Raw genomic sequence first — 72089 nt, 5'->3', positions numbered from 1 at the left:
AGTTTGAAAAATATTCAGTGTATGTAGAATTGTTTATAAAAATCATAAAAATAAAGAGCTTTAAGGCACATCTATAAATACCGAGCAAATCACTTATAGGAAGTTTGTGTTCCTTTTTATACATTTCTCTACATACCTAAGTGCCTTTCAAATCCAGTTCACTAAAGAAAAAAGAAATAGAATTCTGTACACTGAATCATTCAACAATATACAATAAGATCATATATAATTTGCTCTAGATTTCAAATATATTTTGATACATTATCACATAAGAAAAATAACTTCTTGTGATTCAGAAATCCTGATGTCCTTTCTACAAGATACCATGAAAGTCAAAGTTAAAAATCATCTCTAAAAGACTAGATTAAACAAAATCCTTAGTGAAAACTTAACCTAATTTTTCTTATGCAATCCAGATATGGAAAATTTTAAGGCTAATATTGCCAAAAGCTCAGTGAGAGAGGGTGATTATTACAATGGAATATTTGTACAGTTTACCTGTATCTCTGTAGATGAGATTTAGGTTTCTTTTACTTTTACTTATAACCTCTGCTTTTTACAACATAGTGGTAAAATTATACTGGCAAATGTTCAGCCTGGAGGAACTGCCTTTATGTTGGTGGTTGTGAGGCACAGAATTACCAATCACCAGAGTTTTCTCTGGCAATTTTTTTTTGGTTGGTTGGTTGGTTGTTTTTTTAAGTGACAAAGATGAGAGGTAAAGGCTACCTGATCTGAACTGTAGGCACTAGTATTGTTTCGACAACTCTGCAGAAGATATCACAGCACAGAAATACTCTAAAGTACGTTGGCAACTGAAGGGAAAAGACACTTCCCTACCAGCAGACTCCTAACCCATTCTACTGAGCTGTGTAGCTCAGTGCTCGTGGCTACAGGCTGCAGTCAACTGTTATGAAAGACCGTGTAATTATTCCTTACACTTTCAGAATTCATTCATTTGCTTCTCTTCTTCTCTGGAAAAATAAAAAAAATAAAAATAAAAAGGCCTGTAGTTCTCCTCTGTGCATTCTATCTTCTTCTATATGTATCTCTCTATGAAGCCTACCTGTGTATGAAAAAATTAGTCATCTGAACGAAGAAACTGAAATAAAATTATTAAGGTAACATTCTTCAGAGAAAACTTTGAGATTTCAGGAAATTAATAGTAAAGACTTGTCTTGAAGTCTAGTCAACATTTGAAATTCCCCTTTAAGAAATTCAACATATTGCATTCAAGTCATTGTAGAACTTCATGAAACAATAAATCATTGAGTGCCTAGACTACAAATGTTTGTTCATGTGGCAAGGCTTGCCTTATTTCCATATTTCAGAAATTTGCTGTTACTTTCCCTAGAGTGATCTTAACATTCTAACTATTATTTTATGCAGTAGTGTGGCACGACATACTTTATGTATGAGAGAGAATTTCTCACTGTCTAAAAATGATGTGCAAATGGAAGCTAAATGTTACTCCAATAGACATTTTTAATATGCCTTCTCTGCTTATGTCTAGCATGATTCATCCTGTTGAATAAATTTTATTTCAGCAGCAGGCTTCAAATGGTAAAATATTTTTGGTGACTGAAAAGAGTACAGCCAATACTTGCTTACCTTACTTACCTATTCATTTCAGGAAATCTCTTTTTTAAATTAATTTTGTAGCCTTAGCTGTAAGTACATGGCGGGACAAGGAGTTTGTATATTTTTGATATTAACACTGTAATGAGTTCTGGAAAAAAAATCATAATTCTTCAGTTTTTTAGTAGTCTTTTAGATAATTCAAATCATTTTCTATCTGCAGGTTAACATAATTGCTCTACAGAGCTCCAATTGAGTAACTGCAGTAACAATACTGCAATCCCACAGTTTACATTTTCATACTTGAAGAAACTCCAAAGTGCTAGCACAACGTATTTATCTGCTATACTAACTGTTGAAGGCATTATATCAATTTATATATACAAAACTACTTGTTGCATTCAATCAGATGATAAATAAAACAAAAATCCAGACCAGTGAAGAGAAAGACACAAATAACCTACAGTTCTGAATGCTGTAATAGTTACTTCAAAGCTATGATTTATAAAACTGATAGAGCACTGTCTTCTTTTTAGATTCTTTTTTATTATTCTGGCCTTTCTAGACTTTTAAGTAAACTTTCTTTCGAGTGTCAAAGTGTAAGAGCCAAATATTGGAATTCAAACTGTCCCTGTGGACAGTTTGTTGAAGAAGCAAAGCTCTTGAGTAATTTTAAGGAGGTAGTTAGAAACTTTCCAAAGAAAAGTTTGTTTTTGTTTTTTTTTTTTTTCTAGAATATAATCAATTATCAAAAAGTTAAATTTAATGGGAGCTCCTCAATTAGTGAATTGACTTTAAGGATACAAATTTCCCTTAAAATAGCTATCTTGGCCAACAACAGTACAGTGCTCAGGGATCACCTGGAATATTTGCGACACAGGGTCAAGAACCTATTTTAATACTTAAGCTATTATTTTGTATTGTCCCCAGTTTTTTTCACAATGCCAGCTGTTCTGGCAGAGGGTCCCACTCATTTATCTCCTCCTACTTCTACAGTGTTTGTCAAAACTGAAATATTCCTTTGATCTCTCCAATGCTGTGTGCATGAGCCTTTGCTTTAATTACCACAATTTTCTTCCAGCATGAATGGTAAAAGTTTTGCAATTACTGAATATTTTTCCCACTCTAATGTGGGAAGGGAAAGATCACCTCTCTTGACCCTCTAGTGAGGTGATTACTTTGCCTAATGCATCCCAGGTTAGCATTAACCTTTGTATTTTTATCTATGTATTCTTTTCCTGTTATTTACTTAAGATATTCTGTAATGTTTCTGACAGTGATCTAACTCTTGTTGTCTGAAAATGTATGGATTTTGTTTATTTGAGAGGGAGGTGAGTGGAGTTTCAGAGGACTGTAGTTACCAGTTTCCCTCTAAAGACCTTTATGATAGGTCTGTGTAAGAACTGGTGGCATTTGTCTCTGGTAGACCTAATGCACAACAGGTGCACTTTTATGTGTTCAATCTTCCTATGAGAGCTATAGAAAACCAGTATTGTGACTGCTTTTATACAAATAATTTACTTCCAGATAAGATATAAGTCACCAGGCAAGAACTTCGTACTAGTTAACACATAGAGATCCAAAAAATATTCTTTATAATGATGTGATATAACTCAGAAAGCTCTTATCAGATTGTTTAAATCCTCTCCAAAACTGTTCAGTGACATAATAACTACTGTCATTCTGCATTTCTTCTTTTTCAGTAAATTAATGCAATCTGACAAGCTAACGGTCTACTCTACTTTTCTTGTGTTCTGTATTTGGAAAGCCTACAGATACCTAGTTCAAAATCTTCATGGTATATCTGTTCATATAAAAACTAATTTTCAAATTCCGTAAATGTCATCTGTGATTTTTTGGTTATCATGCAGATGTCCATCATATTTTTAGTTTTGAGATGTAGCACACTAGTTACAGATTTCAAAAACTGTATTAAAAATCATTCTCACTGTCAATATTTAAGAACTATCTTTTTCCAGTCCTTCATGCAACACGTTCAAAAATGGTTTTATATACACTATCTCTAGTCTTCTTTCTCTTAGTCATTTAAATCCATCTTTATAAGTGTCATTTCCTCGTACTCATTTAAATACATAAGCCCATCATCAGCTAAACTTTATGGTTTATAATGTCTGGCTGATTTTTTTTTTCCAAATTTTCAGTTTATTCTTCATACATAAATATTATCTGAAAAATCTGTTAAAGGTGTTAATTAGAAGTAAAAGATTGTAGTAAAACACTTGAGTTACTGAAACTGTTCCTGTATATAAACAACTTCTCCTGTGATTATTACTTTATAGTTAGTTGATATATCTTAATATTATAGTTAGGAGGTATATTTCTGAGTAAAGTGACTGCTTGAAAAGATGCTGTTTTGGAGGTCCCAGGGAACAAATTCTCCCATATCAACAACAGGAAAATCAAAATTTTCTACACTGTTCTGTCAGACTATAATCGCTCCATTTTTCAGAGCCTGCCAATAAAGATGCCAATTGTACTGCTATATTGCCACAGACAATCAGGGAGTAGAAAGCTCATTCTGTAACTTGAGACTAATAAGCAGAGGACATGTTTTAAATTTCAAGGATAAAATATTTCCATCTGATTTGGTCATATGGTGCAAACACAATCTCAGCTACATCTATCTAGAGACATTTCCTTCTGGCAGTGCAAACTCACTTATAGAATATGAATTAGCATTCATTGTAACATTAATTACAAAAGTACATGACAGCAAAACATGTTTGCACAGATAGTGGGATATGCAGTCCAGACAATTGTTAGAGATGATGAGACAATGCCCTTGGATTAGCATTCAAATAAGTCCATCATGGTTCTTGGACTATACTGTAACCCACAAAATACCATTGCAGAGACATTTCCCACAACATACATTAACTGCAGAAATACTGCAATGCAGGTGCTTGTCTTTCCATTTTTATTTGATCTGCTTCTGAAGTAATATGCTACAGCAGGCCTTGCAGGGCATTTTAAGTGAATGTCGCTCACAGTAAAGAAGATACTGTAATGAAGAGGTTTCAAGGGAATGACAACAAGGTCTAAATGGCTGTGTATGTATGAATGCTTATATCAATCTCAGATCCCCAGAAACATCTTGATTGTCTCAATAGCAGTGTACTATTCTTTTCCAGTTCTAGCTTCTTTTGGTATAAAATCCAAGCATGCAAATGTGAATGCTCCATTCCCCCACTCTTTACACAAGGAAGAAAAGCATTGCAAGGTCTATTACAGAGCACATCTATTCCACAAAATATATTTGCTCTAGTTGCCTCCTTGTTCCCTTTGCAGGTTTTGGAGATACTTGTGATGTCAGCAACAATCCTAAAAACTGACAAAATTAGTCAAAAACATTCTCTTAATCTTATAAATGTATTAAGACGAAGTTAGTCACACACAAAGTGAAATATGTTTTGCAAAGGTCAACACTGACAAGAGGTCAGCCCAACTGAATGCATATGATATCCTAAATATTAGGAAAAAAAAGATTTTTTTTTTAATACTCTAAAAAATAAAAACAAAACAAACAAAAACAAAAAACATGAATATAGCTACACCAAGAAAAGAGTGTTCTTATTATGAGCACAACACTGGACATTGACTCTAGCTTTGAATTTTTCATTTTATTTGCCTAAAAATATCTCCCTGTAAGCCAAGGAGTTGTTTTGATGTACTAATCTATTACAAGTGATAGCTGCTGGGCAAATGGTATATGTAAAGATCTGTTGGAATGCAGTTATAAAATCAATTTTGACTTTCTCTAATTTTCATGATCTGATATTTGAAATAATTTCTCACATACAAAGGAAACAGAGTAACTTTACATATGCAATAGTAAATTAAATTAGTAAATTAAATTTCCTTAATATGACTGAACTCCAGTTAAGTCTGTCTAACATTAAGTCTGTATTATTTCTGGTATTAAAGCTGTCAGCAAACAAGCAAGTACAAAAAAAAAAATATTATTTTTTCTCTTTTTGTTTTTTCTTGTGTCTGACTATTCAAAACTTATCCAGAATATTGGGCACATTGATACAGCTTTTTTTTCCCTTCCCCCCCCTCGCCCCCCAGCCTTTGGCTAATCATGCACTTTTAAGACGACAGTGTTTCTTCTTAGTATTTCTTGTGTTTGAATTGATATTGTTACTAACCTTTTTTGACCTTTTCTCCTTCTGTCTTTTAAAATTCCAGCTCTTCTGGTCTTCCTTATAGCATGACTCATCAACAGTGAGAGAAGCAGAGACTCTTGAAATCTATTAAAATCACCATTTGCACATTGACATATTCTCATCAGGATTCTGTTTTATTGAAAAAAAAAAAAAGTAAAATTCTATGCTAGTGAGATTTATGAGTTTTCTAGTTTTTTTAATATGATTTTTTAATGATCATATGAGAAAAAAAATGAAACCACCACATTGTTATGAGATAATCTAAAAATGTTCTCTATAGATGAAAGTGAGAAAAAGGAGAAATATTTGAAAGAGATAGGATGGGGTATCTTAAAGACCTTTCCCCACTAGAATTGCTCATATTTTCCCTATATCTCTAGGATTTTACTTCCAAATAACATTCTGAATTCATTTTCTCTTTCTCTATTTTTTTAACCCTTCCCTCTTTTGTATATACTGCATATATTTACTATCTTTCAGATATATTTAGGTAATTAAAAGAATTTGAGGGTAGCACTCCTCTGACAGAATCTACTCTAGGCAGTAAACCTATTTGTGCCAAGAACAGGCATCAGCAGCAGTTACAGATGAATTAATGTAACTTCCCCACCCTGAGTTGACTGTGAGTGCCAGCAGTCAGAATTCCCACAGACATTGTACTTCTCTTATGTTGAATAATCAGGATTCAGCAAGACATACATAGAGAGTGTGTCTGTGGTGAGATTAGCAGGTTTGTGTACAGGCTTCAATGCAGCAAGTACATGTAACCACACTGGGAGAGATATGGCAGAGCAATTTCAATGCAAACATGCAGAGCTGTCCAAACATCATAAATTACAGTTTGTGGAAAGCTTTATTTTTACAAAATTGTATCTTGCTCTGAAATATAAAGAAGCTGCATTAGATACTAGAAGGATGTTCAAGACTTCCATGGTTTTTGCTGGATCATTTCTATAGTCTTAATTTTTTAGCAGAGATCATATGAATGCTGAAGCTATATTCGTGAATAAATAAATAAATAAATAAATAAATGTAATTATCAACGCAAATTCCTGAGGAGAGGAAAATCATTGTGTCACTCTTAAATTTGTGAACTCACTGAAAAGAATAAACCCATACTTGTGTGGCTCAGGAGTTTTGATGCTCCTGGGACCTTTCCAAGGTTCACATTTCCCAAGAGGCATCATGGCTGCAAGGTGTCCCTCATGCGGCCCTGACTACTTCTGCAATGGTGCATCTGGGGTTAGCAGAGTTTATTGACACTGAGATTACTCATCCTCCACAGTTACCATCATAATCTTCAATCCTGGGCATTTTTAATTGACATAGCTTTAGAGTTGTTGTATGGTGATGGAGGAAGCCTGGATTAAAACAGGGCTTCTAAAAAATTCAGGATCAATCTTCATATTAGGTAACCTTCAAATTTGGTCAGAGAAGGGATTTTTCCTGAAAAGTTAACACTATCATTTAGGTCCATTACTATGAGGATATTCAAGGTGCTGACTCTCCCTAAACATTACAAGAGACAAGAACTTTGTCAGCTAGTTATATTTTGTCAGTCTGTACATGTTTATTGCAAGATTTATTGTGTCTGACAAATCAGCAGTTTCTAACAAAATAATGAAACAAATGTGAACACAACTGTCCCTAGAGTTCTTAGTAGGTTTAAGGAGGTTCTAATAATGATCAAGTTTCCATAACTGATATTAAAGTTAGCTGAATGAAAGCCTGTATTGTATAACTGTCTGCAGTGCAATCATATGTCTGACATTTCAAGAAACAAGATCTTTAATAAATTTTCCATGTCTGTCTTCTTGCAAAGCTTTTATGTTATCATAAATGAGTTCATACCATGTCATCGTCACCTTAAGAATAGTTTCAGGAGGAGTTTACATATTATATTCTATACATATATTTAGAGAAAAAATATTACAAATATCAATGGTATATACTGAGGGTTTCCCTTTATTTCTTAACACTTAAATTTAAATTATTTTATTAGTCTTTACTTCATTATTTATATTCCATAAGTAAATATTTTTGTCAGCACCGTAAAACTATCTGTAAGTGGTAAGGAACAACGCAAGTTTGTGCTAACATTTCTTGTGCAAATTTTGCAGCAAGAATTATAGTTCCTTACTGCTTTATGGAGACAGGTTATACTGAGGATAGGCATATCATGCATGCTTACAGACAAATTAATTGCATGTATGCAAATAGAAAGTGATACAGATATACGTGTACTATATACTTTTAGTCTTTTGAAGATAACAGAGTAGGTTTCATTAGTAATTTCTACACAAACCTATAATTATTCTATAATGACATGAATCCAGAACTTTATGGGGTTGTATGTATTTATCTAGTCACTGGTTGTGTAGTTTAGTCATTGGTTGTGTAGTTGTGGCTTTGAACATATATGTATACCTGTTCCCTGACTCTTGTCAAATGGTTAGTTTTAGATATGTGTTTGTATTGTAGTTTCTGATCTTATAGGATCAAGGTTAATGTATAGTAGTGGTTTAGAAATTTAGGCCTTTCAGTGGAAAACTGCAAGCCTGATTTGAAGCCTTTGGAAACATTTTTGTTTGTTTGTTTGCTTTTGTTTGTTTGTTTGTAAGTTGCTTAAAGCTCTTGAGAATTTTTCTCTCTTCAGTATCCGTCAGGACACAAAAAGAGCTTTAAGGGAGAAGTGTTATCTTTTTTTTTTTTTTTTTTTGTGTGTGTGTGTGTGTGTCTGTCTGTGTGTGTGTGTGTGTATTTGAAAGTGTAACTCCTTGTAATATAATCCTGGAAAGACTGCTGAAACTAGCTGAAGAAGGACACAAAGTAAAAGATTAAAGCTATTAAAAATGTAATTTGCTTGAAGCCAGTGGTATCTAATCAGGCAACTGAAGAAAGACAGGCATTTATAGAATCTTTTTCAAGATGGAAAGCAGCCATTCAATTCCTGCAGCCAGTTTGCTTTGGAAAGAGGAAAGCTTCTGACAGCAAACAAAATGATTTATCATAGATTTTAGTACCATTTTTCTGATACTGTGGATTACGCACTAGACACAAATCTCTCTCTCCTTGCCTTTTTTTTTTTTTTCTTTCCCCTTAAGGGTGTCTTTCACTACTGTACCAGTCTTTTAGCCATAGCTAGCTAAACTGAATCTAGAATATAATGTAAATATCTTAACTTTTAGATTTATGTTGACCGAAAATGAAAAACTGTTTACAAAAAATTAAAATAAAATTTATTCAACTCAGTGTACTTTACTGTGAGGAGCATACTGAGAGAAATTTTTGAAACAGAAAATCAGACTTTACAGACTTGCCTTAATCATTACAACAATTTAATTTTGGTAAAGCAAAATAGAACTAAAAATATTGATGAGTAAAAACAAAGTTGATACATGTCATAAAATTGTGCCTTGTACACATTGGGCACAAAAAAAATGGAGGCAAAATAAGCAAAAGAGTGGGATATAATAATTTCTATATTTTCCTACTTGTTATATATTATGGATTAGAAAAATTATATCAGTTTATACCACAAGCCTAAAAGATTGAATGTTCTTGTAAAACTTTGGACACCTATTCAAAGTTTCAAGACGGCATGAAAGTGAATTGTGAATGTGTATGGTAGGGTAGGGATGAGGAGTAAAGGAAAGAATTATGAAGACACGAATCCTGTAACATCAAGAAACATAAAAGTCTTAAATAAATTCAAATTCTTGTCACTTTCACACACTATATTTGACAATTCAGGCCAGCAGTCAGATGTGGGGGAAAAAAAAATAAAATAAAAAATATATGTATATATATGGTCAGTATGTTTCCCAAAATATCTGATGTTTGAGTTACTATTTCATTTGAACTAAGCATTATCTCCCAATAGAATGATGCCTATTTATTGTTTCTACTGTTCAAGCAGTGTTTTAGCTTTTTTTTTTTTAAGTATTATTATTTTTTGTGTGTGTAGATATTCACTGATTTTGTTATTTATTTTTTTTTGTATGTAAAATTTAATACAGAGACGGGGCTCTATTTCAAATTTTACAGGTTTATATATTTGAAATGACAAGAAATTCCACTTGGATTATAAAGTTTCACCAAAAAAAAAAAAAAAAACTTTGAAAATGGTAGTAGGTTATTTTGTTCTTGCAAGACAAGGGCAGCTGCAAGGAATGGACATCTTTCTAATGCATGTTCAGTAATAAATCAAGCTCTATATTATATTTAAACATATATGAAATTTCTAAGTAGAAAGCAACCCCTTTAAATAGTAGAAAATAATCCTCTGATTCTCTTATTTTTTTCCAGAAATTTAAAAATCTTAATGACTATCTGGTATCACTTTCTAGTTATCTAATTGGCCAAGCTGGAAATGAAATCCAAACATTTAAACAGTTCTGTATATTTGGGGAAAAAAAAAAAAAAAAAAACACACACACACAGAAAAAGCAATATTGGCACTATGTAGTACATTACTGTGCAGTACTATAATACTGATGTACTGTAGAATATGTTTGCTTTCCAATAACTAACAATCTGTTACTTAGGTACTGAGAGAGTTCCTACCGTAGGATTCCTCAGATAAGATTTGATTTAATTTGATACACCAATCCTTTTTGATATTTTTCCTCAATAAATCTTTCAGGAAAATGGCTGTGTTTACAGTGTCTGAAAGTTTTTGTATTTAGAATAGAATAGAATAGAATAGAACAGAACAGAACAGAACAGAACAGAACAGAACAGAATAGAATAGAATAGAATAGAATAGAATAGAATAGAATAGAATAGAATAGAATAGAATAGAATAGAATAGAATAGAATAGAATAGAATAGAATAGGTTGGAAGGGATCACCTAGTTCCAACCCCCCTGCCATAGGCAGGGATGCCACCCACTAGATTAGGTTGCTCGAGGCCTCATCTATTCTGGTTTTAAACACCTCAAGGGATGAGACATCCGCAGCTTCTCTGGGCAACCTGTTCCAGTGCTTCGCCATGCTCTGAGTGAAGAATTTCTTCCAAACCTCTAATCTAAATCTCCCCTCTTTTGGTTTAGAACCATTCCCTCTTGTCCTGCCATTATCTGATTGAACACAGTTAATCCCTATCTCTTTTATAAGTCCTCTTCAAGTACTGAAAGGTTGCAATGAGGTCACCCTGGAGCCTTCTCTGTAGAAAGAAAGGCTGAGGCCTTTCTACATAGGAGAGATGCTCCAGCCCCTTGATCATCTTTGTAGCCCTCCTCTGGACCCACTCTAACAAATCAACGTCCTTCTTGTGCTGGGGGCTCCAGACCTGGACGCAGTACTCTGAGTGGGGCCTCAGAAGGGCAGAGTAGAAGGGGACAATCACCTCCCTCGACCTGCTAGTCACTCCTCTTTTGATGCACCCCAGGATGCAGTTTGCCTTCTGGGCTGCAAGCATGCTCTGCCGGCTCATGTCAAGCTTTTGATGCATCAGAACACCCAAGTCCTTCTGTGCAGGGCCGCTCTCAATTTTTTATTTTTTATTTTTTCCAGTCTGTACTCATGTCTGGGATTGTCCTGGCCCAGGAGGAGAGGACAGAGTAAGCAGGAAATCTATTGAATATGCATACTAAGGACTACAGCAATGGTAACTAAGAGTCTTACCTAACCTAAAAAATCAATATTCTCTGATTCTCCAAAATAACTGCTGCCCAGTAGGGAAGACATTGCTAAATATAGAAGTGCATAGAGTACACAGCTTTGTTTGCATGTTGAAGATGGTTCTTAAACGCAAATCTACTCTGAAATACACCTTCCCCTTCTCCCCACCACACTCCCTCCTAATTTATTTATTTTTTAATGTGCAGGAAGACATTTATTAGTTTCTTTAGAAAAGATTACAACCCCAATTAAATATTAACCCTCATATATCTAAAGAGCTTTGGCTTGGTTTAAGAAGGGTTTTCATCACTTATGTTTACGGTCTGCTCTCAGAGCAAATTACCAAAACTTTTTTTTATTTTTTTTTCTGAAGAAAACTGTTCAAGAGCTTACAATCAAATCCAATATAAATGGAGGTAAAATATCAACATACTTTTGTTATAGTTTTACTGCTGGTTAGCTTTTTAAATGTTCCTTTTCAAATACAGTATTTAGCAATCTAATGTTTCATAGAAATAAAATTAGATGTGAAACTTTTCTTTCATTCAACATGCACCAGAAAAAAAGGCAGAGTAGACAGAAATAAATGCTGTATCTATATTCTGATAAGTATCATATTGAAATAAACATTCAGTCAAATTAATAATTATACTAATTTTTGTTTCTTGATACAAAGAGATCTCTGTATGGGTAGAGATTTTTTATTATTATTATTTTTTATCTTATTGTCTTTGACTACAAAAACCTGTTCCCTTTCCTTACTAAGACATAAGGTATTGATCTTATTGATTGTATATGGTGATGATTTCATGTGGTTGCTTCAGAAACATAGCTAATAAAAACACTATGTAAAGTAACTCAACAGAGAGATTCTTTTTAATTGGTTAATCAGTATTTTTTCTTCCTACTATTGCATCAGTAATTTAAAGACGACTCACATTTTTCTTGCACAAAATTTACTGGAAACAAATAACTTTCTTGTATTAAATACAGGAAATTTAGAAAAATATTCTTCATGCCTTATGAGTTCTTTACGCTTAAGGAGCTTTTTCTACCTTTTTTTTTTTTCCCCTATAAATTTATATAAATATATCATAGTTTCTTTTCTCACTAGTTAAAAATTAACCTGTGATGTGGAAAATGATGTCTAGCTATAAGAGCTTCCCTGAGGGATGAGTAATGAAGTTAGACACCTTGGACTTAATTTTCCCAGAGAGTTATTTTTTTCTTGTTTGTGGGATGAAAAAAGGGAGTAGGAACTTTATTCTTTTAATTTATATTTAATCACTTGAAATGATTTCTGTAAATCATATTGTGGTATTTTTAACATTAGCCTGTCTTGAGTTCTCATTACATATTTCCTTTCTCCCTCTCCACAGGGATTCCTGTCCTCTCCTTTTTATAATTTGTTTATTTTTAAGTGGCTTGAGGTGGCTGGGATTCCCTGAAGTGCATTTGCCATCACTTAGGAATGCAGTCATTAGTCCAGTTGTGATATTTTATTGTGAGATTTCTTTTTCACGGGTTGGTCTTTCTAGGGTCATAAGGAAAAATAATATTATATGATTTTGTTGTGCATGTAGGGCAAGGTTTTCTTTTTCTTTATTCAAATTTGTGTTTCCTTTTAGCAATCAGATTTGACCAGTGGCTAGAACTTGTTTTCTCACTTAATTGCCACCTGAGCTTTTGTTATTTCTTCTTATGCATTAACCAGAACTTACAGACCATTGAGCTTATTTTTTCTTTCACAGATGAAAATTCTAATCTCCGTATTTATTTTTTAAAGCATTCTATACTGTCAGAGTAGAGATTTCACCATTAACATAGGCAAATGAAAGGAAATTAATAGTGTTTCCCCGGTTCCCCAAACATGCAATGTTAGAAAAGTCATCTTGTGGAAATAACCCAGTATCCTAGCACATGGTCTCCTCTATGTACTGCCAGCAAAACTAAACTTTTGGCTGGTTATTTTAGCTTCTTGACTTTAGGTTTTAAGTAAAACTATCATATGTATCTGTCCAGTAATATCATTTCTGTTCCCACTTTCCCACTGCTAAGTCACATAACGAAAACCTCACAATAAGAAATACTTAATGAAAAACAGATTACTTCCAATTTCAGGAAAGGTCATTCTGTTTATTTGAAGGAATGAAGATACTTTAGTTTTCTTCAATATATTCTTACCTCACCCTTTAAATGATGTCAGAGAAGCAAAACTAAGCTTCTTGCTTGGAAGAATATAGTCTTCTATAATGGATCCTATCTTCCACTTTTCACTGGTTTTAAATTAGACATACTACAACACCAGCAATTTTTCTGTATTTTCTTCAATGAATAATAATAACCTAGTGGACCTAATTCTATCTCCATTTATGCGGCTGCAACTTTTTATATGTAAAAGCATATAAATCAAAAGGACAAGGTAGATCCAACATCAATTTGGAACACATCCAAATACAGAGATGACAAATAACTTGTGCAAGATTCCACCTCTCCTGCACCTGATATCCAAAATAGACAGACTAATATAATGTAGTCCAGTATTTCCCAAACTATGGAAGCACTTCAAGTAATAATGTTTCATGGAGAGAATGACCAACTATGCTGTCCAAGCTGTAAAGAAAATGCTCAAAAGGGATATCAAAAAATTGATATTTCTACTTCCATATTCTACTTTCAAATTCCTTCCATAAGATGCTCCTACTATTAAGAATGAAGAGAGAACAGTTACAATTGTAAGAATGCAAATGATGAAAGGAATAAATATGCATAAAGTAGGAAACTTAGTTTACAAGCTTTTTGAGTTCAAATAATTTCAGGGATGGAGTAATGTAAAACATTATACCCCTTTGAAATACCTTGCATTTCTCTTCACCAAATTTGTCATGATAGGTACTAAGATGCCCTGAACTTGAGAGTTTTAAAGGAAAATTTAATGACAACACAGAACAACAACAAAAAATATATCAGAAAACTATATAATAAGACCTGAAATCCTTGTCTTGATAAATTTCTCTCTTCAAGTCCAAGCATCTTCACTGACTTACCAGGGTCATTATAATCACAGAAAGGTGTTATTTTAAAATCATGGCTTCCAGATTCAGTTTACTGGATATTTGGTTTTATGTTTAAAAGCTTTATGCCAATAAAAGAGTACTAGAGTATATGTTTTGTTTATATTCATGTTTTATGCAAGTTCTACATATTCTGGTTGAAAAGGAAGGGTTGAGCAGTGAGGGAAGAGACTGCCTCCTGGGCTGCTCTTGGCTTCAGCACTCAGATCTGGACAAAACTTCTGTGGGAGGCAGGAGGAGTTGCAATTACCATGTTCCTTAAGGTGAGGAGGTATCAGTAAGCATCAGTCCTTTAACATAAGAATGAGGGAGCATACTTTTATAGAGAACTGGATGTAGCTATATGTGTAAATTGCCACCCAGGAAACTACTTTACCTTGCTGACCTGAAATCAAGGCTGGGGGACCCCTTCTATGGGAAGGGGTCTTCAACCCATCTTATTTGAATTTTTAACCCAGAAGGTTACGGTTCCATCTGTAGATGTTCTTTCATTTTATTATTGCTGCTGTGCTGTGCTGCTGTTGTTTTAAACACTGGCGTTGGGTGCTATGACATAGGAGTGGTCTTAATGGCAGTTCTTCCAATAAATTTTTTTATATCTACTTTTATAGCTATAATGTGGGCAAACTGTATACAGACTGAATACAGTAAAATATAATAAGATATCTTTAAAATCGATGGGGAAGTTTTCTTTCATTTTGTTATTGAAATGGGCCAACATTAAATAATTAATGTACTACTATATAAAATTATTTTGTTAGAATTTCTAAATATACTGAAATTTCTCCCTTAATTCTGTAGATTGTTGTAGCTTGTAAATCATTGCAGAATTATTTACATGAAAATGATTTATTGTTTTTATTTTATTTATATTATATGGTGGTGGGTTTTTTTGTTTGTTTGTTTGTTTGTTTTAGAGTTTGTGTTAACATCTCTCCCACTCTCCAGTAGGATTCATTCTTTCCCAAGAATCATTCTTCTTTATAGAATATGCAAATACATAAGTTTGAAGAATGAATGATGGCTGTGAAAAGAGAAAGTAAAAAGTCAGTTCCTAGAAGGATATAAAACTCTGTTATCATCATGGAAGCTTGAGGTTCTGTTGGAGGAAAAAAGAAATTTCAAAACCATTTGAAAACTTACATCTAGGACGCAGATCAGAAACTGAAATTCAATAAATAGAGACACATTACACTAGATCTTTTACTATCTTCTACTGCAGTCAGCGCAAGCACATGTGTTGACTGTATGTCTGCATATGAGACTATGGGAACAAATATGCTATTGTGGCTTTCTGTTCTTCTTATCCAGCTTGCATGCTCAGGTTGCTTTCTATGGTATTTGAAAGGATGGGTTGTGGTGCCTATTGATATCTTGTTTTGATATGGAGTTGGAGAGAAGGCTCCCTCTGATAAACATGGCTCATAATATCAGATCGGGATCCTAATGCAGAGCTTTGTTTTGCAATGATTTTATTTAAAAAGCATGTAAGAAAACTATTAACACAGGTTGGAGTAGCTTTACATGAAACAGACAAATAAATACTTGCAGATACTTCTCAACATTTTTTGTTTTGTTCTTTGTTTTTCCAACCTTAATAATATTCATTTTTAGCAAAGGAGGCATGGGCTTCAGTTTCTGAGCTCACTACCTGTGGAGTTCTCTAATATGTAAGTGAAAGTGTCTTTTTCTTGCAATTTTATCTTGTCTGATATATATGAGAGGTTTTGTAGCTTCCTTATAAACAGTTCTTCAAGTATCAACTCTCAGAGATTTCAGGATGAGGTGACACCCATTTGCTGACTTCATAGAATCTGTGTTATCAAAGTCAAGTGCCAAGTACTCTGGAAAGTTTCATATGTATTTTAATTCTAGGTAATTGCATTACAAATGTCATATTTTGAATACTGTGCATTTGAAATCTTCATGGATTTAACTATAGGAGTCAGCACTGTTTTTAGAGAATTGTATTTAAGGGTTGATTTTTTGTTTGTGTTTCTCATTCAGAGCATTCTTTATACAGTTGTTTGTTGTTGTTTTTTTTTTTATGTGTGTAAGGAAGAAACAGTGGAAAAGCCATATGGAGTTGCCAGCATGAAAAATAACAATTATTTTGAAGAAAACAGTGTTTCTCCCATAATCCCCTGTTTTCTGGGATCTTCAATCCGTATGAGACAAATAAATCCACATGTATTTTAAGAGAATTGACTAAAGTCAGCCTTTATTCATGCAAATTCTAGACAGCAATATTGTTAACCCCCAAAATAATTGTCACAGACTTAAAAATCATGCATATTTTAATGGTTTTAGATTTTCTAATTTGCCCTCTGTGTTTCTGAGCACTTTTTTTTTCTTTTAATTTCAGTTGTTATTTGTAAGTAAAAGGGGAAGAAAAGTTTTTCTAAATATAATTAAAACCAACACTGTTATTAAAACAAAAAAAAGCCAACATTCCAGAAACTGAAACTAACATTATCCTATACTTCTGAAGTATGATTTGCTCCTAATAACCATAATTAGGCATGACCTTCATTTTATGTTCTATTTCAATAGCTTTGTCCCTGCTCTCAGAGACAGAAATGGTGCTTTTGAAAGAAAGAAACAAACAATAAATAATAAAATAATAATAATATAATTAATATAAAAATAATATAATATAAATTATAATTAATATAATTAATATAATTAATATAATTGATACAATTAATATAATAATAAAATAATAAATAATAATGATAAATAAATAATAAATAAAATATAGAAGAAGAAGAAGAAGAAGAAGAAGAGAATAATAAAATAAAAATAAATAAATAATAAAATAAAAATAAAATATAGTAATTATAGTATAGTAATTGTGAACCCCATCAAGTGTTTCCATTCAGATTCCATTTCCATTCAGATTTCACATCTAGTTCTTTAGTTTCCATAAAGTATTAGAAACAGAGACACTCAACATTATTGATATTGGTTTCTACTTCTTTCTTCTGTTCAAAGTACACTCAGACATACTTCTGTGCCTCTAACAAAAAAAAAGAAAGGGGGGGAGCAGGAGTCAATATCAGATAGATAGTCAGTGGGTTTTTTTTGTCCTGTACAGAAAAGAGATCAAGGTTATTATTATTATTTTTTACAACAATCACAAGTGTTTAAAAAGATGACAAAGAAAAATATTCTTTTTTTTTTTTTTTGTAAAAGCTTTTTATGTTGTGGTTTCTAAAACTAAGTCAGTATCAATATTGTCTAAGAAAATATTTTTCATGTCTGAGCTGTTTTTTAATGGAATGGAATGATAATATTTGGAACTAGGAATGGTTGTATACTGTCTATGATTGAACAAGATATATTTGGGAAGAACATGAAACACAATCTGTTTAGAGACAGACGAAAAATTACCTCAGGGCAAATAGAGCTGATGTGAATTTTCAGTTTTGATTGATGAAAAGCTCAAGTAATCTTTATCCATTTCTAAACTGGAAGTCATTAAGTCCGTCTGGTCTGTCAGATTTTTATTCGGCTAGAAAAAATAGCTATTAGGAAACAAGCAAAAATAGTAAGTATTACAGGCACTCCTGGGTTACTTGTGTTCAGTCTGATAATCCATGACTGCTGAAGCCTTTTTACCTGAACAGACTGCTGCTTTAGTTTCTTCATTAATTTATTAAAAGCTGATTCCTTTCTGAGAAAAGCATAAGCTGTTTAGTTACATTTAAGTAGGACTAAGCCAGCTTTTCTATGTATGTTTAACTTAAATATTTTCATTTTAATTACTGACATAGATATAGAATCATTGAATCATAGAATGGTTTGGGTTGGAAAGGACCATTTAGTTCCACCCCCCCTGACATAGGCAAGGACACCTTTCACTAGACGAGGTTGCTCAAAGTCCCAGCCAATCTGACCTACCAGGGATGGGGCATCCACAACTTCTCTGGGCAACCCATTCCAGTGCCTCACTATCCTAATTGTGAAGAATTTCTTCCTAAAATCTAAACTAAATCTCCCCTCTTTTGCTTTAAAGCCCTTGTCCTGTCACTACACTTGTTACTGAAGAATCACAGAATCATAGAATCATTAAAACTGGAAAAGACCTCCAAGATCATCTGGTCCAACCGTCACCCTACCACCATTATTGCCCACTAAACCCTAAGTACCACATCCAACCTTTCCTTAAACACCCCCAGAGACGGTGACTACACCACCTCCCTGGGCAACCCATTCTAATGCCTCACTGCTCTTTCTGAGAAGAAATGTCTCCTAATTTCTAACCTAAACCTCCCCTGGTGCTACTTGAGGCCATTCCCTCTCGTTCTATCACTAGTTATCTGCGAGAAGAGGCCAACCCCCAGCTCCCCACAACTTCCTTTCAGGTAGTTGTATAGAGCAATAAGGTCTACCCTGAGCCTCCTCTTCGGACTAAACAACCCCAGTTCCCTCAGCTACTCCTCATAGGGCATGTGTTCCAGGCCCTTCACCAGCTTTGTAGCCCTTCTCTGGACATTTTCCAGGGTCTCAATGTCTTTCTTGTACTGAGGGGTCCAAAACTGAACACAGTACTCGAGGTGTGGCCTCACCAGAGCTGAGTACCGGGGATCAATCACCTCCCCGGTCCTGCTGGCTACACTGTTCCTGATACAGGCCAGGATGCTGTTCTTGGCCACCTGGGCACACTGCTGGCTCATGTTCAGGTGAGCATTGACCAACACACCCAGACGCTTTTCCTCTGCACAGCTTTCCAGCCACTCTGCCCCAGTCCTGTAGCATTGCATGGGGTTGTTGTGGCCAAAGTGCAGGACCTGGCACTTAGCCATGTTGAACCTCATCCCATTGGCCTCTGCTCATCGATCCAACCTGTCCCAGTCCCTCAACACTTCCCCCCAACTTGGTGTCATCTGCAGAATTCCTGAGGGTGCAATCAATTCTCTCATCCAAATCATCAATAAGGATATTAAAGAGGATGGGCCCCAACACCGACCCCTGGGGAACACCACTGGTGACCAGTCACCAGCTGGATTTCACTCCATTCATCACTACTCTCTGGGCCTAGCTGTCCAGCCAGTTTTTAACCCAGCAAAAAGTGTACCTGTCCAAGCCATGGGCTGCCATCTTCTCCAGGAGAGTACTATGGGAGATAGTGTCATAGGCCTTGCTGAAGTCTAAGTAGACTACATCAACAGCCTTTCCTTCATCCACCAGGTGGGTCATCCAGTAGTAGAAGAAGATGAGGTTGGTCAGGCAGGACTTGCCTTTCATGAACCCCTGGTGATTGAGCCTGATCCCCTGGCTGTCCTGCATATGCTGCATGATTGTATTCAAGATGACCTGTTCCATCACCTTTCCTGGCACAGAGGTCAGGCTGACAGGCCTGTAGTTCCCCAGGTCCTCCTTACAACCCTTCTTACAGATGAGTGTCACATTAGCAAGTCTCCAGTCATCCAGGATCTCTCCAGATGACTATGACCACTGATAGATGATGGAAAGCAGGCCAGCAATCACATCTACCAACTCCCTCAGCACCCTTGGGTGGATCCCATCTGGCCCCATGGACTTGTGACAGCCCAGGTGGAGCAGCAGGTCTCTAACTGTTCCCGCCTGAACTGTGGGGGTTTCTTCTGCTCCTTGGTCAGGCTTCCATGTAAGGAGGCTGAGTACCCCAAGGATAAGTGGTCTGGCTAATAAAGACAGATGTAAAGAAAGCATTAAGAACATCAGCCTTTTCCTTATCCTCTGTAGGCATGTTCCGCCCTGCATCCAGTAAAAGATGGAGATTCTCCTTGGTCCTCCTCTTGCTGTTGATATATTTATAAAAACATTTTTTTGTTATCCTTCACCAGAGTGGCCAGGCTGAGCTCATATTGGACTTTGGCTTTCCTGATTTTGTCTATGCATATACTGGCAACTTCCTTGTACTCTCCTGCTCCTTCTTCCACTGGATATAAATTCTCTTTTTCTCCCTGACTCTCAGCAAACGTTCCTTGTTCATCCATGACAGTCTTCTTGCCTGCCAGCTCATCTTACAGCACGCGGAGACAGTCTTCTCCTGCGTCTTTAAGACTTCCTTCTGGAGGACTGTCCAGCCTTCCTGGACCCCTCTGCCCTTCAGGACTGACTGGACCTCACAAGGGACCCTCCTTACCAGTGTCCTGAACAATTCAAAGACCGCCCTCCGGAAGTCCAAGGTAGCAGTTTTACTGATCCCCTCCTGACTTAACCAAGAATAGAGAACTCTACCATGTCATTGTCACTCTGGCCAAGACAACTCCCTGTCACCACATCTCCCATCATTCCTTCTGTGTTCTGTCTAGAGGGACACGCTGGTAGGCTCGCTAACCAGCTGAGTCAGGAAGTTGTCTTCCACACACTCCGGGAACCTTCTAGACTGCTTCCTCAAGGCTGTATTGTATTTCCAGCATATGCCTAGGAAGTTAAAGTCACTCGTGAGGACAAGCAGTGGCAATTGAGTGACTCGAGCTGCTTATAGAATGCCTCATCCATTTCTTCATCCCCGTTTGGCGGTCTATAACAGACCCCTCACCAGGATGTCTGCCTTATTGGCCAACCCCCGACCCTTACCCACAAGGACTCTACCTTATCATTCCCAACCCTGAGCTCAACAACATCGAAATACTCTCTAATATTGAGAGCCACGCCACATGCACCTCGCCCCCCCCCCCCCCCCCCCCCCCCCCAGTTTCCTGACCATTCTGAAGAGCTTGTAACAATCCATTGCAGCACTCCAGTCATGGGAGCGGTCCCACCAAGTTTCAGTGAAGGCAACTAGGTCATAGTTTGCCTGTCACATAATGGCTTCCAGCTCCTCCTCTTTGTTGTCCACCTTTTCTTTCCTGTAGCCCCCCTCAGGTACTGGAAGGCCGCTACAAGGTCTGAAGAGAAGTGCCTTCTCTTCTCCCCAGTATAAACAACCCCAACTCCCTCAGCCTGTCTTCCTAGGAGAGGTGTTCCATCCCTTTGATCATCCTCGTGGCTCTCCTCTGGACTTGTTTTAATAGGTTCATGTCCTTCTTACGCTAGAAGCCCCAGAGCTGAATGCAGTACTCAAGGTGGGATCTCATGAGGGCAGAGTAGAGGGGAAGAATCACCACTCTTGACCTGCTAGCTATACTTCTTTTGATACAGCCCAGGATAAGGTTAGTTTTCTGGACTGAAAGTGTACATTGCTGACTCATGTTCAGTTTTTCATCTACAAACACTCCCAAGTCCTTCTCTGTAGGTCTGCTTTCAATCTATTAATTACCTAGCCTGTATTCATGTTTGGGATTGCTCCAGCCCACATGCACGACCTTGTACTTGGCCTTGTTGAACTTCATGAGATTTCGTTGCTTCTTAATCCAATTTTCTCAGAGTTATTCAGAGAATATTGATTTTTTTTTTCTTTCGGAAATAGTTATTTAACATGTTGAAATATATTTGCATTATATAATACCCTAATATGATATGATTGGTTTTAATTTATATTATTTAACCACTTCTCTGTGTCTCTTTCATACATATTCATTTTCATGTACATATACACATACGCATACCATTTCGTTCTTGATTTTGACTCTACTCTAGTGAGATACAAAAATACCTTAACAGATGTGTGTATTTTAAATAGAAGTGCATCATTTTTTATTTATTTTTATCTATGTCAAACGTGGATCTTCACCTTTTTCCTTTAAAACAGTATTGTGATACATTGTTGTTGTTGTTGTTTTTCATTTTCAAATTAAAAAAAAACACAACAACAATACTGAGGCTGGGAAAATATTTTCAGCGAATGAAAAACCTTAATACATAATGTTATTCATTTTAATTAAATTTATTACTGAAATTTTATTTCAAAAATGAAAGTTTAAAACATTTATTTTTCTATAGCTCTCTTTTACAGTTTTACTCTTTAACATCCATTTCTGCAGGATGCTGAAAGATGCTTAAACTTGTTTATTTAAAATAGTTTGATCCAAATTTGTGTCCAGTTCTGGATGTTGATATTGCATTTGTGGAGCTGAGAATGAGAACTGAAGAGACCAGTTGCTCTAAGCACTTTACTGTCTAAAGCTACATTCATGGCCCATAATATCTTTGATTACTGATGCTAGAGTGGAACAGAGCATGAGGAACAGAACATAATGTGATGTGAACACGACCTTACTTCTTTTTGTGCCACTTTCAACACAGAGAAACAACCAACTTGGGATGAACATTTGTACAACAGAAACTCTAGTGCTTTTTGGTTCACTCATAACAACTTGAAACTGTCACTTCCGGGTGAAAAATAAACACCATATTTTATCAGAACATATTAATAGAAGGTAAGACATAGTAAGTACAATACTTGACTGCCTTATTGTATAACAAATTACAAGCTCCTCTCCATAATTATCCTGGAGGAATAGCTTGCTTTGTTGCACACTCTTGGAAATGGGTAGATCTTCCAAAGAAAGGTCTTGGTTACCCAATATTATATGAGATGAAAAGGGTAGGGACACAGCCCTGGAAGAGCAGCTTTACTGTTTTTCCAGTAGCACAACCTCAGTTTCAGATTTCTCATCTACTTTGCTATCTGTTACCAGAAAAAAAATAAAAATAAATTTAGAAAATGAAAAATAAAAAAGAATTTGTGGTGAGTTAACCATGGCCAGAAGATAGCAGTACACAGCTGCTTGCTTACACTCACTTCACCCTCCATTGGCCAGTGGACAGGGGAGAGAACAAGAAAACCAAAAGTGAAAAAAACTTGTTGGTTCATATAAAGACAGTGAAGGAATGAGGAAGAAAAACAATAAACAAAAAAAGTAGTAAAAAAATACTCAATCAGCACATCCAGCAAGTAGACCATATGGTATGGAATATAATATGTATAAATCTATGCAAATCGTCCACATCTGTAATAAGGTATTTTTATCTGGCCATGTATTCTTAAAAGAAGTAACATTATTGCATAGAAATATACAAAGAAGAAATGAGCGAATAGAGGTATGAAATAACTACAGTACAAAAGTTAGAAAACCAGAAAGAATTCAAAAGTAAATTTCTGAAGGAAAGGATACATTACACATCTGAAAAAAAAAAAAATATTAATAACTTGGAGAGTGGGTAGGGAAATGATTACTCTTTAACCACAAAACAGTGTGTGTGTGAACAATGGAATAATAATAAATTAATTAAACAAAAAAAAAAAAAGAGAGAGAGAGAGAGAGGGAGATTTATTCACACAGAACATAATTAAATAATGGAATTAATTGCCAGAATCTATTGTTTCTCTTACTGAAGTCAGAAGTGTTGATTAGATCAAAGATAAGACCGATTCACAGAAAATAGGTATATCAGAGGCTATTCATCCTGCCAGTGTTCATTGCAGTTTTCAGTTCAAGAAGACTGTGAGAACATGGAGTGTGTGTCTGTGTGCAGCCCAAATTTCACCCTATATTTACACTTGTTTTGTTTTGGTTTTCGTTTTATTCTTTCCAAACCACTTTGCAGTTAACACCTCTCTGATTTCCTTGCAGATAAGATGGTTCTAGACATTTCAAATAATACAGAACATCACCTAAGTTGCCTGGAGACTTAGGCCCCTGGACATTATTTTTAATGTGAATTTCTTTTTAGCTAGACTGAACTGACTTTTTCCAAGATGGATCCTACATCGCACACAGTGGGATTCACCCTCATAGAGATTTATCAGGGATAACCTTGATAAAACTTTTCTGAGACAATTTCCTCTGGGCTAAACATGGATGGTGGGGGTGTACATGACTGTATTAAGTCTGACACTAGGGATCCCCTCCAAACAGAAGTCATTTAGACTGCAAATAGGACTGCAGGTCCTGTTTGAGATAAATATGGCTGAGGTGGTTAATTTCTAAGGAGCTACAGTTACTGAATAATCTGAGTTACTTTTTAAGGCCAATAAAATCCCATATAATTTAATTTAATTAGGTTCCTACCTTGAACACCCCTGAAACTGGATGCTTTTATTTTTGTGGGTAGCATAGTGTATTAATATATTTAATGAAGTTTGTTGTTGTTGTTGTTGTAATAATTAGGAAGATTGATCACAAGTATTTAACCTTGTACATCGTAGTAAATTAGCTAAGTTTCTAAGTGTCTTTAAAAAAAAAAAAAAGCTAATTTTCTAAGTGTCATGAAAGGAATTATGTATTTCACTCATAAGAAGAAGCAGCAATGTATTTATTGATGAAAATAGTGATTTAGCAGGGCTTAATCGTGAATAAGACAGAAATTTAACAAAACTCTAATGGTAAATGCAACATTAATTGGATTTGTGATGGTAAGGTCATTTGATTATTTGACTGAATAGAGGACAAGGTCAAACTAAAAGTGTCAGGGAGACCCTTAAATTGAGTCACGAGGTTCAGAGTGGAGTCCCTTTTGCCATCCAAACTCTGAGGAGTCTAGATATGACAAGATCCTATCCTAATCCCAGATTTAACAGTTTACGCCTAAAGGATCGCATGGATAATCAATCCTTTATATCACTTAGCTAAGATTACAAAGTCTCAGCATGCCTAGCAAATTACTTGCAAAGTTTCAACAAGTTATCTATTAGTCACTTGCCAAGTATCTGTTGCAGGTAAGAAATCTCTCAATCTCTAGAAATAACCTTGAGATGCATCCTTGCTCAAGGGGAAGATCATGGCACGCACCCTGCTGAAGTACAGGAGAGTTCCACGGGCTTTGGGCTGACCCCTATTTATGGGAGTGTACACTGCCACACTAAGCTACGGAAATTTTGAAACTTATACAAATCAAGTAACATGATAAAATATATTGTTAACAATGCATCACATAAGACTGATAAGATCAGTATAAAAGTCACTTTCATTGCATCACATGTCCTCAAGTACTATAGCACTATCAGATTTCACAGACAAAGAAGGTTTGAATTGACTTACTCATTTTTCTTCAGTTATTACTAGATTACTGCCCAACCCGGAATGAAAGATTTTGGAAGTCATTAGCTTAAGTTCCTTGTAAAAATTTTTCCTTATGAAACCTATTGTGCTTTTATAAAAACAAAGATTTTGGTGTAGCAAACATCCCTAAAAGGTTCCAAACTAGAATCTCCGTGTAATATTCAGCACAAATAGCTATACTTTTGTGACCTTTAAATGATATCTTGACAAAGATGAGACAATCTATCTGCTCAGACTCATGCCTATCATGCTGATAAATATTATCTCACCATCTCCTTGTAGTACCCTCTGTTGTCTGTCATCCTCTCAAACTTTTTGATAGAGCTGTTTTACATTCTTATGTAACTACTCTGACAAATTAGCATTCTGTTCAATCAAACTTTGTGTCCATAGTTATAGAGAAAAAACTAAAGTGTATGTACCTTCAAAGTTTCAGGAAGCTATACTAAGCATATTGGAGCTGGGGGAGAGTGAAGAAAAGTATGTGTTTTTTCAGTTGTGGAAATGATTAACATTATTTCTTATCAGTAGAACAGCACATCTTCATTGTGGAAAAGCCACACACCCCAAATCAAACAGCTATTTCTGAACACTATATCATTTACACAAAATAATTAAGATGTCAGAGCAGTTCTGGCAGGACTAGTATTCTCAATGAACATTAATTCAAGCTTGAGACCTAAAGCTTGAGGTCTGATAAAACACAGAAATAATTAATTTAACTATTTATTTGTCTTCTGGGTTTACATTTTAATATATCAAGAGTTGTTCTAAGACTAAGTAAGCATAAGTTTTTAACTTAGAATTCTAAAACAGATTTTGTACTCAAAACACTCAGCATTTATTCATATGCAACAAGAGATGCCTTTTGTTGCCAGTAAATTTTACAGTATACCAAGACTGAAAAGATATACATTTTCTGAGGATTGTGTTCTAGCTGTCTTTGTACATAATCTTTTCTTTTTTTTTTTAAGATATTTTTATGTTGAAGTCTAAAATGTTGTATAAGAATTTACAGAATTTAAGAATTGTATAAGAATTGTTTAAGAATTGTATAAGAATGTTGAATTTACAGTAAATTTATGTAATGGATGATAAAAATTCCTTTGGTATGAGAGCTAGTATCCTGGTTTAACACACAGGTTACTTGAGACATTTAAACCTTCAGTCAGGATTTGTACAGCTTTTACTTCATTCAAAGATTTTTATTGCTTTAGTAAGAGGGGAATTTTCTATTCTTATAATGGAATAGAAATTCTTATAAAATTCTGAACCATCTTGCTGATATATGTGCATGTCTTTATATAATAATATATTCCCCAGGTCATATAAAATCTGAGAGTATCTGAGGAACTAATATTTATTTACAATAATAAATGAAATCCAAGCTACACATTATTTCTTTTGTAATTATGTGTCATAATCCTAGATGAAATTTAGCATTGCAAATTCATTTTTTGGCAGCTTATTTATATTCTTTTTCACTCCTGTAATGTAAATGTACCTGTCAACTATTTCTTGAATGGGAGGAGAGAATTGTATTCTGTCCAATTAGCTGAAGAGAACAGAGAAAGAAATATAGTAAATCAAATCAAACTCTACAGTACAATTTTAATCATAAACAACCTCTGAAAACATCACTAATTTGTCTTCAGCTTTCCTTTTTCTGTCATTAATTATGTAACTTATTCTACCTCTCCTACAGTGTCCCTAATCTGAATAGTACCTCTGCAAAGGACAGGGACGTATAAGGACAATGAACTGCACACTATTTAAATCTCATCCAAATATCAGAGTACATTGTATACATGGCAGACCTGGGGAGCACGTTCAAAGATGAGGGAGAAGTTGAACAGCCCTCAACCACTAGCAAACATGTCTGCTACAGATGCCAAGACAAGCACCTGATCCAAAGGTAACAGAAGACTAAATATTAGGAGTACAGTGGACCAGTGAATGAATGTTTTACTCAAAGCTATCCAAAATGTTATAATTTTACAGATCAATATTGTCTTCAGGTACTGAATTTCTCAAAATTGCCAGGTAAACTAGAACATTTTTATGAAAATTTCATCTCTCAGAACCATGAGCTTTAAAACTAGAAAAAAAAAATAGTTTCTTGGGAAAAGATTTTTCAAGGCCTTGTTTTTGGAGTGGAAGTTGTTTGCCTCTAAACAGCTGAAGCTTGGTTTTTTCACCTTTCTTTGGATAGCTTGGGAGGGTGATAGCCTCTCAAAACCACTTTTGCTTCTCTTTCATATTTTAGTAAAGTATATATATACACATTTGTTGTTAAAAGGACGAGGATATTAATACCAAATATGACATATGGTGTTGCCTACAAACTGCATAGCAAAGATGTTAGCTCTCTATTGAATGCACCATTGTAATCCACAATGAATGTATTAATACCATTGAGAGACAATCAGATGCCTCTCCATACTGAGATTTAGCAAAGAATCTTCCAGCTGATACGTTGCACATATATCAAAATCTTGTTTTGTCTTACTGTCGTGGTTTTACTCAGGTGGGCGGCCGAGCTCCACCACAACTGCTCTCTCACTCCCCCTCCTCAAAGGGAAAGGAGAGAAAAATATGATGCAAAGGGCTCAAGGGTTGAGATAAGGACGGGGAGGTCGCTCAACAATTATCATGACGGGCAAAACAGACTCAGGGTAGGGAAATAGTAAGATTTATTGCCCATTACTAACAAGCTAGAGAAGCGAGAACCAAAGGAAAGAAACCAAAAATGCCTTCCCCCCATCCACCCTCTTCCACCTCCTCCCCCCAAGCTGTGCAGGGGAATGGCGAATGGGGTCTGCGGTCAGTCCCTGACCCTTCGTTTCCACCACTCCCTCATGGTCACTCTCAGCCCCTGCTCCAATCTGGGGTCCCTTCCATGGGATGCAGTCCTTGCCAAACTGATCCAGCATGGGCTTTCCACAAGCAGCAGCTCTTCAAGAACTGCTCCAGATATGGGTCCGTACCACAGGGTCCATCTGCCAGGAGCAAACTGCTCCAACCTGGGTCCCCCATGGGCAGCAGCTCCTGCCAGGTAACCTGCTCCTGCGTGGGCTCCTCTCCAAGGGCTACAGGTCTGGCCTGGAATCTGCTCCGGCAGGGGTCTTCCACAGGCCGCAGCCTCCATCGCAGCAGTCCACCTGCTCCACTGTGGTCTCCTCCACGGGATGCAGTGTGGAACCCTGCTCCACTGTGGTACCCCATAGGCTGCAAGGGGATGACCTGCTTCACACCATGGTCCTCACCACAGGCTCCAGGCGACTTCTGCTCTGGAGCACCTCTCCCCCTCCTTCTTCACTGACCTTGGTGCCTGCAAGGCTGTTTCTCACTCCTCTCACTCTCACAGCTGCTGTGTGGCAGCGTGTTTTTTTTTTTCTTCTTTTTTTTTTTTTTTCCGTTCTTAAATATGCTCTCACAGAGGCGCAAACAGCATCGTTTATTGGCTCGGCTCTGGTCAGCAGCGGGGCCCTTATCTGACATAGGGCAGCTTGTGGATTCTTCTCTCAGAAGCCACCCATATGGCCCACCGCTACCAAAACCTTGCCACGTAAACCCACTATACATACAAATGTTAGTGTGACATGTCATTCAAGTTCTGATAGACTTGCTTGAGGTTTGTACTGAGTTGACAAATTTGGAAGAATAATAGTTTTATGCAAGAAATAAACATAGTAATTTTTTAAGGATTTTTAAAATCTTCTTTTAGGTACTTAGGGTCTACAATTAAGGACTGACTGGAGGATGTAATTTTGAAGAGGTGCTTGATATATATCTGTGAATATATGCAAAATAATACCTGAAAGGATACCAGTACCCTTTTCTATAGAAGGAAATTCTGAGCATAGAATTGAACAAAATATCCATAAAATTTATTATTTACAGTTGTATACAGGTATACTGAAATATTGCTTTCTGAGGGATAAGAATTTAAATTATGAAATAACATTGGAAACAACACAAAGTTAGAAAACAGAACCTAAGAAACACAGAATTTGTATGCATAAAAGCAAATCTTTTCTTAAATTGTATCATTAGTTCTTATAAATTCATTCTGAAATTAGGTTCCTCTTTTTCTCTGCACAGTTTTTCCTCTGCTTAATTTTAAATTGGCCAAGAACAATATACGAATTATTTCCTGTCCACCAACTGAAAAACAGGAAGAAAAATTACTTGTATTAAAACAGCCTTTCTTTCCTAGTGTGTTTTTGCCATTAGAGAAGTTGAAATGTTGTAACAGTGATGTGGTTCTTTTAAAAAGGTTGTTCAGAAAATATATGACTAATACTTTAGGATTTACAAAACAGAAGAAAAAAATGAAAAATAAGACTGAAAAGAGAATTTAACCTAGACTTTCATTAAAAGTGGAGTAAATATAAGGAATGAAATCATAGAATCATAGAATACCCTCAGTTGGAAGGGACCCAGAAGGATCAAGTCCAATGTCAATTAATTTTACAGTAAATGGAATTTGAATTTAAATGGAGAATACATGATGGAATAATCAAGGTATTATAACGAATAATTTGTGGGAGTTAAATCAAGATGAAAATTATTCGTAAATCCTATAGACTATCCTAAAATAATATTGTGTTTTTGCTGGGATAGAGTTAATTTTCTTCACAGAAACTCACACAATGCTGTGTTTTGAACTTCTGGTGAATAGTGGTGATAACACACTGATGATTCAGCAGTTGCAGAACAGTGCTTACACAGAGTCAAGGACTTTTCTGCTTCTTACGCTGCCCTTCCAGCTGGGAGGGGACCCAGCCAGGACAGGTGACCCAAACTGGCCAAAGGGGGCCATACTGGCCTATCATAGGATGTCAAGCTCAACAATAAAAGCTGGGATAAAGAAAGAGGAAGGGGGGATGTTCAGAGTGATGGTGCATGTCTTCCCAAGAAACCATTACACATGCTGAGCCCTTCTTTCCTGGAAGTGAATGAACGATGGGAAGTAGTGAATGAATTCCTGTTTTTGCTTTGGTTGTACACACAGCTTTTGCTTTACTTACTTAAATGTCTTTATCTCAAGCCATGAGTTCTCTCACTTTTATCTTTCCAATTCTCTCCCTCATCCCACCTGGGGAGAGTAAGCAAACATCTGTGTGGTGCTGAGCTGCCTATCAGGTTAAACCACAACAATTGCAACTATAGTAGATGGTTTACTTTATATTTCAGATTTTGAGGCAGGAGACTATTCAACTTTCCAAATGTCATTTAAATGTAAAATCCATTTTTTTATATCAATGTATCTTTATAGTGTTTGATAATGCCAGTAACTTTTGGGTTTTATCCTTCAGTCATGTCACACTTTCTTTTGCCATTTTTCACATTTTGCTATTTGCCATTGACGTTTTGTCAGTTTTTGCAAATAGGCCTATATTGACCTATATATGCTTCCTAAGCATTCATGTCCTAAATTCAATTTCAATAAAGAGGCTGGAATATTCTTGCTACAAAAATAAAACTTTCATTCACTATCTCATCCGCCAACAAAGGCTAGAGATTGTAGAAGTTCATATCTTCTTTGTTCAGATGCAGTGGCTTGTGAAAGATTATAGCCTCAGCCAATGCAAATCTATTGCAATCATTATGTCTTCATTGCAGATGAAATAGATTGAAAATCATAGAAAAATTTATATATCACACCAGGATGCAATGAGTCTCCTTATTCATTCTATAGACAACCTCCAATTAGAAAACATCTAATATCATGTTCTCATCGTATATATTCATACTGAAATCAGTAGACCTTTGAAGATGATTTAATAATAATATGTCCAAAACTATTGTACATAGGACAATTCATTCAATAGCTCAAGCAGGAAAATATATGTATATGTATATATATATGTATATATACATAATATATACATATGTGCCGTAATTTAGAAAACAAGTTCTTCAAAACTGATACCAATTATTATTTCACAATCATTTTTCTTTGCATGTAATGTTAGTGAATAATTTTGAAGAAAATAATAAATTCCCAGTACTAGATTTCCCTTCTACCTGTTTGCCAGTAATGCAAATACCTTTCTTACCTTGTGCTAAGTCAAACAAACTTGAATAAAAGCATTTCAGGCGAAGTGACTATTAATTAATTAATTTTGTTTTTGCCTTGCAATGAGTGCATTTATCAAATGCAAATGTGTATAAGCACACACTAAACCACTGGTTATAGTTGCAGCCCGCATGATTAAATGTTAACAATATTTGTTTAGATATACTTAAGTTCTATTTACTCAGCTCTTCAAAACATAAAATATTCACTGCAGAAAGTAGCTCTCACTTTAACTGAGACTTGTTAAGCATTGTGTCAATTAGGCACATATCTCTCACAGACTCTTAGTGCGTACTTGTTTTCAACTGTGCAATATAAATTTTTTTGGCTAATGAAAATCTATTTATTTAAACAACAGAGAGGAATAAATGGAATTCAGAAAGTAAATAAAACAGTGTACTGTAGAATCAAACCTAGTGTTGGCTAACATCTTTCTTTAGTACTGGACAGTATGTATATTATTGCATCACTTCTTGTCACTTCTTTTCAGCCTAGACCTATTAGCCACCTTCAGGAAATGAGAAGATTCACTTTTTGTTGTTGTTTTTGTTTTTTTTTTCTTTTACTTTTTCCTTTCTGCCTTCTCTGTTGATGTCATTAATGCTGTTTTCAATGGTTCAGTACTTTATAGACTCTATGGGGTGTTAAATAATAGCATAATAAAGGATCATGTTAATAATTAAAAAAAATAAAGACTAGGTTTTGTCACAACATAAATAGATCATGAACCAGTAGGTCTTTCTAGATCGTGTGTAATCTTTCCTAGATCCTGTGTAAATTAGCACAGGATTTAAATATCTAAAAATGCTGGAAATTAATGTTTTAAAAAGAGGAGAGGACCATGTAGTGGTGGAGAGAAGTAATTTTCAAATATGAAATTAAATGAATTAGGAAAATATTGTTTAATGAGAAAAATTAACTGCTTTTCCCCCATTTTATACATCATTATGAAACTATTCAGTACAGCTTCCTCTAAATTTTAGAATGATGATGAACTGTAGAATTTATCAAGAGAATTCGCATCCATTATTCATTTAAGAATCATGGATGAATGCTCTATGTAACAGATACTTAGTGAATATCTGTTATAGGAAATTATAATTAATATTATCTACAATGAATTGTGTATAGTGCCTCTTATATCAACGTTGTAATTCTTTAACTAGACATCTTTAGTTCTTTATCTTTTAGTTCTTTAACTAGACATCTGTCTTTAACTAGACATTCTTTCCTTTTAACTTTTTAATAAAGAAAGAAACTTTTAATGGTCACTTACATCACCCGTACTGTTGTTTAAAAGTATCATCTTCAAAGAACAACAACAACAAAAAAAGCCCCAAAAAAAGTAGGTATTTTTATTCTTGAAGGTGTAAAATAAAGTAATAATATACCTTATATTTATTTATTTTCATAAAGTATCAAAAGCTATTATCAATCCAGAATGCCACGTAGATAAAATATTTTATTAATTTTTTTGTGTGTGTGTAAGGTTCAGCTCCCTACTCTGCCCTAGCCACTAGATTACACAGTCAACCTATGTTTCAGTCTCCTCTGTCTAATGCAATATCTATAAAATAGTTAAGCCTGAATTTTTCTCTAGAGAGTTTGAGATCATATCTTGATGATTAAAATAGTCATCTGGAATATAAAGAATGAAATTCATACAAACAATTAATTTAGGCTGTGATAAATCTCTGACACTGAAAGCAAGACTCATCATCAGTTGACAATTCTAGGATGTTTTTTCCTCATTGCAAATTCTGCTTGTATCAGATAAAGCTACTGCATTTTTTTTGTTTGTTTGTTTTTTTCCCTGCAGTTCCTTTGAAACTCAGATTGCCTTAATGCTTCACATCCTTAGGGATTTTAGTAGATGTGGACCTCCAACGTTTAGCTGGAAGATATGCCCAAAGGAATATGGAAGCATGTTCTTCTGGTTTAACTTGACAGAGGATTATATCTCTTGCTCATTATCAAGAAAAATGTATAGCATTTAAAGGAAGATGCCTTTTAAAAAGACAGGCTGTTGCAACTTATCCTTGAATCTCAGTTTGCAATGTGAAGTCATGCTGTGCTCTAGGCCAGACTTTAGCATATCTAGGTATTGTTAGTGAGTTTACAGTTTACAGACACACGCAAAAGGCTCTCTCAGTTGACCCCCAGACTACATTCTTTCTGGGAGCTATACAAGAAATTTGGTCTGGTCCTTCTGGTAACAACTCTTCTAGGTGTCTCACTCCAGGAGACACATACACAACCTTGGCTTCCAGGACAGATTGCCTACCTGCCAGCTTGTCTGGATAATGATCACACACTGATTTATGCACCTACATTTGCTCTAGCTGCTAGCACTCTAGACACACAACAGGCATACAGATCCCTTTGACCTATTCCAATTGCTATAGCCAAACTCCCCTACATGCACATGTGCTCAGAAGAGAGGGTCCCTCAACCAGGAAAAGAGTTTAATGAGAAGAAAGGACAGACTGTACTGACCAGGCATGGACATACAAATATACTGACCAGAAAACTGTTTAGAGGTAGCCAGTTCATTTTTTTTTCCCATTATCCCTCTGTTTTCCCATGCTTATTCCTCTTCTATCTACTTTGATCCTTCCCTTTTCCCACTCCAGGTTCCTTCCCTAAGTACCCCATAATAAGTTTCATGCAAACCCAGAGTTATAGGATCATAATGAGCTGCATTCCCCAGGGCAACCCCCCAGTCTGCATGGTGCACTGGACTCACAGTGTTGGATTTCACCAAGGCCACAAAGCTGATGCTCTCCTGCATCACCTGGGGAGCCAGGCAGGGGCTCGTGTCCCTGTCTGAGACACTGGACTCCACCCATTGCCCTCTTCCTCTGCACTCCCCAATGTGTGTCTGTATGGAGATCTGTCTGTCTTTCATCTCTGATCACACTCCTGTGATAACCTTGGGAGTATTCAGGTTCCACCACCTGCTTACGTCCTTTCTGTGTCTGGATATGAGCATTTTATAACATAACTTAACAGTTGCATTAACCCTTCATTTTCTGGCCACATTTTTAATTTATAGTATGACTACTAAAATTATAGGATGACTATGTTGAAATTAAAACCACATAGGGAACATCTAGAAGCCAACAGTCTTGAAGATCTGCTGGAACTTTCTCCCACCAGAATGACTGGAAATCATCCTAAGACACCTGTGTGTGTACTACAGAGACTACAATATATTTGTACTCACATTGTACTGACAAAGTCAACATACTTTCAGTGTTCTTTGTTTTAACCATTTCAGTTAGGAGAATATGCACGTCTCTCTGTCCCATTTTCTCTTTCTTAACATATCTGAAAGATATTTCTGTATATAATACAGAAAATAATGATGTACATAAATCTAAACATCTTATTATCAGAGGACAATAATAACAATTCATTGAGCCCCACATGGTTCTAATTTCAAAATATTTAAGACAATACAACTCGAAATGCAATTTATGTGAGCCCAAAAAGCCCTCTTCCATTTATTTATTTATTTATTAAATCTCTTCCATAATTTCTTGCAGTATCCTATAAACACAAACACACACAGGCAAAGTAACGTGTTTTTTGGCTAGGCTTCCCATAATAATGCATTCTCATGGTTTGCTTTATGGACGCAATGATTTGTTGACGAATGTATTCAATAATTGGATGAAATTAATAATTTATTGATTATGGTTTTGGTTTAAGCCAGCATACAGCAAAGCACCACATAGCTGTTTGGTCACTCCTCCCAAGTGGGATGGGGGAGAGAATAGGAAAAAAAGATAAAACTGTTGGGTTGACATAAAGACAGTTTAATAGGACAGAAAATTAAAACAATAACAATAACAATAATAATGAAATATACAAAGCAAGTGATGAACAATGCAATTGCTCGCCACCTGCTGACCAACGTTCAGATAGTCCACGAGAAGCCCACACACTCTTGGCCAACTCCCTCCAGTTTTTGTTGTTCTGCATGACATCATATTAATATATGGAATACGCCTTTGGTGAGTTTGTGTCAGTTGTCTTGGCCGCGTCCCCTCCCAACATCTGGTGCATGCTCAGCCTCCTCACTGGCAAGGCAGCATAAGAAGCAGAAAATTTCTTGACTCAGCAATAGCACTGCTCAGCTATAACTAAAAACATCAGTGCATTATCACCACTATTAATTAAAAATTCTAAATATGCCACTGTGTGACCCTCTACTAAGAAAATTAATTCTATCCCAGCCAAAACTAAAATATCACTGTGTTATCAGCATTATTTTTCTCCTAAATCCAGACAACAGAAATACACCAGTCATTGTGAAGAAAATTATCTCAGCTGAAACCAGGACAATATCTACCCCTTATACTATGCCACTTACATCATGCTCAGGTCCCCAACTTTCCAGTATATCCCAATTAATCACCACCTTTCCTATCTTTTGATGTATACAAGGAGATATCCTTCCTCTAGTCTATGGGACATCCCTCTACAACATCCATTGATTTTGTTTAGTCTATGGCTTTGGGTTCCATCTGTCATAACAGTCCTTCAGGGCAGAGGAATCACAGAATCACAAAAGAGATGGTGTGTGGTGGTGTATTGTTGCATACTGAGGCCAGCTCTGGTTCCATCACCACTGCGTTTCTTTGGTTTTATCACTGTTGCAAATTGCATGGTTCCATCAGCATTTATTTTTCATTAATCTGTATGAATGTTACTGAAATGCTATTGATATGGCATACAGAAACCATAGTCATGGTGACATACAATATTATATAACGATATTTTACAATTCAAAACACTGGCTATTCTCACCCAACATCAAATCCCCTTGACACACACATTGGACTTCCCCATCCTTCTACATTACCCACCAAGTCCACCCAGGTCCTTGAGCAAAAGCAATCATATGGATGGTTTTGCTTTTGCCCAAAACAGGAATAATCCAGACTGTCTTCCCCAGCATGTTAGTTTTGTTATTGTTGTTGTTGTTTTATGTGCACAACAGGGACTTGATCCCCTTTAACAGTACGTAAAAGTTTTGATTGGGTAGGGCGAGCTCGATTGGCAGAACCTCTAGTATTGCTTAATCAGGTGGCTTTTGCTAAATGCGTATCCCAGTGTTTGAGTGGCCCCTGGGCCACTTCAGTCTTAGTAGCCTGATCAACCTGCTGGTTGTTTTGATGTTCTTCAGTGGCCTGACTCTACATGAGAATCTATGTGGCATAGTTTCACAACCAGGTTCTCTACCCAGGCAGCAATACTTTGCCACAGCGCAGCAGCCGAGGTAGGTTTGTGTCTGTGATGCCAGTTGCTCTGTTCCCACTCAGTGTGCTCAATGGATAAAAGAACCTGAAAGGATTTCAGAAGTTGAGCTGAAATGAAAGAGTAGGGCTGAATGAAGTTAAACGGTTAGACTGGCTGTAGATACTGGTACATGACTATAGTCTAACAAGCAGAATATGCAGGAAAAGGAAACGAAAAATGAAAAAAAAAAATTATTGCAATTAATTAATCCAATTTAGTATCTGAAAAAGAAAGTTTGCTCTTTTTTTTTTGTTTGTTTGTTTGTTTATAGTAGGGAAGTTCCTTCTCCCCAAACAATGATGAAATTTATACCATTAAAAAATGAAATGTACCATACTCTGTTGCAATGACTTCTGAACACTATGAGAGGATGTTGAAGCCATAGACATGCTGAACATTCCTGCATTTCTCCAGCCCTCAATTACTGTTCACTCATCTTAACATCTTTTATCACTGGGAAGAAGTTTATGTTCTTAGATGTATTGCTTTGTTAGACTGAAATGTTCACATTGGGATCATTATTACTTTTGAATCGCCCCACTATTACAACACTTCAGGATCTCCAAAGATAATTTTTATCACAAACACCTTGGATTAGAAATAGAGATTTATTGTTTTTGTTTTAGCTTTGGTGATTGCTGTGTCCTTATTGAAATCTGGGATTATTTTTTGTTCTGTTCACATGGCCTACTATATTTGCTGTTGGTTATTTCATTTCTTTAAATCTTGCACAAGTTCTGTTATTAATTCAGCAATGGTGCTCAATTAAAGATAGAAATGTAAAGTATTTCTTGCATTACAGTGACCAAGTCAGTATATGCTATGTGCAATGCATTCAAGTTAACATGTCTAAGGATAATTATAAGGATAATAATACCTTTTCCTACTGTTAATGAAGTATTCTAAATGTTAGAATGGTAATTTACTGCAGAGTAATTATACTTCAAAGGCTTGATATATTTCTTGAGTAACAGGGCTAACTTTTAACTATTTTGTTCATTCATTTATGCATTATGAAAATTCATAATGTATTTCCAATGCAAAATCATGTTCCCACAAAAAGCAAACCCATAGGCTATTCTTTAAAAAGCAGCAACCACGGATTTTGTAAATTTAAGTGTACAAGGGGACATAGTGGCTTGAAAAAAGGTAAAAGAACACTCAAAGTAAGTAAGTAAAAAATAGAATCTCTCTCTGAAGTGTGACGAAAGGAAGGGGTGGAAATGCATTGGGAAAACATGCTACTGTAATAAAGAGCACTTCCTCCTGATATTAGGAGCAAATTTCAAAAGCTTGTATACAGATTTGATGACAGCTTATTCTCAGAGACTGAAGTTGATACTGTAGAGGAGCAAATAGCTTAACTTAGGAACTAGTGGGTAGGTGCTCAGAAATCCTTAAGAGTGATGGACAGCCTTGCAGATGTGTGGTGCATTACTTGCCTATTATCACAGGCTGACAAGCCTGAAACTGTAGTCCTTAATTTGCCTACCAAAGAGAGATTTTGCATTGCACAGGTAATATTCACTTGCTGATATTTCTTCTGAATCTCCTGACGAAGTCCAGTTTGTTGTAGATCTCTTCTACATGAGAAGCTATGGTATAAGCCTCGATACTGGGGATGGGAATGTGATTCTCAGAATGACTTGATATAAAACTAACAGTCATCTTTAAAAATCACATTAATCACATTCCCTTATTTATACTGTTTACATATCCCATATATCTTGAGTAAATTAGACATGAAATTACATGATTATTATTATTCAGAAACCAGTGCAATGACAAAGATATTTGTAATCCTCAAGAAAAAAATGATGTATCAAATTGAAATGTATTAACTGAACTCATTAAATGCTTGCCGTTCATTCAACTTTGCTATTTTCATGAGTACTGTACTGAAACACATGCATATATACATAAAAGATAATCAGTGTAATTAATTTACTTTCCTCTTTTTTTTTGTTGTTGTTGTTTGTTTTTTCCCTATGAATTGTAAATCAAAGGAAAATTGCAGAATACCAGGTGCAGCCTCTCCTGAAAAGTATCTTACCAAATCATCCTGAAACGGTGTCTCTCAGATAAAGGTCAAGGACAGAAGGAAGCAGTGAGTATGCAGTACGGAAGCAATCAACCCTTACATTCATTTAAAAGCAGGACACCTTTAAAGAACCATTAACAGTTTGTCACAGAATCAACGGATCTGATTCTCTTTTCACTGGCACAAATATTAATTGGGAGTAACTCCAAGTTCATGAACGTAGTTTTATTGCCAAAAGTGTCAATATATGATGAGCCTAGAGGACAAAATTGTCAACTGATTTCTGTTTGCATAGATCCATTATCACAAGCCAAGACAGACAAGCATATGTGCATGCTCAAGTTAATATGTATGCACTGGTCTAATTAATCTATTCTTTTTTTGTTTATCGATGTCCTAATATAATGCAGTTACTGAAAGCAGGAAGTTCACTTAACATCTGATTATTTTTAAATACTTAAATTTGTCTGAAAATAAATTTATGAAAGGAGTTTTAGATTAAAAATATATAGAAGTTTTTTTTTTTCATGATTTTGATATGTTCTAATTCTGCTTTGTTTTATGTAGTGTACTTATAAAATTTACCCAATTTATTTCCAGTTATTGAATGTAAACAGAAGTCTCACAGAACACTTCTAAATATGTTCTTTTCCCTCTGCCCTATTTGTGTGACTGTTGTTTTTCCCTTGGCATGATCAGATTTGTATAAACAAAGTTGTTAGGGTCAGGCCCCCAGACAGTGAGAAGCAGTAACACCTTAGTGACACACATTTCATGTGTCTCTCTAGGGCACAGATGTATAGGGCCAGGTGTGGTGCTCAAGCATTCAAAACCAGAATCACAGAAATGCCCAGGCGGCTTTTGAAGATCTCCAGGGAGGGAAACTCCATAACCTCTCTGGGCAACCTGTACCAGTGCTCCAACACCTGCACAATTGTTTCCTGATGTTTAGAGGGCACCTCTTGTGTTCCAGTTTGTGCCCATTGCCTCTTGTCCAGGCACTGGGCACACTGAAAAGAGCCTAGATCCATCTTTTTTGTACCCTCCCTTCAGGTTTTTATACACATCGATAAGATCCTCCCTGAGCCTACTCTTACCCAGGCTGAATAGGCTCAGTTCTCTCAGCCTCTTCTCATAAGAGAAGTGCTCCAGTCCCTTAATCATCTTTGTGGCCCTTTGTTGGACTCTATCCAGTATGTCTGGCTTCCTGTTGTACTGGAGATCTCAGAACTGGACACAGTACTTCAGGTGCACCCTAACCAATGCTGAATACAGAGTCACATCTCTTGTCCTGCTGGAATCCCTAGGTTCTCTGCTCATTACTGGCCTCCAGCTAGACTTTTGTACCACTGACCATTATTGCCTACAATGTTCTGGGACTAAACTATTCTCAGTACACAGCTCCATTGCTGCAGACAATAGTTTTCATAGACACAGAAAATGATAGCTACTATTAAAATGATTGTTTTATTTGTTAATTACTAAACAAAAGTCAAAATTTGACAAACCTTTTTCTTCTTTTTTTACTATTTTGATATGCATTATCTGGAGTTCTATGAAACATACCTGCCATATCTGTAACTTACTGCAGAGGTTTTGTTCTTGGTTCACGGTGAAAGTTCTCATGTAAACCTAAACCTGAAAAGCAAAACTATTCACAAAACTTGGGGGTGGGGTGGGGAGCACTGAGACCTGCAGTTGGATGGAAGTGATGAAACACAAACGATGAAAAGAACAGTTTTATAATAAACATACACTAAAACATCACTGGTAAAATGTATCCACATCTATGTAATGCCAGGGAATAGTTTACTTTTTGTGTCTATCTGTTCATTAAAAACATCTGGTGCAAAAGGAAATATATAGTCAAATTTCGTAAATAAAGAAGTATTGTATCAAAAATATTACTTTATCTTTTTAATTATATTATTTTGCTTATTGTTTGATAAACCAAATATGTTGTTGACCTATAGTTACCTTTTTTTCCAGAAGAAGTTGTCATTTGAAGAAAAGGGAGGAGCTTCATATTAACTAACTTTGGAAGTCAAAGAACTGCAGCTAGGAAATGAGCATAGACATACTGCTCATTTTCTCTCTCATGAAGAGAAATCGTCACCTCCAGGTATTGAAGGTGATGGAAGAGATAAAACTTTGAATTTATACATCTCACTTAGAAGTCCAAAAAAGCATGATGAATTCCCTTCTCAGTATTATTGACTGCCATGCAATCTCTACACATTTTGGCATGACGCAAACACCATGCTAGAGCGTATTTCATTATGTTCCATGCAAAAGCAATTATGTCTAGGCCAGTGTGCTAGACACACTGATACGAGACATGAAACAGTATTAAAAATAGTGTTGTATTTTGTTTTGTAGTTCTGTAACACATTAATCTTGTATATGCTCAGTTGCTAGAGAAATGACTGAATATAAATGTGAAATAATTGCTCCTTTCAAACATAAAACTGCAGTGAATGTAACCTTTATGTGATCATCTTAATTCTAAGCCTAAGCATTTTGAAGTACCAGATGTATTTATTTATTTTATTTTTAAATAAAGCATAGTATTAGGATTTCAAGGACTTTTTATTCTTGTAAATAATTTACTAAATAATTTTCTTCATAATTAAGTACTGACTAAATATCTGTTGTTACAGACTGTATGGTATTCCCAAGTCTGAAGTAGATTATTGAACAGGCAGCGAATGTATATTTTCTTACATTAGGAAAGTACTTATAACCAAATTCTGTACTACAAAAGCAGATGTTCTTATGGATTATCTGTTTACCCTCTTGGACCTGATGGAAAGTTTTGCAAGCTATAAATATTCTTTGACCTGTCGAAATAAGCATTAAAGTTAAGCATATCTGAATTTCTCTGTGGGAGTGATGCTGTGGGAATTATCTTGAACTATCCTTTGTACTAGTGGTCTACTACATTGACCTAGAATGCTACAGACCTCGCTGAGACTCTGGGAGATGCAGTGTTTCAGCTGCACTGAGCTCATTACAGAACTGTAGGGTAGAAACCTCTGTTGCTTTCCAAAAACTCACATTGCCCTCAGAGGGACAAGAACTTTTTTTTTTTTTTTTTCAGAGTACAGGTTATACAAGGGAAAATAAGCAAGAAAGTTGAGACTCTAATACTTAATCTAAAGATATGCTTGATCAACAAAAATGTTTCAAAACAATTCTTGTATTTTAAGCAACCTCTACTGAAACTTGTTTCATAGCATTTGTGTTCTAATATTATTTGGTATGGCTTATAAGCATTATTTTTTTATAGAGAAAAATGACATATGCTCAATACTCCCAAGCTTTTTGTCTTTTTATTTAATTTTTGAAGTAAACATGGTCATACATCTGTTTCTAATTTTCTTTTTTCCTCCCAATGCTTTACAAAATCTGAATTCCAAGAACCTTGCTTCCACATGAAAAGCATTTTTAATATTAATGCAATTCAATGAAAATTTATTTTAAAGGTTAAATGTTACTGCTTACTGAGTTCTTGGTAGGATTCAAGTAGTGGAACAAAATACCACAGAATAAATTTAAAGAAAGATAAACTCTTATTTGATGTGAACATTTTTCAATGTAATGCCATTAGAACTAAGGAAGCAGAAACAAAACTCTTAAGGTTGGAGACACACACTAAGGTAAATTAGACAAATATTATTCTTGTTCACTTGGTTTGCCATGGTAGTAACTAAATTACTATTTGATAGGAACATCAGAATTTTTATTTTTATTTGTATATTAAATAACAATTTAGCTACTGTAGTATAGCTACCTGTTCATACAAAGATCCGGTACACATACATCCTCTTAGCTGCAAATAGGTGTTAAAGGTTTATCTTGCCAAGCTAATTATCCTTCTTTTGTTTTCTTAACTTGAATTTGGGCACATATTACTGTAGTGGTAATATTTAGGTGAGACCATGCTACTTAAATTGTGCTAATTAATGTTACTTTGTCCATTGAATGCTAACAATCAGATATTAAACATAACATTTTAAAACTTGCTTGAAGGTAATACAAACAATAATAGCCATCCCAGGACAGAATAAAGATCTGTCATGGCAGTTCTTATCCTTCTGTTGTGGTATGTTCCTTCCAAAACATCTTCTCAGTAAAGACCTCATGCATTGGAGTAAAGACCACAGTATTCCTCTCTGCTAAGTTTTAGGAGCAAGAGCGTTATGGCTATATGCTACCAAAGAAAGAGAAGAACAAACACAACTCCTGGAACATGGAAAGAAATTTCTATAGCTTCCTAAACAAATGCAGACAGGATAAAAAGTGGATTTGTCTATTGCTGCACTGTGGCAGCATTTTGCAACCACTTCTGACAAGCGTAGTCCCCATCAAAAAGAGAGCTTCCAGTTCTCTAAATCATTGTCTTTGAATTAGGTGTTTATTTCTTGGTCTTTGCCGCACTTTAGGTGGACATTTCTGACCTTAGAGTAGGAAGTCCTTTTTCAGTTACATAACATATGTCTCACTTTTTAAGGGATTATACGGATAAATCATATAAAATAGTAAAAGTAACAGAAATATATAAAGTTATGAATTATATAGAGCTTCTTCCCTCAGTAGTGAGTGATACAAAGACACCAACTCTTAAAAAATGACAGGAAATTACTGTTGTTGGACTAAATGCTTTTTAAGTATGTCATTTTTAATATATTTATTTATTTATTTATTGAATAGTTATGCTGTCATAACACCTGGGCTGATTGTAAGTACATAAATTCTCCCTGGTTTTGATTGATATACTTCTATTCTCATACAAATTATTTGTCAAGAATGTTAGGACATTTTTTGATTTTAAGACACAAAGAAAACATGTCCAACTTCAAGTTAATATGAGAACATTTTCCCTGAAACATTTGCAAAAACTGTTGTGAATTCTGCACAGCTCTAACAACTGTAGGAAGTAAAGGTTCAGCACAACCATTTTCAACTTAAGTGCAATGCTCTTTAATACAGTACAATGTGAAACAAAGTACTTAGTCCAATTAAGAAGAATAACATCTATGTTAACTGATATAAAATTCACACTAAGAGAAAAACAGGTTATTTTGGTCAAGCAAATGATTAACAGACCTGCAAAACTCGCACAGTATAATTTGTGGATGGGGAAATATTTTATATTTTAGATAAATATTCACCAAGGTAATTGTTAATCACTTCTGTAACTGTTTTGTCTTTGTTTGTTTGCTTTTAGAGCAGGAAATCACTCAGAAAGCCATGTCTTGCATCAGTCTACATTTTCACACAGAATGTTTTGGGTTGGAAGGGACCTTAAAGATCCTATAGTACCAACTCCCCTGCCATGGGCAGAGACACCTTCCACTAGACCAGCTTGCTCAAAGACCCATCCAGCCTGGCCTAAAACACTTCCAGGGATTGGGCATCCACAGCTTCTCTGGGCAACCTGTGCCAGTGCCTCACCACCCTCCGAATAAAGAATTTCTTCCTAACATCTAATCTAAACCTAAACCTACCCTTGTTTATTTTAAAGCCATTACTTCTTGTCTCCAAACCCAGCTGGAACTCAGCACTAACAACAAAATGAGGAGAATCTCCATCCTTTATTGGATTTGAGGGGAAATGTAGTGAAAAATTTGAGGATGAGGATGAGGTACTTAGTGCCTTTTTTCCCCCTCTATCTTTATTAGTAAGGCCAATTGTTCTCAGAATATTCAGCCCCTGAGCTAGAAGTTAGTGGCAGGGAACAAGATGAAGCCCCTATAACCCAATGGGAAACTGTCCCATTACATCATTTGCCCATTCACAAGTCTATGGGTCTGGATGTGATTCATCCAAGGGTACAGAAGGATCTGGCAGAACTGCTCTCCAAGACACTTTCAATCATTTACCAGCAGTTCTGGCTAAGAGTGGAGGTCCCACATGAATAGAGGTTAGTGAATGTGACTCCAGTCTACAAGAGGGGCAGGAAGGAGGATCTGGGGAATTACAGGTCTGTCAGTCTGAGCTCAGTACCAGGGAAGGTTATGGAGCAGATCATCTTGAATGTCAACACACAGCACATACAGGAAAATCAACTGATCAAATGCAGCCAGCATGGGTTTATGAAAGGCAAGTCCTGCCTGATTAACCTGATCTCCTTCTATGACAAGATGACCCACACAATAGATGAGGGAAAGGCCGTGGATGTTTACCTCAATTTTAGTAAAGTGTTTGACAACATTTCCCACAGTATTCTCCTAGAGAAACTGGATACTCATATCTTGGACAGGCATACAGTTCACTGGGTGAAGAACTGGCTGGATGGGCAGGCTCAAATAGTCACAGTGAATGCAGTTTAGTCCACTTGGTGACTGGTCACCAGTGGCATTCCCCAGGGCTCAGTCTTGGGGCCAGTTTTGTTTAAATTTTTTATCAATGATCTGGGTGAGAGGATAGAGTGCACCCTCAGTATCCTTGCAGGCAATACCAAGTTAGACAGGACTGTTGTGCTCCTTGAGGGTACAAAGAGGTTACAAAAGGATCTAGATAGGCTGGATCAATGGGCTGAGTCCAATCACATGACATTCAACAAAGGTAAGTATCAGGTCCTGTACTTGAGTAGTAACAACCCAGCAATATAGGCTTGTAAAAGAGTGGCTGGAAACCTGCCCAGCAGAAAATGACCTGGGGGTGTTGATCAACAGCTGTCAGAATATGAACCAGCAGTATTGAATAGCAGTGTCAGCAGAAGGTCAGCAGGACTAGGGAAGTGATTGTCCCTCTGTACTTAACACTGGTGAGACTGCACCTTGAATGCTGTGCCCAGTTTTGGACTTCTCCCAGCAAGAAAGATAGTGAGTTGCTCAAGTGTGTGCAGAGAAGATCAACAAAGCTAGTGAAGGGACTAGAAAGCAAAATTTATGAATTTTGGCTTAGGCAACTGTTGTTTTTTTTTTGTTGTTGTTTATTTATTTTTAGTCTGGAGAAGAGCAGACTCTACAACTACCTGAAAGGAGGTTGAAGTGAGGAGCACATCTGTTTTCTCAAGTGACAATGGGTAGAATACAAGGAAAAGGTCTTAAGTTGCACCAGGAGAGGTTTAGATTGGATATTAAGAATTTCTTCCTGAAGAGGGTGGTCAAGCATTGCAGCAGGCTGCACAGGGAGTGCCCCATCCCTGAGGTATTTAATGGATATGTGGATGTGGCACCAAGGGACATGGTTTAGTGATGGGACTTGGTAGGTCCAGTTGATGGTTGGACTTAATGATCTTGATGGTCTTTTCCAACCTAAATGATTCTATGATTCTAGGTAGAAGACAGTCAATTGTCCCTTTCGATAGGAGAACACAGAATAAACAATGTATAACATTAAACTGTTATACATTATAACATGTATATCATTAAACTGATAGCAAAGAGTCTTCACTATCTAAATTTCATTTCTGTCACAGTGGGATTCTAAGGACTTATTTGCATGAATGTTTTACACCTGAGTGAAATTTTCAGTCCCACCAGACATCACAGAAACGTCATGTCAGAGGATACATCTAGAACATGCCTTTACATACAGCTGTCCCTATAATATCTTTGTGATGGGCTTTCTCCCTTCCTCCATCAAACTCAAAATTATGTATTATTATTTTAGCCCTAACCGTCTGAGAATATAAGCAAGACTGACCTACCTGGAGAAAACACACAAGTTTGAGTGTAGACTTTCTTCAGATGTGAAGCGGAGTAACAAAGCAGACTCCTTAGCATAGCTCTGCAACAAAGTAAATACTCAGTTTTGATAGCACTAGGTATTAATGCAAGAAGTAAGTGAAATATTGATACGATTTCCCACTAAAATACCATATGTCTTCCAAAATCAACAACATATAAAGCTGTAAATTTAACAAAACAATAAATATTCAGAGTTGCTATCCATAAATCCTATGTTGATGTTATTTACAGTCTTGACATGAATCAAACATGTGACACCTACACAATAGACAGGAAATCCAAAAGCACAAACTACATATTAAACAGAATTCTACCCTTTATATGTCTCTAGTTCATTGTAAAACAACAGTCATGACATGGAAAACTTTGTAATACAGAAGATGGCAAACGTAAAAAGGAATTTCCAATGCATAAAATAGTTTATCGATGGCTCTTAGATTACAGGATGAAGCTGTCTTTCACTAGTTTCCAGACTGATGACTGTGTCCCACTAGTCAAATGAGCCCTCAGGAGCCTTCTTTGCTGTTTCATCTCATGGAGCAAGGACATATCTTTCAATACTGAGACTGGGATTCAATCTGACTGTGATCCTTACAGAATATGACCTTATTTTAAATGAGCAGATCCTAACTGACAAATGTAGGATTGATGAAGATGAAAACACAAAGGTGGTGAACAGCATTATGAAAAATAAGTATAACTGGAGCATATGTTTCAAAGTTTTTGTGCACCATCTGTCTCTTCTCATTTGAATTCACCCTTTGTCACCCATGTGAGCCAAACAGAGTGGGATCAGACATTGGTCTCCAGAGTCCTTCTTGACAGAGAAAATCGTTAGCAAAGGGAACCAAAAGTCTTTGAGCACTTCTAACTCATGTCAACATACACAGACTGTCTCTAAATTTCATTACTGCTTTAATCCTCAGTGTATTTTTGGAAGTGCTGCCTTAACTCTGGGTTGCAGTTTACTCATTTAAGGCTTTTCTTACTAAAATCTACCTAGAAATGTGTCAGACATCAAATTTTCTCCCTTTCACAATGATGAAAGTGCTTTTGGATCCTCTTGTGGAAATAGTCTACCTAGCTCCTAGAAAACAAGTTATTCACCCTCCAGCAATTTCTAGAGCATTGACAGCATATTAATGTCATATTTGGACAACTATAAACGATTAGAAATATTTATATATGTATGTATTTACATCTTATTATGCTCTGCCATTGAAAGACAAAGAAGTTCTCCTTTTCTATTCCTGAAAGGAATAATTTTTTCCTCCTAAATACAAGGATGAAGGGATGACACATGAAGTGGATAACATCCCCTTCATATAGAAATGGAGTCTATCTAAGCCTACATAACCATGCATTCACAAAGGTTTATGATCTTTCAACATCAGAGATTTCTCATGCTTTAAAAGCTAAATACTTGGGGTATCTGGTATTATAGGAGACATATACAGCTTGTGGCCGAAACAGTCAGTGAGTCTGCAAAGACCTGAAGACTGTAAGCACTAATCACTGAGGATACCCATTGCATGGTGCTGAAGAAAACCCACAAAACAAATCCAGAAAATCTGTACCACTGAGCACTCTCAACAATTTGTTGATATACTTTCATCTAATTTTTAAATATGATGATGACCAGTAAAGTATCACAGAATCATGGAATATCCTCAGTTGGAAGGGACTTACAAGGATCTTCAAGTCCACTCCTGGGTCCACTCAAGACCGCCCCAAAATCAGACAATATATCTGAGAGTTTTGTCCAAATGCTTCTTGAATTGCAGCAGACTCAGTGCTGTGACCACTTCCTTGGGGATCCTGTTCCAGTGCCTGACAACCCTTTCAGTGAAGAACCTGTTCAGGATTTCCAACCTGAACCTCTCCTGTCATGGCTCCCTGCCATTCACTCAGGTCCTGTCACTGTCCCCAGAGAACAGAGCTCAGTGCCTGCCCCTCCGCTCCCCTCGTGAGGAAGCTGCAGGCCACAATGAGGCCTCCCCCTCAGTCTCCTCTTCTCCAGGCTGAAATATACTAAGGCAAACTCCTAGAGTTAAATCTTCAGTCTTAAGTCAACTAAAAAGCATACAAAATAATGTGATAATATGTCCCCAGGAGCTGCCACACACAGGCAAGCAAGTCACTGGATAGTCCCATTGTTCTATTTTCAGATTTCAGAAAATTACTGTTTTCTTCTCACAATTACTATATTGAGTTCTGATCCTGGATAATACCTATCTGCCTACTAAATGATCGTTTTCAGTCTCCCAAATGTACACCACACATCCATCTCACAGCTGCTTGCTTTCTCATTAGGCAGGTATGTTTGTTATTCAGATACTGGGTGCAAGGCTTCTTCACACATGATAGTAGAATCCCAGTTAAAAAGAAAAGAAATGCTTACACCTTTTTTCTTCCATATTTTTACACAGAACACTTGTGTGAGTCAGCACAGGTAGGCAGTAGGAACAAGGACAGACCCACAAATAAAATGTAAAGGGTAGATTTATTTTCATTACCTCACCAAACATGAGATTCCCAAAGCAACACCTGGGCAGAGGTACAGAAGTGGGGACACAGGCACCGCTAAGCTTGGTCCATACTAGAAGATCTCCAGCATGCTGTTTACACCTGTTTATCAAGGTTCTGTGCAGGCACAGTTTTTACTACCATGCTGTGATCCTCATTGTGTTTCTTTGATCTTCTCTGTACCAAGGCCAGGAACTCAAGCACGTCCTCCAAGTCTACCAAACACCTACGTTATTTATGCACAGATGCACTGCTTGCCAAACACACAGAAAACAAAGAGCAGTAGGTACAATTTATGTGCTTTTTTTTTTTTTTACATTACTACTCCCCAGACTTTACACATTCCCAGCTGCAAGGTCACTCGAGTGTATTTACAAACCTCCTTGCCAGTCTTCTGTTCTGATCCCATCCTCCTTGCCAATCTTCTGCTTTTAACCCATTCCTCCCAACAATACCCTTCCTGAAAATTTTGTTATGAATGTACTAGGCTGGTAGGACTGAGCAGGAACACTATAAAGATGTTCTCTTTTCAATTACGAGGCCTTTGCAATTGTGAGGCCTTGGACATGAATCAAAAAAAGGAATATGATTTTCATCATAAAAAAGTAATGTAATTGGAGAATCTTTCCTTTTCTTCATCAGGAGCAATCCCAAAGTGGATAGGGCAAGGCAGCAGTTCAAAAAACAGGGACGTTCCTAATGTGGTTGAGCACATGCTTAAAGATAAATTTCCCTCATGTAGAAAGAATAATTTGAGATGTAGCATGCTTTGGCAGTTATCTCAGATGCAATTGCATCAGAGCAGTTATACTGCAGCTTTTGCTTCAGTGCATCTCAGTTTTAGATAAACCAATTTGTCTAGACAAGCCCCAAGAGGTAACCATATGGTAAGCTTGTGAGGCTATATGAAGAGCATAGTGAAAGTCTCAAAAATTCAGGACATTCTTCAAGTGACAGCTGTGTCTTTATTTTTAATAGTCGTCATTACCTGCATCATGAAATGGTCCAGGCTTCAGGTACTTTTTCTGCTTGTTTCTATGCTGTTCTACAAATTATTTTTGCATGTAAAACCAAGTATAAAGGAAGCTGAGTGACAAATAGGTATTTAATTTAGATGAAGGTAGTTAAATAAACTTTATTGTTACTAATGTTTGTGTCTTGGAAATTATGATCTCTTTTAGACATATTTATTTTATTATTTTTTTTCAGCTATTACATGGAATGTAAGCGTTAGCACCTAAAGAGCAATACAGTTTCTTGGTGATAAATAATTAATTTAGAAATGTTTATTGGCAGTAGTTCTTCAACACCTGACCCTAGGCCTAAAAGAAAGCTGTAAGAACATTATGCTCAACTTTAAATAGCAAAGATATGCTTTCCTATCATAGAATCTTAGAATGGCTTGGGTTGGAAGGGACCTTAAAGATCATCTAGTTCCAATCCCCCTGCCATAGGCAGGGATGCCATCCACTAGATTATGTTGGCCAAGGCCCCATCCAGCCTAGCCTTGAACTCCTCCAGAGATGGGGCATCCACAACTTCTCAGGGCAACCTGTCCCATGTGGAATAATTGCCTAAGGAGACTTGAAAAATAAACTGATATTCACATTGTAAAGAAACGGTACAGCATTGAAGAAGCTTCCAAGGTGGAGTGTAGCTGCACTACATAAAAGGTCCCTAGGCTTCCAACCTTAGATGTTAATCACACTGGGGGAACCTGGTGTGCTGATTCTAAGGAACGGTATGGAATGTAGAGTGAAGTGGAGACACCACAGCTAGGCTCTGTGACAAGATTGGAACTTGATTGTTCTTGTGCACACCAAGACAGATAAGCTGCACATTTGCTACCCTGAGCCAATGGCCTGTCATTTTTTTGATAAAATGTTTTACTCTAGAGAACTCTGCTCATTATAATATCATTATAATACCAAAATACACCTTCATCACAAAAGCTGCCTGCCTCCAAGGTACGACCACCCCTCACTGAGCATGTGCTCTAAATTTCTTGGAGCCTATACCTTTAAACGAAAGTGAGAAAACTTTGCATCAATCATAACCAAGATATGCATGACTAGAGTCACTCAAGCTCCACCTACAAGATAGAAAATAATATAAACTGGCATAAGAGAGAGGGGATGTGAGGGAAGATATCATAACTTCTGGGATCAGTTGATGGGCTGAGTCTCTCCACCCCCCGCATTGGGGCACTTCTGGGTAAGATTTGAACACTTGGTTATACCAAGTGCCTCCCCGGGAAACTTAGAAATCTCTGTAGAGTTTTTGTGCCTTTTAACGTGTTTATATGGACTGTGTTACTCATACTTTTGGCATTTGAGTGTACTTTTCAGACAGTGAATTTATCACTGGCAATCCAAAGAACCTGTGTACCTGTTGTTTTAACAAATTGCAGTGAACCTAGCAGTGATAGCCCTCATTGAACTTGACCAAACTCTCTAAGTGTGGTCATGGTAGTTCACAAAATGCAACCAGAGCGAGGGTGTGCTACGTTATTTGTGAACCCGTAATTGTGATAGTTCAATACCTTGAACATGACTGGACTTATAATGGCTAATTGCCTGTATACTATAACGCAGCGTCCCAGTGTTTCACCACACTCTGAGTAAAGAATTTCCTCCTAACATCAAATATAAATCTCACCTCTTTTAGTTTAAAATAATTTCCCCTTGTCCTATCACTATCTGCCCAAGTAAAAAGTTGTTCTCCATCTTTATTAAAGCCCCATTTAAACACTGAAAGGCTGCAAAGAAGTCTCCTCAGAGCTTTCCCTTCTTTGGGCTGAACATCCCCAGCTCTCTCAGCCTTTTTTCATAGAAGAGGTGATCCAGCCCCTTGATCAACTTTGTGGCCCTCCTCTGGACCCACTTTAACAGGTCTACATTCTTGTGCTGCAGGCCGCAGACCTGGGTGTAGCACTCCAAGTGGGGCCTCACAAAGGCTGACAAGAGGGGGACAATCATCTCCCTTGACCTGCTGGTCACTCTTCTGTTGATGCAGCCCAGGATTCAGCTGGCCTTCTGGGCTGCGTGAACTGCTGGTTCATGTCGAGCTTTTTGTCCACCGGAATCCCCAAGTCCTCTGTACGGCTGCTCTCAATGAGTTCTTCTCCCAGTCTGTGCTCATGTCTGGGATTGCTCCTGCCCAGGTGCAGGACCTTGCACTTGGACTTGTTGAACCTCGTGCAGTTCACATGAACCCACTTATTCTAGCTTGTCCCAGTCCCTTTGGATGGCATCCCTTCCTTCTGCAGTATTAACTGCACCACTCAGCTTGGTGTCATCTACAAACTTGCTGGGGGTACTCAACCCCATTTTCTATGTCATTGTTAAACATGTTAAACAGCACCAGTCCCAAGACGGAACCCTGAGGGACACCGCCCCTCGCTGGCCTCTACTTGGACACAGAGCCACTGACCACAAATCTCTGGGTGTGGCCATCCAGCCAATTCCTTATCTACTGAATAGTCCATTCTTCAGATACATACCTCTCCATTTCAGAGATAAAGATGTTGTGTGTGGGACATTGTCAAAGGAGTTACATAAGTCCAGGTGGATTACATTGGTCGATCTTCCCTTGTTGACTGATGCAGTCACTCCATCATAGAAGACGACCAGATTGGTCAGGCATGATTTGCCCTTGGTGAAGCTGTGCTGGCTGTTTTGAATCAAATCTTTATCCTGCATGTGCCTTGACATTGTTTCCAGGACGATCTGTTCCATGATCTTCCCAGACATAGAGGTGAGGATTACTGGTCTGTAGTTTCCAGGTCTTACTATTTTATTTTTATTTTTAAATGGCAGTGATGTTTCCCTTTTTCAGTCACCAGGAACTTCATTTGACTGCCACGACTTTTCAAATATGGTGGAGAGTGGCTTAGAAGCTACATCAGCCAGCTCCTTCATGACTCTGATGTATGTCATTGGGACCCATAGTCTTCTACCTGTTCAGTTTCATCGGGTGGTCTCAAACCTGCTCTTTGCTTAGAGTGGGAGACTTTGCTCCCCCAGCCTTCGCCTAGTGATTCACGGACTTTAGAGACATGGGAAGCCTGACTGACAGTGAAGACTGAGGTAAAGAATTTGCTGAGTACCTCAGCCTTCTCCACGTCTGTTGCTACCAGTAATCCCTTCTTATTTACCAGAGAGGGATACGCTCTCCTTGACAAACGTACCTATGGAATCCATTCTTGTTTTTACAGAATCACAGAATCATCTAGGTTGGAAGAGACCTCCAAGATCACCTAGTCCAACCTCTGACCTAACACTAACAAGTCCTCCACTAAACCATATCACTAAGCTCTAAATCTATTCTTTGCAACCCTTGCTAAGTTCAGTTCCATCTTTGTCTTGGCTTTCCTGATCCCATCCCTTCACATCTGGACAGCATCTTTATACTCTTCCCAGGCCATACGTCCCTTTTTCCACTGTCTGTGCATTTCATTCTTGCACCTCAGTTTGACCAGCAGGTCCTTGCTCAGCCATGTCAGTTTCCTGCCTTCACTGTACATTTTCTTACACATGGAATCACCTTTTTATTGAACCAAAAATGTAAAATGTAATGAAATAAAATTTCTCTAAATAAACCATATCTATTTTCTGCAGTAGTTCTGGAAATTCTGTACACTTTTTAAAATAAGGCATTCACTTCCCTGGCTGGCTGCACCTCTTTTCAAATACCTAGGGGTTTTGTATGTCTCTGTGATATAGAAATGGAAGAAAAACATGATAAGAAATTGAAAACATTTTACTTTAACCATGATAAGAGTTACATTGTTCTCAAAAGCCTTCTAAACTATAGTTGTTAAAATCTGCTCTATTTTTGTAGGAGTAAGTTGCAGAAGTTAGAAGAAAATTTTTAGTTATCAGAGCAGTCAGAGCCAAAATGGAAGATGTGAGCACCAAAATTCTGATAGACGAGCTCATGTTAAAATTATCAAGGCATTTTTGAATATATATTTCAATAAACAAAACAACAAACTCTTTCTCCTTTCAATATTTAGGTATCTAATATTTTTGGTATCTTCAAAATAATAATAATAATAATAATAATAAAAGACTATTGCTGCTTGATTTTATGTTTTTAGTAGTACAGTAACCCTAAATCTCAGGGTACCTACCAGCGTGATTGACATTAAAAACCAAGAGAAAAATGAAGTGCTCCACTCTAAAACTAATGACTTGATATATGGGCTTTTATTCTAGCATGGTTTTTTGTTTGTTTGTTTGTTTGTTTGTTTCCTTTTTCCCCGAGTACTGGTGATAAGCCATACTCTTTCCATCTTCATCAGGTTTCTGTTTTGAGGTCAAAAAGAAAGTTGTTGATCTCTAGTTCAGACTGCCAGTTGAGTCTTTGCTCTCCTATGGAGCACAGACTGCATTTGTATCTTAAAATCACCTTCGAGTTGTAGCTAATAGATTATCTTCTGCAAGATTAGAGTACTTGTGATGCTCAAACTTTCTGTTCTCTTCCTGTAGCATATTTTAGCTTCTGTTTTTTGTTGTTGTTATTGTTTGTTTGGGATTGTTTGTTTTATCATAGGTCTTTAATTTGTCTCCAGGGTACATGTTGGTTTTTTTTTGTTGTTTTGTGTTTTTTTTTTGTGCACCAAGAATATTGTCAGGGTTTATCCTGGCTCTTGCGGGTAGTTTTCCTAATTAAACTCCTATTTCATGGTTACTTGCAATGAGAGAGACTAGATTTCAGTATTCAGGAGTGTACTCCTCCTTAGAAGTGTATTCCTCCTTAGGAATCCTTTCTGCAAAAAATCCCAGTTCCTAAAAGCTGTCTGTAAAAGAATGAAGTCAGCTACTGGTCATGCAGAACACAGGTGCAGGAACCAACAAGAACAGCAAAATTGAGAATATACAGAGAAATAGAGATTACAGAGAGAAAAGGGATCTTAGGTATTTGAATGTTAGTTCTTTCAATGGTTTATACATTCGTTAGTGTTATTTATGACGCAGACCAAAGCAAATCAAAATAGCTGTCACCTGTTGAAAAATATCTCAGAAATTAAGAAAAGATCTCTAATTAAAGAGTTGTATTTGTTATCATTTTTTTCTTTTTAGTGTTCATATCAGAAAAAAAAATGTTTCATTTCAGATATTTCTGTGGAACAGAACTTTTGGTATGAAACAGCCATCTTTAAAAGATACCAATAATCTCTTATGTATTTCATGAACTGTTGCTAAGAGAATTTTATGAACGTTTCAACATATATTATGTATAGTCAAAAGTACTTTATGCATTGAGGCCAAAACAATTTTATTTTTCCTATGAAGAACGATAATTTCCCCTATGGAGAAAGGCTGGGATATCTGGGGATGTTCAGCCTCAAGGCTCCAGGGAGACCTTGTTACAGCTTTCCAATACTTAAAGGTGCTTATAAAAAAAAAAAAAATGGAGAGCAACTTTTTGCTCAGGCAGATAATGAAAGGACAAGGGGAGATGGTATTAAACTAAAAGAAGGGAGTTTTAGAGTAGAAGTTAAAAGGAAATTCTTAGAGGTGAGGCACAGGAACAGGTTGCCCAGAGAAGTTGTAGATGCCCCATCCCTGGAGTTGCTCAAAACCAGGTTGGACAAGCTCCTGGGGAACCTTGTCTAGTGTGTGTCATCTCTGCCCATGGCAGGGTGTGGGCTGGGAACTAGATGATCTTTAAGTACCCTTCTAACCCAAGCCATTCTATGATTCTATGAATTACAGGTGTCTCTTGTTTTGCTGCTGTGAAGTATCAGTGGAACCAAATTAATAGGTTTTGCATATTATCTTAATATCACATCACTTTTGTTTTATTTTTTTTTTAATTAAAACTCCTACCACTTCGTGAAAATTTCTGGTCTGATTTGATATACAACTTCCTAAAAATATTTTTAACAGCCTGTAGCAAAAATAATCTAAAACATAATGTATCCAAATGTTTTCAGAAATGAGCATTAAAAAATTAAATAAATAAAAATCAGGAATAATGACTTTTTATAGAACGTGGGATATTATATTGATCTTATTTAGCTACTGACATTCAGATCATGTGTATAAGTGCGTATAAAAGAATAAATTTTATAAAATTCTCATAAAATTCAATGTAAATATAACTTTAATATGATTTTTTAAATTCTATTCTGCTTGCAAGTTTATTACATTTGCTAGCTATGATATTATTGCATCAGTGAGCTAAGATTCCTCTGCTTTCTAACACAGTATCTAAAATATAGCTTCATGTGTCTTTTCAGTATGTACTCATTTATGCCTGATGTGGGTACACTCTTTCATAAGTGCAGAATTATGAAACAAACTGCTGGTAAGTGTAAATAAAGAAAAGGAAAATAAAGTCATCACTAAAATATTTTTTTAATTTATTGGCATGGTCTCTGCATGTTTGTCATCCTCTTAATACTTCACAAATTATTTGGTTTATAATAAACAGAATCAGAATGATCATCAACATTTTACTAGTGATTTAAAAATATTTCTGTATTAAACTGATTAAACTGCTGTGCCCAACTTAAGTTATTGGGCACAGCAGTGTAATAAATCTAACTCCCTATAAGTATAAAACAGATAAATCTTTTTGGGCCACTTTCTTTCCTTCAACTTATGTTTGGAGTGTATGAGTTATTACATTAGAAATCTTCGGGAAAACATCTTAAAAAACAAAAACACATTTATTATTCTATAAAATATCTGTTTAGGGCAGATGTGTGTGTGTTTGGGGGTGAGGGGGTGTTTGTTTTTGTTCTACATTGTTTTCATATTTAGAAGTGAATAATAAAAAGGAGATTCTAGCTGGTCACTCTTTTAGACAGAACCTCTCAGCCTAGACAAGTAGATTCTTGGACACAGATAATTCAGTGAAGTTACTGAAAAGCAAGTAAAGCAGTTCAGCTAATGTATAGATCTCCAAAATAATTTTCTATGAAAAGCACTCTGATGACAGAATTATGGATTTGTTGATCTTGCAGATTTCTTCTTGTGTTTTTGATTTACTTCTAGTGAGAATATAGTGATCTTTTTATTTAAATTAGTGTTTAAAAAGAGGTGATATATAAATGCACCAATATTAAGAAGGACATAATTAATTTAATTAACATTTACATAGAAGATTTCATTTTCCAATATTTATGGCAGCAACATCAACTGTAATTTACATCAACTACACATCCCTAGATTCTATAATTATACCGAAGTCTAAATTTCACTCAAATATTAAGAACAAAAAATGAAGCAGATTTTTCTAAAAAGTATTTTCATATATGTGCCCCAAATACAGTTTATGTATTTTTTGTTCTATAAATATATTTCCTTTGCATTTCCATGATAAATTTCCCCAAGTTCATATTTCTCCTAAAATTTTCCGATAAATAATCTTTCTAGGTAAATATATAACTAAACAATGTGATTTATGTTACCCAAACAGCCACGTGAATTATTAGGGCTTGCCTTATATATGTATACAGTGCTGGATATACTGTTTGCAGCAGAAACTGAAACATAATTTAATAAAATATTACTCCTAATTTACATTTACTTGTACATACATTGAGGTTCCCTTTATCTGTAAGTCACCCTCACTTTTTTTTTTTAAGCAAACAAAAAAAACACAAAACAAACAGTAATATAAACCACTGAAGTGCTGAATATTTTAATAGGAGATAAAAAGGAGGAGATAACAGGCATGGATACTTATCACCCCTATATTGGATGGATATTATAGACGTTTAATCTGATGTCAAGGACCCTTATTCCATGCGTATGTGCAGTATATCTTTACTGAATATTATAAAACTTACATTTACTAGAATAATAGTATGTAGTTTTCTTCAACTGGCTGAAGACTGACATTTCCACATTATTTATTCTTAGAGAAGTATCATAATATTAGTGCAGACAAAACAACCGATAAAATCTGAAGACAAAAAAATGGTCTTTGGCTTCCTCTAGTCCTATGTAAAATTTCTTCAGTTCCAATAATTTCTGAAATGCCTATTGCTTTAAGAATTTTTATTTTTATTTTTTTTTACAAGACACCTGAGCTTTGGTATATGAGTGCAGCAGTCAGTTTTGGGATAGCTTGATCAGTAACTTGATAGCTTGATCAATAATAAAAAGGAAACTTTTCTATAGCTCATTCATAGCCAGCATATATATATGTTTTCTTGCAACTGTCACAAAAGTCTTCATTTGAGCTTGAGCTTGGTAATCAGAAAATTTGGTAACAACATTTTCTAAAAAAGGTTGAAAATGTAAACATTATTGTTATGATGTTCCACCTACTTTGCAAAATAATACCCCAAATGAAATAAATCACCTTTTATGTGACAAGCAGAAAAGAATATGATTGGAAATCTAATGTAGTATTAATGAGAGTTTTGGTGCATTGCATTTGTGCCATATCTTTTGAGAGGCAAATATTTTGCCACTGAGAGACTTTTGAGACCTTTTTAACAACAGAAATTTCTTGAAAGATAAAACACTTATTTACAGTGTGTAGAAATCAATTACTGGAGAGAAAATTCATTTTTTACAATTATGATGTATTTTCTGTAAAAAAAAAAAAAGTCATATTATTTCATCTGAACTTACAGGTGACATAAGAACTTTTCCATTTGTAAGAATTTTCAAATTTGATTTTCAAAAATCTCTGGTCTGATACCATCAGATGTGTCACTAGAGTAATCCCTGCACATCTCCCTGTCTGGTCTTCAGTTCATGCATGCTGTGTTCCAAAATTGACCAAAACATGATCAGGTCAGCTATCATTCTATATGCCTTACTTCTTTAGATATGCTGCAGTAATTCCAGTAATTTAAGAACAGAAATACTTAAGAATAGAAAGTCTACACCAGCAAATTAATGTTGCCAGGTACCATTCATATTCAATGAGATATAAACACCCATATTGTCAATTTTTACAATGGTCTCTGGCGTGCTTTTGGCCAGCTAAGTCTCAGACTTAATCTGGGAGATCGTATAGAATCATGTAGCTATGAAGGATAAAAGAGCTCAGCTGTACTGATGTGGGTCATTCCCAAACAGTTGGTCTCAGTTGTTTAATATTCTAGTGTAGACATAGCCTTATGAGATCTGATCATTTCTATCACATATGTACTCCACAGCATATAGTCTGTTTCATGAGGTTTTACAGAAATTAATAAGAAGATGAGAATATTGTGAAAGTTCTCTTAATCATGCATGAGTCCTATATATTCTTATGTAAAACCATTTGCCATTTGACATAGAAGTCATGCTGGGACATTTGACATTAGCTGAGAGAAATATAATTTGCTGAGATACATTGTAAAACACTCCAATCCTTTTCCTATTACTTCCTAAGTTTTGTTAGAATTTGTCCTTACATTATTTGCCCTCTGTGCAAATCCTGACACAGTCTTTGGTACGGCTCTAATGTATATTTTCTATAGAATTTGTGCGTGTGTTTCTCCTCAATTTCTAGGGTATTTGGAATCTGATAAACAAAATTGTCCAAGAAGGAAGGCTCCTGGTATATTTGTTTTCATTCACCACCATTATCAGGTACAAAGTTTTAATCTCAATAAAATAATATCATTTCACAATGAGTTGTGAAACTATTAAACACATACTAATCTTCATTTGTCTATCCATCTTCTTTTCCCCTGCTTTCTTCTCTTTTGTGCCTAGTCCAAAAGAAAATACAATTGTTTTCCCTTTCTTCCTCCGAAATTAATTACTTTTATCTAAAATATTTATATGTTGTGTGATTGAGAGTGAGAGGAAGAAAGACTCTTATAAACTGAGAAAGTTCAGTGGAAATAGGCCTATGAGGATAATAACAGGGAAAGGTGTGATTCTTTTACCTAGATAATGGTAAAAATGCAGATAATAATGCAAGGAAATGTAATTTTGCTGAATGTGATTTTTTATTTTCAAATCAAAAAAAAACTGAAACGGTTTTGGTCTCTATGAAAAAAAAAAAGATACTTTCATCATTAGTGAATGCATTTTTTTTTAACTTTACCTTGTCAAAACATGAACTTTCAAAACTTAAATTGGTAAAAAAAAATGTCTGCTGGATTTCTTGAAATTAATCTTTGTAAATTACATAAGGTTACATTATCAAAGTTAAACACATATTTCTTCAACTGATGCCTGGTTATCAGAGTTCTGAATGAGTTATTGAAAATAATAAAAACGATCAAAGTTTAAGTTAATTGTTTTTTTCTGATAAATTTTAAAGTTGATTTAATTCAAGGTACAATATCTCTTGAAGTTTAATTTTACCATTTCACTGCAGGACAGAAATATTTTTAGAAATCTTAAATGTTTTCCTAGGCTAAAGCAATGTTTTGTTCTGGTTTGTTGTTGTTGTTTTCAGGTTAAATATACCATAAATAAAAAAAATAAGTTACAATGCAAGCAGATTTGAAAACTTTATAATGCCATATACACTTGCAAAACAATATGCTAAAATTATTGTAAAACAAAACAAAACAAAACAAAACACTTTCAGAAAGCTGTCTTGGTTTCAGCTAGGATAGAGGCAATTTTCTTCATATAGCTAGTAGAGTGCTGTGTCTGGATTTAGGATGAGAATAATGTTGATACCATGCTGATGTTTTAATTGTTGCAGAGCAGTGCTTACACTAAGCCAAAGACTTTTCAGCTTCTCACACTGTCCTGCCAGTGGGCAGGCTAGGGGTGCAGCTGGAGCTGGGAGGGGACAGATCCAGGACAGCTGACACAAACTGGCCATACCATATGATGCCATACTGAGCAATTAATATAGCCAGGGTGGGGGGACTGGCTGCTCCAGGATAGGCTGGGCATCGGTCAGTGGGTGGTGAGCAATTGTATTGTGCATCACTTGTTTTGTACACATTATTAATAGTGTATTATTGCTATTATTATTATTATTTTCTTTTATTTTCTGTCCTAATAAACTGTCTTTATCTCAACTCACAGGCTTTCATATTTTTCCTGATTCTATTCCCCATCCCAGAGAGGGAGGGGGAAGTGGGAGCAAATGGCTGTGTGGTGCTTAGCTGCCAGCCAGGTTAAACCACAACAAACACCAAATCTGTTTGTGGGTAATATATGAAAAGAAAAAGTTACATATGCTGTATCAGTGTGACTTACATGATGTGTGTAGTTCACCCAGCCCTTCTCTAGACACTGGTAGAATGCCTAAGGTATTGAGAACTGGAACACCATCTGTGCCTTGACTTGGTTTCACAAAGTTATGAATGGATTCTGTATGAAACTCATATTTGCTACCACTATTTAATAGCTAATTGGATGTTTACTACAAGATCTAGGCAATAGACCCTTTTGCACATGTAGTTTTAAACCTTTTCTCCCCCTTGAAAGACAATATTATTTTTGAACTGTTCATTTCATAACCAAAATTCATTGACATCCTATGAGCGAAGTTCAAGAGAGTGAGTTGAATGAAGAACATTTTACAACTGCTGATAGCTTTTTTTTTTTTTTTTTCCTACTAGCTCACTGATTAGATGTAAAATTTCATGCTATATTTGATGATAGTGGGTGGGACTTATCTATTCAGTTGGACTAGAAAAGCTTTATTCCAACGTAGTAATCTGTTGGTCATATGAATTCTTACAACTTTCTTGCCATGCATATTAGCATTAATGTTAGTGACGTTTTTCTGAAGCCAGATGAAGTCAAATTCAATCTTCACTGGTACACCATGGCACTTTCTGAAGTACTTAATTACACTGAGATATATATTTAGAAGAACATTTATATATATATATATAAATTAGAAGATATTTTTTACAATACTGCTTTAATCAAGGCAAACAAATATATTGTATAAAATAATGGAAATACAAATAAATATGAACATAAATATAGTCATCATAAAATAATTTTATACAGAATTGAATCTATTCCCCACCAGAAATCCACGAGAGCTTAACAAGCTCCCTTCAGTCCTTGTTTTCACAATGCATTATAATACTGTGTGCTAAACTCAGTTATCCCTGTTGAAGGACTGGGAAACTGGTCTGTTGGAGGATATTATCTTACTGCAGTTTTTCCAAGTACTGTTTCCCTACCTTCCCCCCCCACCCCCACCTCCCGATAAAACAAACTGTGGCACAGACCATCTTGAGAACTGATGTAAATGATAAGAAAAGAGTTGCAGCCAGCTGTCACACCATATTACATCAGATTCTCACTTTTACTCCCTCCGGGAAATGTTCTGAATCACAATTAGTGCATAATCAGTTTGTGTTTTTAATTAAATAACAGCCAGGTAGCCAGGCATCACAAAGGAAAAATGTTTTTGTTCTTGACCTTGAAAAAATAGATGTAAAACAGTGACCAAATTATATCTGTTACAGAAAAGTAACCAATTAACCTGGAAACAATATTTTTTCAGTCTCATTAAATGTGAAATCTATTCTCATCTGTCCTAAAGTTACCATTTTTAAAAACTGAGCAATACCTCTCAAGAACTGCCAGTAACTACATCCAAGATAATATCAGATTTTACCGCTATTATAGATAGTTGGAGCAATAACTGAAGATGCTGGAGAACTGCATTTGGTGTCCAGAAGAGCCTACAGACTTTCTAATGAATTTATTCCATAGTAGTTAATAAAAGAATTAGGTCCCCTGACATTATTATGAATTATACATGAAAAAAAAAAAATACATACACTGAATGACACTAGTAGAATGACAGTCTGTTAATGTGAAATCTGACTTCATTAAGAACTTTTGAGTTGAATATGGCATGTTCAAATAATACAGTTTTGTGGAAGACATTTCAAATATAGAAAATACTAAGTTTAATGTGAAGACTGAATTGTTACTTTTTTTTTTTTTTCTATATCCATGGACTTTGCCTAACTCAAAAACTATAATAGGAAGCAGAAAAGCTTAAGCTATAGGTAACTATTTTAGTATTTTCCTGACATATATTAATTTTCAATATATATATATATATATAAAAACACAATCAACAACAACAATAAAAAACAACAGTGGGTGTCTCTGTTTTTGTTTGTTTGTTTGTTTGTTTGTTTTTCCCAAAGGGTAAAAAAACATAACAAAAATCGCAGCAACCACTACCATCACCCCGCATCATGAAAATAAAAGCAACAGCATTTCATATCTGAAAAGGAAATCTGAAGCTTATAGTGAAAAACTGATGATAATGTCTCCTTTCTTTTATTCTACTTTTCATCCTAGAGAAAGAAAACAGCTAGCTTAATGTTATGTCACTTTATTTATTTGTTTGTTTGTTTGTTTTTATTACCACTGCTATCCAGATTATAAAACATGAGTTATTTCACTTTGATCTATTTTCCTGGAATTTGGCATGCCTTACCTTGTTGTCTACGCAGAAGATAGGACCTCAGGAATGTTTCTGTACTACTGCAGCTGTATCCAATTACAGCTTTCCATGTGGTCACAGTCAACTTCTGGCCTGCCTTCTGTTTTGGTCTCTACACAGCAGACGATCACAAATTAACTGTTTTACATTTAAGGTTTGATAAAGTTCTAAGAACACCTACAAGGTTTATGACATAAAACTGCTTATAAATATTGAACATCTCAGCTAGTAGAATTATGTCAAAAAGACTTGAATTGAAATTAGCTAAGTTGGCAGTAAAATACTGCTGGCAACAAACTTTCTCTTGCCTTCAAACAAACATAAATGTGCTCCCAAAGTTCATGTTCATTTTAAAAAACAGAATAGATTATAATTTCAAAGGATGGACCTGGAGAAGGTGAGCTGAATTGAAAACAGGAGGAAAATCCACATTTAAGCTGTTATTCTTGGAGTTTTGGAGATATTCGGAGAAGTGGTGTACAGGGTCTAACATGTTTTCATGTGTTTCTGTGTCATATTTATTGTGTTTCATGACCACTTTTCACGATCTGTTGCTCAGAAAATACATATCTTGTTTACTGCTTCTATTTCTGCAAGTTTCTCTCCTCACAAGACGGAGTGGAGTGGTGAGAGAAAAAATATCACTTTGTTTCCCAGATGTCTACCACAAAAAAACATTTTTCCCTTCTCAAATAATAAAATACTTTTTGTTTCACTTCTCTGTTAATCAGGGATATGAGTATGCTTGAAAGTTTTAATGGTCAGGGGACCATGGCACAAGAATGTAGTATTTCCGCATCCTTTCTGACCTTCCTTTAGATGAGATACCTCCCCTGAAAGTATAAGGTACTACAGGGGTGAAAAAGAGAGAGAGAGATGTGAAAAAGCTTATATTGGGAAAAGAGGTTAAGCGTCCCCTGATGCAGCACAAAACTTCAGAAGGCAGTTTAAAAATAATCCCAGAAAGCTATTGAAACTCAGGGTTCAGGGCAATAATACACTTACAAATACTCCACTCGGACAAAAGGCAGAAGGACTCCAGAAGACATTCACGCTTCAGTATTACATTTCTATTCTCTGAAAATAGGGATATTACATTTATTAGTGTAATGTTTTGTTTGTTTGTTTATTTGCTTTCTTTTTATTAACTGTCTCGATGTTTATGACTGCCTTTGAACTCAAAAGGAATTTTGACTCAGGTAGTGTTTCTTGATGAGGTCTGCATGTAATTAAGTTTCTCCAACACTGCTAAGGTGTAGTGAAAGGACAAAGTCAAACAATCAGAGGTGATAAAAGACAAAGAGTACAAAGAACAAGATATAACAATCTCCATCTCACATGAAATCACATCCTGAATTAATTTAAGTATTTTATTTTAGTGAAAAGTGGCTTAGTCTTGGCTTCTCTTATTTGTGAATCCATTTAAACTCCCCCGCGTCCTTTTTTTTTTTTTTGTAACTTGCGAGAATACAAATAATGACCTTCTAAAAGAAACACAATCATACAAAAGCTTTAAATACGTTAGTCTGTATGCTGAATACCTAAGTTTTAGTAAATAACTTACAAGACATACAGATGATTTAAATGTTGTGCAGATAGAACACACCACAAACAAACAAATAAACAACACACAAAACAAGAAAGAAAAAAAAGAAAAAAAAGATCCAGGATCAGTTAATCACACAGCTCTAGGAGCAAGGGCAGCGTGGCAGTAAAGTTCACTCTGTCTTTTTAATTCATAACACAGTTATCAAAGAAACAGATAGTCAATGACATTGCTCTGCAAAATGTCAAATACTTTGTGCTACTACCAGATAGGCAGCTCCCACAATTTGAGCTATTAACTTCCCATTTGTTGACTTGTGATTTTTAGTTACAGCTAGCATAGCTGGTGTTTGACTTTGACTTACTCTATAACACCAAAATCATATTTTTATTCTTTTCACATACTTTTAGATGCTATTAGGAATAAAAAGTATACATATTTGTAATAAAAAAAGGATATTTAGATTTTAAACCAGCACTATTTTCTTAGATATTCATAATCACATACTAGCTTCTAATAAAACTATATTGATAACTAACTGAGATTATCTCTGGCTCTCAAATTGTACGGCAACATCTCTCTGTTTAAAGATTGAGTTAGCTTCTGAGATAGTATGTAAATAAGAAAGCTTAGAAGTCATCATTTCAAATTACCACAAATTCAAGAATATAGATATATTGTTTATATTCTTGGTCACTGCAAAATTAAAAGTCTGCTGTTTTTTTTTATTTTTTTTTATTACTTCTCTTAATTATAACTTTCTGTGGAAATCTTTTAAACCAGAATTTTAAGCAACAATATTATTTTCATAATGAATGGAAATACAATGTCTTGCAGGAGCTGAAGACAAATATTTTCTAACATTTCAAAGAATTTCAGGCAGGAATTCTCTTTTCTTCTCAGTTTTTATATTAAAAAGTAGTTAAAACACGCAACCACTCAAATAAACATTAAAACCTACAGAGCCCCGTGAGTATACAGTCACAAGTCCATTAAGTTCTATGCTTGTTTTTGTATACATGATTGTATTACATGGGACATGATTGTCCCATAATTGTATTAAATCTACAGTACTTCCAGTATTTAACTACTATATAGCCTTTTATGACTGTTTCTTTAAGGACAGTCATAAATATTCTGTCCTTAACATATAAATATATAAATATGTGAGTGTAAGAACACATATATCTACACTTGGAAATTATTTCCAGAGCTGCATAGGCAGCATATGTACCTTTGCTTAAAATTATATTATTATATAATGTGCATGTATATATACATATACACAAGAAAGAATGACTTCAGTAGTTGATTTTACATTTAATATTCAAAACTAAACATAATATCTTTTTTTTCTGTATTGCATACAACAGCTGGAATGTACAAGCTTCTATCTCTATATCTCACTTTTTTTTTTTTTTTTTGCCTATGGTGTATAAACTAAAAAGATTGTTTAAAATGTAATGACTAAACTTGAATTACTGTTCTTTGTTCCTTCTGAACACTCATATTTGCTAAAATAAAGAAAAAACATTTGATTTCTGTCACTTTAACTTCTAATTAAATTAATTTTCCAAATTATTTTATTATTAATTTTCACTAATTTCAAATATTTTTCTGTTACAAATGCTGAACTGATTGGGAGGGAGAAGGAAAAGGTTTGTATTTGTGATGAAAGGCAAAATTACACTTTTCTTCATTCACAATTTGCTGAACAAGTAGCACATTTCTGTAAAAGAGAGGGACTGGTAGCAAAAAGAAGTTTTCTCTGTGCTTTGCCCTCATTGCAGCTGCTGTACTGAAGGTGGCTCTGATTTCATGGGAACACCTGCAGAGCTCATTCCTGCCCAGGCTGCGGCTGGAAGAGCCCTCCAGACTGCAGGATTGTAGTGGCAGAGCAGATGTAGTCAGTTTGTCACATTTCTAAGAAAATGACCAAGCAAAAAGAAACAAACGAACAAGCAAAAGTTGACATTTTGAATACTTTTGAGATGATTGTATGTGTTTTATTCAAAAAGAGAGGCACTGAAAAGTGCTAAACTGAAAAAGCAAGATAGAAGGTGAAAGCGTTCCCTGCAGTTACTCCAAGTGATAAAATACTGCTTTTTTTTTATTATTATTATTATTGCTATATTACTAAAATCATTGCTATAGCTAAAAAGAAAAAAGAAAAAAAAAAAGAAAAAAAAAACACATAATTTCTACTGTGACCTTTTACCAGATGGAAACTGTTTTACTAGATTTCAGTTAAATTTAGAAAATTTAGATTTAGAGATGTCAGGTCATGAGAGATTAAATTTAGCTTAAGAATGGACTGGAAATATTCTACAGGAATTCCAGGAAGCAGAGAGCTGACCAAAAGCATTGTTATGTGTATTTCAGAGTGTGACAGCATGACAGTTTAACTCTTCCTGCTGGGAGGCAGAGATGAAGGATTATACGAACAGATCTTCCTGCAAACTGGTAGGTATTTCAGTCTTCTAAATACTATGTAGCTCTAGTAAAAAGTACTGCTCAGCAGCCCATCTTATAAAACATCAGTTTTTCCTGATTTCAAAATATGGTTTTGAAAAGGCATGTACTGTGCTGGGACTAAACACTTGATCAGAATGACAGACCGGTCTTTCATGAGGCCAAATATGTGAAGATGCCTTGCTTCAGTGAAGCTTCTTTTGAAACATCCTCAGTTTTCACTACCCCAGGGACCTCTTTCAGATGTGGCTCTACAGAATATTTAGTGCTCCCCTCCAGACTGATGACAAAAATTGCTGGTAGTCTTGGACCTGACTGTTTCTTTAATTTGCTCACTGACTTGTGTTTACTTTCCAAAACCAGCGATCAGTCCCTTTTCAGAAGGAAAAGCTGAAAGCGATGCAAAGAGACACAAAGAAATCTTCTGTAACATTAAAGAGGATGGATAAAGTATGCAACAGAGACAGTTGACTGTTTAAAAAGCCAGAATAAAAATGTTTCTTGACATGTTTATGTAGGACAGTCTTGCTCTGTTTAATGTGGCTATTTATTTCACAGGAAATTGGACTACATGCTATTGCATTTGAGCTGAAACTGATACTGAATCTGCTATCCCAAAACTGAACATAAACATTTCATGGTTGTATATTTAGATCTACCAAACAATTACAAAAAGACTACATATACATCAGCAAATTAAACAGTATGCACTATGAACTTTGACTTTGATTATAAATATTTTAAACAGAAATTTGAGCTAGGTAAATACATAAAAACTATAATGAGATAAAGTTGTTTGAAAAAATACATAGTATTAAAACCCTTTTTTAAAAAAACTTTATTACAACCTTCTCTTTGTTCTTCACTGCTGATAAAGTTCTTCATTAAAATTTGGATCACAGTTAGATAAAAGTCCAATTCATTTGTTTTCAAACATGGTAGAAAAACATCATTAAACTTCCTAGGAAATATGAGGGAGGATTGGCTTCTGTTAGCTGCATTGAACTATTAATATTATTTGTTCTTCCGATGACTAATCTTGTGCTTCAAAATATAAGAATGGAAAGGATCTTTCCAAGCTTGGAGTCCAAATCCATATCATAAGGCACTATTTCAATTCTCTAGCAGATCTGCTGCAAAGAAATTTATTATTATCGTCATCATCATCATCATCATCATTATTTATCATCACTATTATTATGTCTTTAGGAATTAATGTCTTACAATTTCTAGATTATCTTTCTCAGAGAAGAATCATAGAATCATAGAATCATTAAGGTTGGAAAAGACCTTCAAGATCATCTGGTCCAACCGTCACCCTACTGCCAATGCCACCCACTAAACCAAGTCCCTAAGCACCACGTTCAAACTTTCCTTAAACAACCCCAGGATCAATGACTCCACCACCTGCATGGGCAACCCATTCCAATGCCTGACTATTCTTTCTGAGAAGAAATGTCTCCTAATTTCCAACCTAAACTTCCCCTGGCAAAACTTGAGGCCATTCCCTCTAGTCCTATCACTAGTTATCTGCGAGAAGAGGCTGACCCCAGCTCCCCACAACTTCCTTTCAGGTAGTTGTAGAGAGCAATAAGGTCTCCCCTGAGCCTCCTCTTCTCCAGACTAAACAACCCTAGTTCCCTCAACCGCTCCTCAAAGGACTTGTGTTCCAGGCCCTTCACCAGCTTTGTAGCCCTTCTCTGGACATGCTGCAGGGCCTCGATGTCTTTCTTGTAGAAAAAGCCCAAAGCTGAACACAGTACTCAGGGTGCGGCCTCACCAGAGCAGAGTATCAGGGGACAATCACCTCTGTGGTCCTGCTGGCTACACTATTCCTGATACAAGCCAGGATGCCATTGGTCTTCTTGGCCACCTGGGCACACTGCTGGCTCATGTTCAGGTGAGCATCAACCAACACTCCCAGACCCTTTTCCTCTGCACAGCTTGCCAGCCACTCTGCCCCAAGCTGGTAGTGTTGCTTGGGGTTGTTGTGGCCAAAGTGCAGGATCCGACAATTAGCCACATTGAACCTCATCCCACTGGCCTCTGCCCATCGATCCAACCTGTCCCAGTCCCTCAACAGGGCCTTCCTACCCTGTGGCAGATCAACACTTCCCCCCAACTTGGTGTCATCTGCAGACTTCCTGAGGGTGCAATCAATTCCCTCCTCCAAATCATCAATAAGGATATTAAAGAGGATGGGCCCCAACACCGACCCCTGGGGAACACCACTGGTGACCAGTCACCAGCTGGATTTCACTCTGTTCACCACCACTCTCTGGGTCCAGCCATCCAGCCAGTTTTTAACCCATCAGAGTGTACCTGTCCAAGCCATGGGCTTCCAGCTTCGTCAGGAGAATACTGTGGGAGACCATGTCAATAGCCTTGCTGAAGTCTAGGTAGACTACATTAACAGCCTTTCCCTCATCCACCAGGTGAGTCATATGGTAGTAAGAATGAGATGAGGTTGGTCAGGCAGGACTTGCCTTTCATGAACCCATGGTGACTGGGCCTTATTCCCTGGTTGTTCCACATATGCTGTGCAATTGCATTCAAGATGACCTGTTCCATCACCTTTCCTGGCACTGATGTCAGATGGAAAGCAGCCCTTCAGTCACATCTGCCAACTCCCTCAGCACCGTTGGGTGGATCTCATTTGGCCCCATGGACTTTTGACAGTCCAGGTGGAGCAGCAGGTCTCTAACTGTTTCCACCTGAGCTGTGGGGGTTTTCTTTTGCTCCCTGTCCCAGACTTCCAAGAAGTGTAATAGCTAGTCTTTTTTTTTTTTTTTAATTCTTTTTGTTTGTTTGTTTTTTATAAACCTGAATTTATAAGGCAAAAACATTAAAAATTTTTATGAATTCCATAATGTTTATGAATTCCACAGGAAATGTAAGGGGTTTCAACATTTTCTTGGAAGAACATTATGAACTGAGTGAAATGATAGCAGGAATATCATTAGAGTTAATAAATTATCATAAAGCTCTATCTCAAATTTCATCCACCCATTATGGCCTAGAAATATTTAAATTATATACTCAGAATTCTATGATTTTTTTTTTCTTTGTATATTCTTATTTACAGAGAACAGTGCACTGAAATCCAGTTTTAAATTTAATCATTAGTCTCATTTTGATGGACTGGTTTCTACCGTCCATTCAAACAAAGCCTAGAAGATAATTTTAGCAGTTACTTTTTCCATTTGCTTTTTCATTCTTTTTTTACCTCCAGAACTCTTCTTTCTAACCTTCTTAAGAAATAATTTTATCAGCAGCAAGAAACAAGGTAGGAGGAAAGGGAAGAAATAATATTGCCATTCTCCCAAACTTCATACCAAATTTTCATTGGAAAATTGAAAGTATCTTACTTTCAAAAACTTTTCAATATGGAAGTGTTTGATTAAGTTTATCATTAGAAGAAGGCAGGAAAACGAAAGTGAATGTCATCAAGAAAAATGTAACGTTTAAGAAAAAGAAAGAAAATGAAACATATTTAAGCAAGGCAAAAGAGATAGAAGGAAACATCCTGTTAATGTGTAAGGTTATTCTACAAATAACAAAGCTATCTTCTTTTCTATTCACAAGCAGTTTTGGCAGTTTCCTGTCAGCAAATATTGTATTAACTGCTGTTATCATAGCAAAGGAAAATGACAGAGCTGTTACAGCACTCAGAAGAGGTGATATCTTGCAAGGACAATATCCTGCTTATATCTGTGCAGAAGAAAAATACATTAAAAGTCCTTCTAGTACATGGGAAATAATCAAAAATAAACTTCTGGCAGAACTACCCCTACTGTTCCCCCCAAAAAAAACAACTGAAAAGAGAAAATGAACCCTGGACTTCCTGAGTCAATATATAAATGAGCAAGACGTAACTAATGATTTTGAGACATTAAAAACACCAAGATAAAGGTGTAACATATTATTTACTATTTAAGCTAGATTAGATCTGTCAGTCAGGAAATGTTCACTTTAGGATGATAAATCTGGAGCCCTAGAGTTCTTCAAGTTCTTTAAACTTCCTAGTTTTAAAACTTGAAGTTTGAATCCAGTCCATATGTCTTTTTAGAAGTTTATGTATGTGGTTTTTTTAATCCCTCAGTCAAGTATTTAGAAACCACTCATGCAATTTTTTGATTTTTAGAGAGTAAAATTTCAGCTAGTATCTCTGCATTCCACTTTGTCACAGAAATAGGATAAGATGATCACAGAATCACAGAATGGTTGAGGTTTGAATGAAACTCTGAAGATCATCTAGTCCAACCACCCTGCCAAACAGGGTCATCTAGAGCATGTTGTACAGGAAAACAGGATAATTACAGAAAGCTGTCTCTGAGGTCTTTCTCACAGTCTTTTGAACACTGAATTATTCTCTCATGTTCAGTTCTGAAGTGATATCTGAACACCAAAACCTCTATCCAAGCAATTGTTTTTTCCAGGAATAAGAAACCAATATACTTCTTGTGCAAATCGACTGTCTTTCTGTCTAGCTCTACTCATCATCAAAATAACATTGTTTTGTTAATTCTGTAGTTTTTTAAATAAAATCTATCTGATATTGGAGCAAACAGTAAAAGTTTAGTAGGTGGCTTGGAATTTACTAGATAATTATTTTGAATATTTCTGTGAATTAGTAGGAAACAATTCTCT

The sequence above is a fragment of the Anser anser genome (genome assembly GCF_964211835.1).
Source record: "Anser anser genome assembly, chromosome: 2".
Classification (NCBI taxonomy): Eukaryota; Metazoa; Chordata; class Aves; order Anseriformes; family Anatidae; genus Anser; species Anser anser.
The sequence above is the reverse complement of the archived record's forward strand: the minus strand, read 5'-3'. Positions refer to the sequence as shown.